The sequence below is a fragment of the Corylus avellana genome, chromosome ca1 (genome assembly GCF_901000735.1).
Source record: "Corylus avellana chromosome ca1, CavTom2PMs-1.0".
NCBI classification, from domain to species: Eukaryota; Viridiplantae; Streptophyta; class Magnoliopsida; order Fagales; family Betulaceae; genus Corylus; species Corylus avellana.
The window spans coordinates 13,979,772-14,033,725 of NC_081541.1; the positions used below are offsets into that span (position 1 = coordinate 13,979,772).

At 35.3% G+C, this 53,954-nt stretch overlaps 2 protein-coding genes across 2 annotated transcripts; one reads left to right on the top strand and one right to left on the bottom strand.

Moving 5' to 3' along the window:
• The first annotated feature begins 15,713 nt into the window (after positions 1-15,713).
• LOC132187473 (nuclear transcription factor Y subunit B-5-like) lies at positions 15,714-16,420 on the top strand. Its single transcript, XM_059601832.1, has 2 exons — positions 15,714-15,719; positions 16,010-16,420. The coding sequence occupies exons 1-2, from the start codon at positions 15,714-15,716 to the stop codon at positions 16,418-16,420; spliced, it is 417 nt and encodes a 138-aa protein (XP_059457815.1).
• A 4,496-nt stretch (positions 16,421-20,916) lies between these two features.
• Positions 20,917-27,759, bottom strand: LOC132187560 (potassium transporter 5-like). Its single transcript, XM_059601946.1, has 7 exons — positions 27,577-27,759; positions 23,558-23,783; positions 23,222-23,470; positions 22,637-22,948; positions 22,369-22,536; positions 22,019-22,273; positions 20,917-21,854 (listed from the first exon to the last, which is right to left on the bottom strand). Exons 1-7 carry the CDS (start codon positions 27,757-27,759, stop codon positions 20,917-20,919), a joined length of 2,331 nt encoding a protein of 776 aa, XP_059457929.1.
• Between the last annotated feature and the right edge of the window lie 26,195 nt (positions 27,760-53,954).

Genomic DNA, 53,954 nt, shown 5'->3' on the forward strand with positions numbered 1-53,954 from the left:
TTGTTGGTTGGTTAATTGGTCACATTTTATTCATGAAATGGGTTGGATTTGTATTAGTCTGGATACAGCAAAATAATTCTATTAGATTTAATGTACTTATTAGATCTAATAAGTACCTTGTGTCAGAATTGAGAAATTCTATGGCTCGAATCTTTAGTATTCTCTTATTTATTACCTGTGTCTACTATTTAGAGATAAACAATCTTCAAATAAAATTGAAGTGAGGGGAAATGGATGTGATAACACAGAACAAAGTTTAATTTGTATTTAGGTTATTAGTTCGAAAGATTTCTTACTGGCGAGCCACAGCAATTGCACCTATCAAAGCAGCTAAAAGAATTATCGAAATGAGTTCAAATGGAAGAAAAAAGTCTGTTGATAAATGAATTCCAATTTGTTGACTGTTACTTATCAAATCTTGCTCTATAATCTGGTTTGATCTTGTAGTCCAAATAATCTCTCTATGCTTTTGCTCTCTTTTCTTTCTATTTCTTATTTTCTTATTTTATATTATATATATTTCAACAAATATTATTCATGTCTCCTATTTACATCTTTGGCCACACAATTTGGATGTACGAATGAAATTTGAAGATCCATATATATTGCCATTTGTAGAAAACCATGTGCCCGGTATGGTTTGTTTTATCATGGGTTAAATACATTTTGCCTCTCTTACAGCTTGACGACTTGATTTTTATCAACCTGAGTTTCAATTTGTATTACAAATAGTATCTCACTTATTGATTAAAATAGATAATACTCGCGTCCAACTTTCGTCCAAATAATTGACAGTAGTCCACGTCAACCCAATAAAAAGTTGACACGTGGCAAAGAGCAATATTAAAAATTAAAAAAACAACTAAAAAAAGAAAAAAGCAAGGGGTGGTTGGAGCCACCCCATGGCCAGCAAAGAGATGGTTGTTCCACCCCCACCTCATGTGTCTGGTTTGGAGGTGGCTGAACCACCCAATGATAGTTCATTTCTTCTTCCTCAAATCAAATCTTTATAAATGAAAAAAAAAAAAAAAGGGTTAAATACCAAATACCCTATGGGGTTTCATTTATTTATTTTTTCTAGGGTTTGATTTTTATCACAGGAGGACCCTGTAGTTTTGATAATAGACCAAATTAGTCCTTCCGTCAATTGACCGTTAGTTGACTTAACGGAAGTCCACGTGAACCAATTAAATGTTAACACGTGGTACTTAATTAAATTTTTTTTTTTAAAAGAAAAAATTATAAAAAATGTTTTTTTTTTTTTAAAAAAAAAAAAAAAAGAAGGGAAAAAAATTGAGGGTGGCTCTAGGCTCCATGGGGGTGGCTTGGCCACCTCCGCCACCCCCAAATTGCCCCATTTTTTTTTTCATATATATATATATATATAAATTTTAAAAAATAAATAAAAAATTTTAAGTAGGTGCCACGTGTCAACATTTGATTGGTCTACGTGAACTTCTGTTAAGCTAATTAACGGTCAACTGACGGAATGACTAATTTGGTCTATTATCAAAACCACAAGGACCTCCTGTGATAAAAATCAAACCATAGGAGTAAAAAAAATAAAGAAACGAAACCCTGGGAGGATTTAGTATTTAACCCAAAAAAAAAAAAAAAAACAAAAAACAAAAATCAAATCAAATCTTTGACACTCTTTATATCTGCAGTTATCTCGGAAATGATTTTTTAAAACAATTTTTCCAGTTTTATATACTTTAATAACGAAATGGTTTTCTCATTGTTATTTTGGTATAAAAACAAGGAAAATGATATGTGCTCTTTTAATATTCTTATAGTATCTTTTTAGTTCTAAATGAATATTATTTTTTTAAATTCAAGTAAGATAAATAAGTACAACTCTTTTTATACAAAAAAAAATAATAATAATATTCACATCAAATTAAAAGGACACGATGAAAATCATAGAAGATAACGTGTGGCATTCCTCAAAAGACAATCACTAATCAGTCGACTATGTTTTAGATTATTACCAATCATGACTTTGAATTGATATTCCATGGATATTTCACATCAAAGCTCAAATTTCAAAACTAAAAAATATTTAAGCAATAATAAAAAATTCGAGATAATATATTTAATTCCCCGTTAACTAATACCTCATCCCAACTACCATTTAGATGCAAGGAGTTCTTGATGCCGTTAAATCAGATGAAAAATGAGTATGCTGCAACATGCACGTACATATTTTTAACGTTAAATAACGAAAATACATTTATTTTAGATAGTAATTTACTCAAATACCCTCCCACTTTTTATTTTTTTATTTTTTATTCTAAAGATAATGGAAAGATTGACCATAAGTTTAAGGTTTTTAAATGGAAAAGGATAAAAAGTTGTCAACATATGTCCAGCGTGGTGACGAAGCATGTTTCAATTGGGGGTGAAGTAAAGCAAATTATTATTATTATTATTTTTTTAATATTAAAAAATTAAAAAAAAATTAAAATGGCCTGGCGTGCTTAGAATCACGGCCCTTCAATTGGACACCAAACTTTGGTGATAGGGACTTGAGAGTTGAGGGAATTGTCCCTTTAGCCCTGCTTCTTCCTTTTATTTATTTATTTATTATTATTGTTTTTTTAGACTATACAAGTTTAGAGGAGATATGTAGGGTTGGATTTGGGCTTTGAGCCTTTGACCATTTAATCTTAAAATTAATTCGTGCTTAACGAGGAAAGCCAAAACTTTTTATAGCATTCAAAATTGCACCCTGTATATTCTAAGAACCGTTGAAAGGCATGATAAAGACAACTTTTTAGCACAATTTTGACCAAACTTTTCTCTTATTTTTTGAAGCAATATCATCAAATGTGGTCTTTTTTTTATTTGGTATTTTTTTAATTAAAAAAATGGTATTTTTCTTCATAAAAATAGTCTTTTTTTTTCTTTTTCTTTTTTTAAAAAAAGGTCATTATTATGAAGAAAAATACCTTCTTTTTTTTTTCTTTTTCTTTTTTTATAAAAAAAAAAAACCAAATAAAAAAAATGAACACATAGGATGTTATTGCTTAAGAAATTTATTTTTATTTTTTATTTTGTTTTAAGAAAAATGACCACATAAGGAAAAGTTGGATTAAAGTTGTGCCTTTATCATTTCTTAAAAAACAATGTCCAAAATGGCAGGATGGCCCGGAAAGAATAATATCCTTGTAAAGTTGAAGATTTTAATATTTTAGGATTAATTATATAATGAATCTTATCTTCTGACATTGGTCTTGAATTAATTTTAAAGTTTTAATAGCTATTATGTGTCTTTTTATTATTTCAAAATCATTGCAATTTAGACCCACGAGTTTCTTTTTTTTTTAATAGTAAATTACACTTTTGTTTTTCTAAACTATCATCCCGTTTGTACTCATACAAGTCGCCTCTACAAACTACTATTTTGTTTCATGTTGCAGCTTGAGTCAGATTGAATCGCGAAAGTTAATAGAATCCATCACACAAGAGTCTCATGTACAGAGTCATATATACGCAATACATATATTATAAGAAAAAAAAAATTTTAAGTTTGTCCCCAAACTGCCACCCAATTTGTACTTACACCTTTAAATTTTGACTCACTACATCTTGCACAATACACGTACTTGTTTTCAATTCATATTTAACGGCTCAATCTGACCCGAGAAGCAACTCGAAACAAAATAGTAGTTTGTGAGGGTGAGTTGTAGTGAGTCAAAGTTTAAAGGTAGAGTGCAAATTAAGTAGTAGTTTAAGGGGATAACCACGTTATTTTTTAGAGAAAATTAGTAAACTGATTTTGGGGTTTAAAGTTGTGTCAAATCGTTCTTATGATACAAAAATTATCTTCAAACTTTTTGTAGTAAGGGAGGTATGGCATCCCATATGGTTCTTTCATACAGTTCGTTGGGTGCAGTGAAATGGTTCGGCTTGCGGGATTTGGCTTGGTTTAGTTAGCTCGTGTTTTGATAATGACAAACCTTCCCTAGTTTGGCATAAAATGTTTCCCTATTCAGGGTGGTTCGTTTAAGGAAAATTGACTCTTATTGATTTTCTCCCCCAATAGAGGTAGAATTGTAATTTTACAAGGGCTTCACTTAAAAAAAAAAAAAAAAAAACGGAACTACAATGAGCTTAAGAAAAATTGTTAAATTGGTCCATCTGATTAAACATTAATTGTAACAAATAAATTTATATGGTTTCAACTTTCAAACTTTTCCTTTGGAGACCAAGCCATCCATAAAAGAGCTTTTGGAAGTAGTCCACACATTACTCTTTCGTGGAACTTCCCTTTGACGTTCCAGAAACTTCAACACACTCGTCCACTCGTCCCCTTATTCAATTCCGGTCGTTGACCCATTGCACAGATTGGAAGCCTGGAATTCCTTTTGACCTTGTCTGCCTTCTATTATTCTAACATTTGATTTCTTAGGCATATATATATATATATATATATATATATATGCTAACATTTGATTTCTTAGGCATCGTTTGGTTTGCGGAATGTCTAGTTCATTGGAAAACGAATTGATATTATTAGGAATAGAAGAGTGTGGAATATAATAGCTATTCTTATTCCTTAGTTTGGTAATAACACACATGCGAAAATTTGAATTGAATCAAAATTACGAAAAACCATATATATATATATATATATATTTTTTCAAACTCATATTAAACCTGAAATAAAATGGTGTTCGATACCACCCACAAAAGCGGCCCGGCCGCAGCCACCCCTAAAGCAAATATGGGGGTGGCTATGCGACGAGGGCGGTCGCACCACCCCCAGACGGCTTGAGGGTAGTCCCCCGAGGCGTCTGGGGGTGGTGTGACCACCCCAACCTCTTCTGTGGGTGGGCAACCATCCCAATGGGTCGTCAAGCCACTCACTTTATTTTTTATATTTTATATTTTTATTTTTATTTTAAGTTTAAAATTTTTTTAAAAAAAATTATATGAGTATTTTTGAAAAATAAGTGGCTTAGTTAATCTTGTGTGTATGAAATTAGTAGTCTCATTGGAACAAACTATTCTCAGAAATAGTATGTTACCAATCAAATGAATAGTTATACCTATGATTAGTTAGTCTATTCTAAGAGTCTATTTCACAAATCAAATGGAGTCGGAGTTTTTACCAAGAGTACATTAATATACATAATTGAACACAATTGTAGCATAAAAGACTAAGCTAATGGGCAAAGGTCCACTTAGGTATATTAAGCACTCTTTTCTTTTATATTTTCTCAATGTAAGACACAATACTCACAAATACACTCACAACAATAAGGTTATTTCTCATAGGAGAGTCAGGAGACCCAAATTTATGGTGTATATATATATATATATCCCCTACATACACCAAAGGTTCTCTGAGAAAATCTTGAAGCCTGAATTTGCTTGTTTATGATAGGAGTTTTGTTAATAAGGTAAGTGTGGTGAAACTGGATTTGGAAAGAGTATAGAAAAGATAGTGTGATAACGGTCTTAATCTTGGTGGCATTTCCATCAATCTAAGGGTTGAATCCTTTGAGTGCAAATCATTTTTCGGAGCCACACTTGACAATAAAGTCAAAGTCTTATTCGATCCGTGTGGAAAGGACGCTTTGCATGGGTGCGAAATTTACCCTAACTATACAAAGTGAGCTCCCTATGGTATCAGCACAGCCAGGCTTTGTTGGGCCAGTAATTGTAAAACGCGCAAGGGGCTGAGTTGAGGAAGATCTGCCTACCTTGGGCTTTTAGACAAACCGGTTAACGATAGCATAGGGCCCCCTAGAAAGACCACAAACTAAACGACAAGAAGAAAGGGGCGTTTTGGTATGTGGCCCAAACAAGCCCACTAATTACAAAAAATATGCACTAGATAATAAAAATATTATATGTTGAATTAACTTTACAACATCACTCTATCAGGCTTCCAAAGATAATTATAAAGTATTGTTTATTTTTTATAAAAAATAAAATAAAAAAATATTATTGTATTCCTACTTTTTATCCATATCTTATGAATATTTGTTTAATGCAAACCACTATGTTTATATAGTTCATCGGCTTTTCAGGTCTACATGAAGATTGGCTGTGATATATATATATCTATCACAGCCAATCGTCATGTAGACCTGAAAAGCCGATGAACATCACTTCCAAAACCTGTTCTCTTTTCTGTAAACCAGATAAAAGGACACCTCAGCTAATTTGGAGACTTATGGTGATAAGTGCTAAAAAAACATCTAATGATGCCTTTGTCTCCACAACACAGCAGATAACATTGATAGGAGCATCTTCTGCAGTTTAGTTAAAAGATTAATATTAATTATATTTAGTTATTATTGTTATTTTTTAGTTTCAACAGAGTAGCTTATCATTAGTTAGAATAGATACATTGTTACAGTGAATAGCAATTTGAAGCTATTCACTGTAACACACTAGATGAATAAAATATTGTTTATTATTATTATTTTTTTGTTTTTTGTTTCTTTATTTCACCTCTTTTCACTCAACATCTTTTATTTCTTTTGAACACCTCTTTACATCTGCTACGTCTCTCTCTCAAACACAAAATTTCTTCACACAAAATTTATCTTTCTCGCTCACAAAATTTCTTTACACAGTTGGATGAAAAAATTTAATGCAAAAAAATTTTATTGCATAGAAACACATGGATGGAAACAAATTAATTGCAGTTGGATGGAAAAAATTATTTATGTTATTAATTTTAAGAATTAGTAGCTGCATGTGAAATGAATGTTCAGCATGTGTTTATTTTTATTTTTATGAATGATTTCTATAAATATGTTTGGTTTTCCCTTTAATTAAATGTTGGTAATAATATAATAAAAAAAGAATGAGAAATAATATTTTAAAGCAAGTAGAGAATGAAATAGAGAACCTGTTGGAGTGTGTAGTGAAAAAACAATAGTTAAAGTAAAGAATTATACTTTTTCACTAGGTAAAATACCTAATGCTGCTGAATATGCTAGGTAGCTTAATTGAATGAGATCACGACTACTGAAGCAAATGTCATTAATTCGAATCCTCCTCCCTTCTTTTGTGCGGACATGAAAAAAAAAAAAAAATCACTGCTGATGACACTTATATCTATGCACATATGTTGTATTGTCTCATGCCCGGATTTTTGTATTTTTCAAAAAGTTAAACAAACCTCCAAGTTTAGAGGAATATAGTTATGTAATTTTCCTTTAAAATGAGAAAACATGAACACAGTATAAGTGCTTTATTCTTGGTAAGTGTTTTATTTTTACGGTGTTTATTTAAAGACACAAGCAAGTGAATGAACGAATCATTCTAGTAATTATTTTGAAAGGTTTAGGGTTATTCGAAGTTCAAACAACCTTAATTTATTTGTTATGCAACATCCTCCATATATGATATCTTTCAATGATCGAAGACGGCTAAACTTCAAAAACTCACGTACGAAATAGGTAAACCAAGAGAAAATTTTGTGTCCTCAAGAGGTAGTTCAATCAGCTGGAACCATGTCTAATAAAATGAAGGCTACTAGTTCGAATCCCCCTCTCCCTTCTTGTGCGTACATGTCAAAAAAAAAAAAAAAAGAGAAAATTTTGTGTCTGTTCGGTAACCCTCTTATTTTTCTTTTCTTTTTTCTATTTATAAAAGTATAACACATTTTTTTACATTAATAAATAATTTTTTTCACTTTTCACTCACAAAAAATTCAAAACACTTTTTACCTCATTTCACGTCAATTCATTAATTTTAGGGTTAAATACCTAATATCCTCTTAGGGTTTTAAGTTTTTATTTTTTCTTCTATTGGGTTTGATTTTTATCACATGAGGTACCTGTAGTTTTCATAAAAACCAAAATGGTACTTCCATCCACTTGCCGTAGATGACTTAAAGAAATTCCATATCACTGACACGTGGACCACTGAAATTTTGACACATGGCATGGCATAAGTGCCAAGTCATTAGTTATGCACCTGCCACCTAATTAAACAAAATGAAGGTACTATTTTGGTATTTATGAAAGCCACAGGTATCTCCGGAAAAAAAAATAAAAATTTTAAACCCTAAAGGGGTATTAGGTATTTAACCCTTCATTTTATCGTTTTTAGTTTCAAATGTTCACTGTTCATTTTACAACTGCACTAATTAAACCAGTTGTCGCCTTATTGCCATCTTTATGATTTTTATTTTGTTTATTTTGTTTTTTAATTTTATTTTTGTTTTCAAAAGATACATTCATAAACTCTCCTTATTTACTCCTAAATGATCACCATTCTGTAAGAAAAAAAGCCATGAAGTGATGCTTAAGCAGTAAAGCCAATAAGAATATATTTGATTACTCTATATTTAGGGATTCAACGAAGATTTGATTAGATTATATTACACTAAATAAAGAGATTTGATTAGATTTAAATAAATAAATCATTTTATACACAATCATATTATCATGGGAATAAAAGTAAAATGTAATCTTAAACTTTATCTTCTAAATGTAAGTCTTACACCGAACCATGTAATTAATTTAATTAGAGTAACGCACGGAGGGGTATTGACGAGTAATTTTAAACGTCTTTCTTGTGTCCCACCAAGTATGCTGTGGCTTTTAAAATTACCATTTGATATGGTAGGTGTTCTTCTATTGTTTTCCTGTATCCTCTTAACTGTGATGTGACTTTTAAAATTATCGTTGAATTTGAGATTATCATTATTGACTTTTAATCTATTAGTGATTTTAAAAGTCACGTCACCGTTTAGAGGATACTAGGAGAACACTAAAAAAAAACCTAGCATTTTCCTTTGATTAAAATCTAATAATGATCAATCACAAGCCTAATGATAATTTTAAGAGTCATATTATTTTTTTTTTTTTTGACATGTTCGCACAAGAGGAGGAAGACGGATTCGAATTAGTGACCTCCGTTTTATTAAGCGTGGTCCTAACCGATTGAAATATCTTTTAAAAATATCATTCTTATAATGATACAAAAGTAAGACATGATGGAGTTATAGTATTACTCCGATATTGACTCTTGTATGAGACAAGATAAAAGAAAGACGGAAAAAGACGAAAAAAAACGCGAGTAATCGTTTTAGCATTTCTCTTTTAAAAATATCTTTCATCACCAACATTTCTTTGGATATGGATTTGACATTTCTACTTTTACACCAAATCCGGATACAAATTTAATTTAAAATAAATAAATCAAAGATCAATCAACACCCATCACTATAAATTATAATTATTGGTGAGTTCATCAATTATTGCATAAAGTAGGAGTAAAGCATATCTAGATCTGCCGCAAATGATTATCTACGTGGCTGCCCTCTTTGTATTTAAGTTTTGTTTAATTATTTAATTTTTATTCATGAAAAAAAATATTTAAATGACCCAATAGTTATTATTATTACATCAGCTCGAATGTAGCTACTGTCCCCTAATCGTGTCTAGCTGCATTTCAACAAGGTCTTATTGGGGCCAAGGCGGCTATGATTAATTAATTTGAGTATTAATTCGCTCAATATATTTAAATAAATAAATAAATTTATTTATTTATTTATATATACAATGCAAACGCACGCTCAACCTAAAGTATTCCGCTCCCGAAAGATTCACGAACTTTCTTTTCTTTCTTTTTTTTTAATTTTTGTTTAAATTAATATTTTTAAATTAACCCACTTCTAACAAGATCAAAACAAAAATTAACAATTTTATATTTTGTTTCCAGCTTCTTCAAGATGCTCTTGGTCTCCACAAAAGGTCTAGAAGTCCGCAAGACCCGCTAAGGTTACAATTAAGGAAGGTAATAGCAAGGATAAGGAAGATCACTTTAAGGTGACAATTCCAGTTGAGAATTGAGTTTATATATATATAATTTGAGAGCTTTTACTATCAGGTCTATCCTGATAACACCAATTTTGCAGTCTTTAATTACTATGTGACACATCAATTTAAAAAAAAAAAATTCAAAAACTATAAGTGAGAATAATCATATCAAATCAGAAAGAAAAAAAACCCGTAGGCCGGACCCACAGGTCTAGCAGCGGTGAACGCCTCAAACCCCACTGGCCGTGACCCGCCTCAAAATCCGTTTCTAATGCTTAAAAACCTGTTTCTAATGACTCAAAACTCGTTTTTTGATTCAAATAAGTGTATTTTATAACAATTTTATATTTTGTTATCAGCTTCTTCAAGATGCTCTTGGTCTCCACAAAAGGTCTAGAAGTCCACAAGATCTGCTAAGGTTACAATTAAGGAAGGTAATAGCAAGGATAAGGAGGATCGATCCCTTTAAGGTGACATGTCACAGTTGAGAATTGATTTTATATATATATAATTTGAGAGCCCTTACTATCAGGCCTATCCTGATAACACTCATTTTGCAGCCTCCAATTACTATGTGATACATCATCAATTTAAAAAAAAAAAAAAATGCAAAAACTAAAAGTGAGAACAATCATACCAAATCAGAAAGAAAAAAAAAAACCCATAGGCTGGACCCACAGTTTTGGCCAACGGTGAACGCCTCAAACCCCGCTGGCCGTGACTAGCCTCAAAATCCGTTTCTAATGTTCCAAAACTCGTTTCTAATGCTTCAAAACCTATTTCTAATGACTCAAAACTTGTTTTTGAATTCAAAACTAAAATCTAAAGGTAAAAGGTTAACCTTTTAGGAATTTTATCACCCTAAAATCTAGTGTATTTTATAACAATTTTATAAAATTAACAATTTTATATTTTGTTATCAGCTTCTTCAAGATGCTCTTGGTCTCCACAAAAGGTCTAGAAGTCCGCAAGATCCGCTAAGGTTACAATTAAGGAAGGTAATAACAAGGATAAGGAGGATCCCTTTAAGGTGACATGTTACAGTTGAGAATTGAGTTTATATATGTATAATTTGAGAGCCCTTACTATCAGGTCTATCCTGATAACACTCATTTTGCAGCCTCTAATTACTATGTGACACATCATCAATTTTTTTTTTTTTTAAAAATGCAAAAACTAAAAGTGAGAGCAATCATACCAAATTAGAAAGAAAAAAAAAACCCCATAGGTTGGACCCACAGGTCTGGCCAGCGTTGACGCCTGAAACCCCGCCGGCCGTGATCTGCCTCAAAATCCGTTTCTAATGCTCCAAAACTCGTTTCTAATGCTTCAAAACATGTTTCTAATGACTTAAAACTCGTTTTTGGATTCAAAACTAAAATCTAAAGGTAGAAGATTAACCCTTTAAGGATTTTATCACCCTAAAATCTAGTGTATTTTGGTCCAACTTATTTTTGTGTACTTTTTTTATGTTTTTGCTTATGTGTCGGTTATTGATTGGAGACTGTAAAAAAGGTGTTATTAGGATGGTCATGATAAAAAGTTTTCTCATATAATTTTGGGATGGTCCTGATAAAAAGTTCTCATATAATTTTGGGTTAAATACTTTATTATTACGTGGGTTTGCAATTTTTTTTATTTTTTTATTTTTTTTTTTCATTTGGGGTTCAAATCCTATTATAAATTTTCGTTTTCTTTTTAAGTTTTAGTTTTTTAACTATTTATTATTTTTTCTTATTTTTAATTATTTGTGATGACACGTGTGAAGGAGTTTAACGGAACTTAACGGAGGTATTACGTTGGTCTTTTTCCATAAGTCAAGGATTTAAACCTCCGGTAAAAAAAATAAAAATGTGCAAACCTAAGTGTATATATATAGGTTTTTGTTGTAAAAATGTTTTGAAGCTTTTATTTCCAACGGACCAAGTCGAATCCGTAAGGTAAATGTAAGACTCCAATCTCACATCGAAAAAATAATTTATTTATATAAAATGAACGAATTATAAAAGAATTTATAAATACTAAGTCCCACAATCATTCTTTATACTTAGTGGAATTGTGTTTTATAAAAAATTTCAGTTATAATTTAATTGATTAATTTTGGAACATTTCCCAATAGGATTAGAAATGACGCAACACCATGTGCAATTTCAAATAACAATATAAGATTAGTTTAGAAGAAGAAAATCGGAAGAGGAGAAATCTATACTCTTAAGGAAAGGGACAAGAGGATATTCTTGAATATACCCTAAGTAGTTCCTATTTTTATATGGGTATAGATTCTCACAAGACTCGCACACAATTCTAGGTTTTTTGTTTTTTTGTTTTTAAAGTAATTCTATGTTTATTTTATAATTAACAGTTTACTTCCAGGCTTATTAATTGCTAGCAATTAATCCACGCAGCATGGTTTAAGCACTTGAATCCATATGAAAGTAGGCATGCATGATTTAGTAAAAAATAAAAAAATAAAAAAATAGCATAAAAAATTGCGATTTAAAAAATTTATTTTTTTCAAATAGTAGGTTAAGAGTGTTTTTTAAAAACATGACTTTAAAGGCTTAACTGCAATTTTACAAAATGCTTATCTACATTTTAACAACACTATTTTTAAATTGCATATTTTAAAATCGCGAACCCAATTAGACTCTAAAGCTGGTTTGCGTATAGACCAAATTACCATAACGTTCAACAATCGCAAACTTTCTGGTGGACATGATCTATCGGTAAATCAAAAGGCAGATATATTTATTAAGACAAGATTTATAAGAACAAAAAGAGACAATAGTTACAAGATGTTGGGGTTATCCCACATCAGTTGTGGAATGAGCTGGTGGTCGGTTTATAAGTGTGAGAGAAAGTTTCACCTCTTGAGCTAGCTTTTAGGGTTGAGAGAGGCTCAAGACCACCTAACACTGGTATCAGAGTTCAGGTTTATTAACAAGTCTCGGCCCAACAGTCCACGAAAGAAATGGGTTACCGCTGCTCCGACCTAGGGCCCGATGTGTGAGGGGGAGATTATTGGGGTTATTCCACATCCGTTGTAGAAGGAGTTGATGGTCGATTTATAAGTGTGAGGGAAAACATCACCTCTTGAACTAGCTTTGGGGTTGAGAGAGGCCTAAGACCACTAACACTGATTGTTGTAAGTGCACTTATGAATATTGTGTCACACATTGAGAAAATATAAAAGAAAATAGTGCTTAATATACCTAAGTGGACATTAGCTTAGGCTTTTGGGTTAGAGTTGTGTTCAATTATGTATATTAATATACTCTGAGTAAAAACTCCATAACTGCTTTATCTCCCACTAAATGGTATTAGAGCCATAGTTACCAGTGTCTGGATGCGTTGGGTTTAGAGTGTCTTCACCCACAACTCGTGTTTAGAGTTGTGCCTGCATCCGTAACTCTTGATGCGAGATACTCTTGGAAATGTGAAGAGACTCACGAGTGAGAGGAAGATTATTGTGAGTGCACTCGTGAGTGTTGTGTCCCACATTGAGAAAATATAAAAGAAAAAAGTGATTAATATACCTAAGTGGACCTTAACCTATTGGCTTAGGCTTTTAGGCTAGAGTTGTGTTCAATTATGTATATTAATGTACTATGAGTAAAAACTCTGTAACCGCTTTATCTCCTAACAAATGGTATCAGAGTCATGGTTACTTTCATGAGACTGGTGTCTAGACGCGTCAAGTTTAGAGTTGTGCTTCCATTCGCAACTCTTGACGTAATACACTATTGAAAATGTAAAAAGACTCACAAACACGTAACACACTCTTGGAAATGTAAAAAGACTCACAAGCATGTAAGACACTCTTGAAAATGTAAAAATACTCACAAGTGAAGGGGAGTTTGGTCAATGTGAAGAGACTCACGAGTGAGAGGGAGATTGTTGTGAGTGCACTCGTGAGTGTTGTGTCCCACATTGAGAAAATATAAAAGAAAATAGTGATTAATATACCTAAGTGAACCTTAGCCTATTAGCTTAGGCTTTTGGGGTACTCTTGGTAAAAACTCCATAACCGTTTACAACTTTGCTATGTGGACCTAGATCATAGGCTGAACCACCCTAATTTTGTATATCTTTCTTTCTCTCAACTATTTTTAGATTATGAAACTTTACAATATTGGTGTTATTTTGCCATGATCGTCGTGAAATTTATAGACTAGCTATCACTTTTATTTTATTTGATTTTTTATTTTTATGACGAGAAATAAAATTCTGGCAATTAAGCAAACTTATTTCAAGGATAGCATCACATATAGTCTTTTTTGCCATGATATTTGCTCAGAAAATGATTATTCAAGAGGAGAAAATAAACTTGTAAGCCAATTTTGTAGATTATCTCCCAAGATACTTTGACACGCATATGATAATGTATTTCACGTACATTGTGGAATCAACAATTGACTTTAAGACCTGTTTGATTTCCAAGGAAAAACTTATTTAATTAAATTAGTAAAATCTTTGGGTGTAATTGTGTAAAGAGGTCAAGATTGTTTTTTTTTTTTTTTCATGAATTGTTATATATAATAGGCCAAAAGGCAAACCAATAGAGGCCAAACTTAATATTTTGGCCTAATACAATATATATCTAATTCAAACAAATTAGCTTAATTACCATATATATATATATATATATGATAAAAGTTCATCATCATCACACACACACATATATATATATATATGAGATATAATAACATGAAAAATAATAATAATAATAATAATAACTAGACAGTGAACATGCTTAATCACCTTCACTCATGATCGATCCTCCCAATAATATTTTGAAATATTTTTCACAATATATATATGCGTTGGAATATCAGACACTCCCCCAAACAAGCTGATCATCACAATCGTCCGTACATCATATCTGGCAGCAAGCAGTCCACCTAATTAATAGCAACAACACCAACACTTGGGGATGTTTACTATAATCTTTCAAACCAGAGGAAGCCATGGCCTACTCTGTGTACAACGTTATTTGATAAATAAATATAATTAATTATTAATATATTTATGAAACCAACTCATAAAGTGGCCGGAAATGCGACTCTGACTCTTGTGAATAATATGTGACTGAAGTGGAAAGTGCCAGCAATCTTAATTTGAGCTCATTGACAGTAATTTAGCCATGGCTTTAATTTGTATAGCACGACCTGTACAGACATATATTTCTTAAAAAAAATTAAGGAATAATTAAAAAGAAAGAAATACAATGCTGACGCATAGAGTGACGCAATCTTAAAGTGAAATGTACGTGATTAATAATGAATTACCCATTTATCTTTCTTTAATTGTTTTTTTAAAGCCTAGGTGGGTTGATCAATTATGCCAAGACACGATGTATTTGCAAAAGTCACATAAAGTTAAAGATTTTATGATTATTCTAAATTCTAGGCATGCTTACCCGGAGCTCATTAGCACATGCTTTACCAATAACTCGTCCATTTTGTGACACATTTCCAGGAGCTTTTTGGGATTCATCAAAGTTTTTGCAAACCCCATCAGCATCCATTTATAAGCTTAGCTTAGTTTGCATGCAGATGTGTATATATATATATATATCCGGGAAGCTAGGTGTATATATATGTATATTCATGCATGTCTGTGGTTGTCGATACATTAATTTCTTCGTGGTATATATATTTTGTTTCTCCAATATTAGATACATAGATGCTGACCTGGTCGGCATAGAAGACATCTTTTCATATTATATTTTGTTTCTCAACAAGAAGACATCTTTTCATGTGCATGATTAGTCGCTGTTTACATGTGGCACAAGAAAATTTTTAAAGTGGTAGGGTAGGATCTGGGTTTGAATCTTGCAGTAGAAATTTTTATGTTTGATTAATGTATAAATTAATTACCTTAGTTTTCATTGATGTCCTGGTGGAGTTGAATCAAACTATGACGGTAAGCGCGTGCATGCGGTTCTCACCGTCTAGGCTCCTTTTGTGTGGCTCCTATTTGCCTATGTTCTTTAATTTAAAAAAAAAAAAAAAACAGTGAATATATGTTATTATAGTCACATCTAAGTAGAATAGACATAATTGATCTTTCATTTCTGTTCTTTTTAATTAGAAAAGAAAATACACTATGTATGTATGTGTTTCTGTATCCACCTCTCTCTCTCTCTCTCTGTGTATATATAGGTATAAAGTGATGGGCTTTTAATCTAAAACGACCAAGAGTCTATGTTTTAGGTGGAAAAAAACATGGACGACAATGTTATTGGGCGTGCAGCAAGTTCCATTAACGATGAAAATTTCATCAAGGAGCAAGAGCGGCTGTTGCCGATAGCCAACGTTGGGAGGATAATGAAGGGAATTCTGCCATCAAACGCAAAAATCTCAAAGGATTCCAAGGAGACGATGCAGGAATGTGTGTCGGAGTTCATCAGCTTTGTGACCAGCGAGGCATCCGACAAGTGCAGGAAGGAAAGGAGAAAGACAGTGAATGGCGATGATGTTTGCTGGGCGCTGGAGACGCTTGGTTTTGATGACTTTGCGGGGCCAATAAGAAGGTATTTGCATAGATATAGGGAGATAGAAGTAGATAGAGCTAATCAAGACAGGGTTAGGAACATTGTTGATGATGATCAAAGAGAAGCATGAATTGAATAATATTACCTTTTTATTTTCATGTGTTTGAAATTAAGGAGTAGCCATGATCATCATGTAGCTCCTGCAGCCAAAGCCTTTTTTCTTTTTTTCTTTTGCAAGCAGCTTAATTTCTTTAGATTTCTATTTTCTAACCTTTATTTGCTTATGAGCAGGAAGATTATATATGGGTTCATTTTCCTTTTTTCCATATGCTGCTGCTTAATTGCTTTTATTACATATCTACATGCATCTCAGATTTACAAAACTAATTAATTGGCTTCATTAATTAATGAAGATGCATATATCTAATTAGTTCGTAAGTGGGAATTGGGAGTGGAAAGGAAGTTCAAGGGTCTCATAATTAATTACTTGACCTTGATTTCCTTAGAGAATGGATTTTTTTTTTTTTTTGGGTTAAGCAGATTTCATTAGTGCTCTCTAATCCCTAATACATACCAAAACAAGCTCCCTCTCACTATAGCTAGTAGGTTAACTTGTGGAATTCCACAAGAATTTTATCACCAAAATACAGCGCGCAGCTAGCTCACGAATCAAATACATGAACAAAATTTCATAGATCGACTCATCCATGGAAGCTCCTTATGCTTTCTCTCTCTCTCTCTCTCTGTGTATATATATATATCTATATAATCTGGGTCTGATGTGAACCAACTAGTACAACATACTAAAACAATATATATCTGACTATTTCGAAGGAGTCATAATCTCTACTGAGCCTCTCGTTCGGAGAGTCCTTTTATTTCGGTAAGGCTTACTAACCCTCATAATTTATGATAATTAATTACTGCCTTATCACAACTCTAGCTACCTTATCACATCCCTGGTTCAATTCTATGAGAAACCTCAGTCTTTGGGGCTAGCTAGCTAGCTAGGTTGTTCCTTAATTTTTGTTTGCCGAATGGGAATATTGCTAAGTACAGCTTAATTGATAATTATGAAGCATTAATTCTCCTAGCGCTTCTCCCACAACAAGACGGAGCACAAAACGTTAGTAAATCACTGTCATGTTGACATTTGATCTGAGAAATAAAAGATTAAAAATATAGGAATTTGCCAACACTTTGTCTTGTATGTAAGATTATATATATCCTCCATCACTTGCTTGATCAGCAATCAACCTAGCCTTCCGCCGACACAGAACACACTGCTATGAAATCACACTCTAGCTAGCTAGGGTTAATTAATAGTCGTCCATCATTTTCAAGTTCTAGGGTTTTTTTTATTTTTTGACCCACAATTAATTTTGTGAGTTGGGGACCACCTTTGAGTGGTCAAACAGCTACACTAGACGTCAAATGAAAGCATAAAAAAGGCCAATATTCATTGTATCAGGTCATCTTCATAATTTAACATGTAGAGATAGAGAATTATAGATAGAGAGAGAACAAGAGTTAATTAGGGTTTATTAATGTAGTAGCTAGCTTGCTCCTCATTGGTTTGATTTGAGCTTAGGTACACCCTGTTTAGTTTATCTGTTGGCCAATTCTGGGATTAGATTGAGACTGCAGTTTGAAGAACAACATTAAAACTTATATAGGAAACATCTATCAAACATGCATGTGTTAACTTGTTTTATTATAAACTACATTAATTATTAATCTGTTTCCTGACAATTTTAGGTTTAGGATGATAAATTTAGTCGAAAGTACTAAGCATTATGTGAAGCATTACACACACACACACATTATTCTAGAATAGAAATATTTTGAACTATATATATCCAATTTGAATTCAAAAACTTCGACTAAAAAAAAAAAAAGATTTAGTGACATGGTTATTTGGGGCGTATTTTGCCAAAAAGCGTCACAATTCATTTCGCAATGCTTGATTAGGGACACTTGGGTCATTTACACATTAAAACGTCCCCTTATAGGAACATTTTATTAAAGCGCCCTTATTTCAAGCGTTAGTAAACCTTGTTTTTTTTTGTAGTGTTCCAATCTGTCACTCAAGAGTAATTAATCATTATTCTACATGTAATTTCTGATAACCATATCATAAGGGTGTTCTGCAGAAAAGAATTAGAGGAGGAATATTTGTATACTACTGTTAACTAGTGTTAAGAAAAGAAGGAAAACAAAGTAATTAATTTTTTGGTCGTGCGATTGACAATTAAATGATCAAAATTTCAATCTACATATATATATATATATATATGCATTCATGAGTAAACAAAGTAGATTTGCTTTTCTGATCGAATTCTGTATGTATATTGAAAGAATAAAACATTGCAGGAAAACGTTTTACGGTAATTAGATAGAACATATTATTCCTTGAGTTTTAAGTTTACCATATCATAAAGATTTATATCTAAAACTTTTAATAAGTTATTTTGTAGAAATTTGTAATGGAATGGATAATCAAGAAAATAGCTGAAGAAAAAGCGAAAATGGGACAAGAGAATTTTAGGGTTGTTTGGTGTAAGACACTTACATCTACGAGGAGGATGTGCCGGCGTCTTCTACAAACGCTGGCTTTTGATCATTCTACGGCATTTGCAGAAGATGCCGGCCTTTATATTCTCTTCACCAGCGCGCGGTTGCCCAAAACGTCGGAAAACAACTTTGCCGATGCTGTTTAAGCCGGCGTTAAGACCAAACGCCCGGAATTGTATTCCCGGCGTTTTTTTTCATCTTCCATGGCGTTTTTTGGGCGCCGGGAGAACCTGTTTTTTTTGTAGTGAAAGCTACTCTTATTCTTTTGTAATGATGTTCACATGCATTACAAATAAGGTAATTGATTTGATTAAATACAATCAATTAACTATATAAATAAGAAAATTATTAAACCCATATAGAAACCCTATATTCTAACATATTAATACTTACTCAAGGTACCCTAAGCTCTTAAGCATGCTAAATCTAACTTATATATCTTTTACTCATAATTCCTCTTTCAGGATCTCCCTTATCAGATTTGTCTGTCATAATTTTATTTTTTTATTTTATTTTTTTATTTTTTTTTAAAGTACATAAACTTATTCTTATGATTACAGTTCATTACTGCCAAGTATAATTTATTCATAATCTATAAGTAATAAGCACGACTAACAGGGAAATAAAAAATATTCTTCCTCACTAATATTTATAAATGATTTAGTTACAAGTAATTTCAGATGAGTAAGTATTTGCAGATAAACATGGGATTGTTGAAGATAAGTTACAGTTGCAGTCAGTTTCCTGTTGGGATTAATGTCAAATGTGGTAGAGGAAACAGATATAACTCTTATCCATTTAGAATAGCAATTAATCCATAATTCAAAAATATTTCGGTTGATCAGATTGCATGTTGATGGGCTCGAGAGTTGATGCCGTGAAGATCAGTAATTAAAATCGATTAATTATCATACAGTTTTGATGTGAAATGTATAGTTAATAGATAATTTCCATCAATTATCAAATGTATATTGACGTCTAAGAAATTCAACTACATATAATATGAATAAAAAAGCTCATTCTTATTTTTTCTAAAACACATATTAAAAAATAAAAATAAAAATGAAAGCTGATTTTTGTGGCTGGCTGGCCACCCAAAAAATAACTCTAGGGTGGTAGCCACCTCCGGTGTCATCGGGGTGGGCCTTGGCCAACCTCGACGACACTTGGTTGTGGCCATGAGAGACTCCAGGGCTGGTCGCAACCACCCTTAATACGAATCATAGGTGGCCAGACCACCCCTAAATTTATCTGAGATGTGCAACCAATCACCTATTGGGCTGGCAGGCCACCTTTAAGTTCAATTTTTATTTATTTATTTTTTTGTAAAATGTTGTCTATTCTTTAAGGAATAGTTATTCACATGAGAATAACTATTCCTAGGAATATGTCCCTAACAAATGAAAGAATGAATATTCCTTTGGAATAGTCATTCCAATCAAATGGCCTATTCTACGAACCAAATCAACCCTTAAACCTCATTTGGTACGCAAAATGAATATTCGGTTAAAAAAATAAATAGTTATAACTGACAATAAATGGAGGTAGAATTGAATAGTTATTTTTATTCTTCAGTTTGGTAACAACATATATGCTTTCACTGGAATTAAACCAAAATTACTAAAAAAATCACATTATTTCTTTTTGTTTTAAAAAAAAACCGTTGGGGTAGAAACCGGGGTGGTACCAATTGGGGCGTTGTTAGATGTGAAATGCATAGATAACAAATTCGAATTAGGATGAACTGGATAGTATTCAATTAGTTATATTGGATCGAAAAATGAAAAGACAAAAATACCCCTCCAATATAACTAACCGGATACTCAACTCACCCAACAAATTCACTCACCCATCTATGCATTGTCCCAACAAATTCCCATAAATTATCAAATGTATTGATCTCTAAGAAACTGCATAATATGAATAAAAACTAAAAATGGCTTTCTTTCAAAGGTCTAAGACTAAAATATCTACAAAAACTTCATTCTACTTAGCATGTCTGGAATTGCAAAGGTTGTTCATTCCATTACAAAAACAAGTAGAAGAAAATCTCTAGACTTCATAAGTCATCCCTACCTTGAGAAGCCGCTTGCGAGGAATCATGAAAACTTCATCTGCCTGCCTCACACATCTTCTCAACCAATTGTAGGCGTAATTTATAGCCAATTTCTTTAACAAGCTAGACCCCTTCGAAGCCATCACCTCATTTTCACCCATTAGATAAACAATATCCCCAGATTTTAGCACACCATCCACTATTCCCACCTCTCTTTGCACCATTTCTTCAATATTTCTCCTTGCCACCACTTGATCATTATCATCATCTGGTTCATTAGCCAAACCTAATCTCCTCTCTGCAGGCAGCCTAGACATGAGCAAATCTTTTTGTATGAATCCCTTCAACTCACTCACCAACATCTCCTCAAAAAACTCCCACTGATCAGTTCTTCCATCCTTGTAACCATACCTCACAACACACCGGAAAATGCTAAGCTCGTGCGGCTCCACTCGCCGGAACATAAACCGATCCTCCGGAGGAACCGTGCTAATGGGTAATGATTTGATTGAGACAAAGACAAGAACAGAGTGCAAAGCAGGAACATTGGCAACATAATGTGTGAATATTGGGGAGATGCCTTGGACAAGCTCAGTGTAAAATAGGGCAAGGCCTGGGAACCTATGGATGCTTGGATCAGAAGTTATCTCAACCAATTTCCCTGCAGAAACTTTGTTGTCCATCTCGTACAAGTACTTCTTGCGGTAGCCATAATTCCATATATACATGATAGTCACAAGAGTCAAGGCAAATAACAAAGGAAGGTACCCTCCATCAACAAATTTGTAGAGTACTGAGCTCAAGAATAGGAGTTCCAAGAGCCCAATGGTTAGGGCATAGAGGATGATCAAGTACATGTTTGTCTTCCATATCATGATCATCACAAGCATAAGAAAAGTAGATGTGATTGTAAATACAAACGCCACCGCAATTCCTGTTTAAGAATATCAATAAGACTGAATTCAGAACCTGATAAATCAAAAACACTTTTCATCTACGAAATCGCAGTGCCAAAAGCACTCTAAGTTAAATCAATCTAAATTTGATGTCCAACTTCAGAATTGAAAGACGCATCTGTATTGAGTTTCAAGTATTTACCGTAAGCATTGCCAATCTGCAGTGTATTTTTGAAGCCAAGAGTGACACCCACACAAGCCAACATGAGAAGGGTGTTGATCTCAGGCACATAAACTTGTCCTTTGTATTGTGAGGATGTGTGAACTACCTTAACCCTTGGGAAACACCCAAGGGCTAAGGACTGTTGGATGATGGAGAAAGAAGCTGAGATTAATGACTGACTAGCAATGATGGCTGATAGTACAGCCACAACAAACATCGGCCAATATAGGGGTTCTGCATATGCAAGGGGAGATGATCAGATAAATGCAAAGAAAATGGCAGCAAAATAGAAGGAATCCATAATGCATGTTGAGGGGAAGGAAAAGTACTTGGAATTGAACTATAGAAGGCATTGCTAGCATCCTGATTGTGCTTCCGGAGATAGGAAGCTTGACCAAAGTAGGCAAAGACAATGGAGGGAAAGACTATAGTGCATGAGCTTATCTGAATTGAGCGAAGGCTGAAGTGACCCAGATCAGCAAACAAGGCTTCAGAACCTGACAATATTGTTTGATCATCACCATCAAATAAATTATCTGAGCATTAAAGGGCTTAAACAATGGGAACAGGGCAGCAGAAAAATATTTTTTCACACACCTGTTAGGCAGAGGATGACGCCTCCAAGAGAAATCCAGGCATTCTTCTTATTCCTACTGAAATAATGAACAATGTAGATTGGATTGACAGCCTTGATAACACCCGGATCATGCTTAGCAAAGTTGTACAAGCCAATGATTCCGATGAAAAAGAACCAAAATGTAAGTACTGGAGCAAAACTATAGCCAATTTTGTCTGTCCCAAACCTCTGAATTTGGAACAGAACTATCAAAATGGCCACAGAAATCCACATGATGGTATTATCAGTAAGAGAGCTAGTGGCTTCCCTCATTCCCCCCACTGCCGACAATACTGCACACCCAGGGCATAACATGTTGTAAATTTGTTAATAAGAATAAATTCTAGACTCAAATCATGATGAATAAACTGCAAAACAATATGTCACATGTGTTAAATCACATGTTTTCCTAAAAGCCTAAGCTAATAAGAAGAGATAAATTTAATCACTTAATCATTACTTTAACACTCCCATCACGTGAAATATTTAATAAATTTTTAATTTTTTTAAAAGTTTAATCTAATAAGAAGAAATAAATTTAATTACTTAATAATTATTTTAACAACCTGATATACAGGGTGTGAGGATTCCATCTCCGAGCACCATGGAGGTGCCAAGCATAGTGATGAACAAGATTAAGTATTTTACTGTTTGGTTCTTCTCAATCATGGACTTCACAAAGGATGCTCTCATGAGCCGCCGGTTCGGCACTTCTAGTTTGTAGTTTGACACCTCTTTGTCTTCAGCCTGCTGATTGGGAGTCAAGCTCACCTTGGCATAGCGGCATATCAGCGAATACAGAGCAAACGTTCCTCCTGCAACAATATGAACAGATTGATGAGAATTTATTTATTCATTCTAAGTTTTCTTGTGCAAACATGAGAGAAGATTATATATATTACCATCACCATTGTCATTGGCCGCAAGAACAATGAAAACGTACTTGATCAAAGTGATTAACATGAGCGAGTAAAAGATCAGAGACAACACTCCAAGTATGTCATCATTGTCCTTAATCCCATCTGGGAAAATCCCTGGCAACACATACAAAGGGGAAGTGCCCAAATCGCCATAAACAACCCCAATGCTCTGGAATGCTAGCTTCATGATGCTTACCCAGCTCCCACCCTGCAACCAAACACCTCAAATAAAACATTATAGGAAAACCCAAAAACAAAAACAAACAAACAAACAAAAACAACTAAATACATAAACAAGGATCGGGCTTCAGTGCGGTTAAAAAAAGAACCACAATCTGCAGTTAAACAATTGAATGGTAGAAATTTTAAAATAGACGACCATGTCCCTTTAAAGAAACTAACGGATTCTTTTAAACGGCACTAACGTCTGCTCAGAAAAAAAAAAAAAAAAAAAATGGTGCTAACGTCTAACTCTAAAGACGTTCACGCTTACCCAATTCTGGGAACCACTTCTCATGCCTTTCTATATGAATCGCCACTAATATATCAACAACCAATTTTACGTTGGGTTTCTTCAAAGTCGCACATGGCAACAACCAACAAGCCTTTGAAATCTTATCCTTGGGCATGTTTATAATCTCATCACATGTCTTTCCAGCTAGAAGCATCCGGGCAGACGTTTGTCAAAAAGTCTCCATTGTACGGCATCAGGGACCTGTTAGGTCGTAGCTAAAGCATTCGCTATCTTCTTCCTTATATTTTCTTCCTCCTCGTTATTATTATTATTATTATTATTTATTTATTTTTTTTATGCCTAGCTAGGCCTCCACTGTAGGCAGATAAAAGACTAGAAGTAGAGATGGCAGTGTAGTGCACCAGTGGGCCACTGGACCTTGATCTACCAAGCTAACAAGCCGCTTGCGAGTACTCCTACAATCTGCTCCATGCAATCGCCTTCTCTTTGAATATTCTACTACAATTATCACATATGACCTTGCCAATCCATCTGCAAGTCCCCGCTAACAAGTGACTTCTTATTTACCTCCCCCTTTTCCCATAACTCTAAACACTTACTCATATTAACCACTCACTACGTCGACGCAACTACCCATGATATACTGACAGTTATCCATGTTCTTACCATCTCAACCATGCTCAATGCTATCTACGTTGTTGATCTTCCCTGCCCATTAAAATTCCTCTGTTCACCCCTGTTTTACCCAACCAAAACAGGGGCCACTTGCTACACGTTTCCTTCGTGTTCTATGCTACGTTAAACACTGAATGTGGTATTTTCCAAGATAAATCAATTTGTGGCTATTCCATTGAATATATGGAAGTTACAGAATTAAGGTAGGTAAAGAGATCTCAAAACAAAAGCAATAAAAAGATATACGTGAGAGACTAAGTTAATTAACAATGTATGACTACAAGATAATTGCAAGTAATACGTCATATAGAAGATAAATCTATTCTATGGTGATTAGATGAAACACTATCAGTAGCAAGAAGTCCACGAGCAACAGAGTCTTTGATGGAAGTAGTTGGAGTTTCCTTGATAGCACTCTGCAAGTCATTCTTTATCCATATCTACTATGTTGGCATTTTGATCAGTTTGTAAACTGATCTGATACGGTAACAAATTATTTAACGTATTTCTGATTGGGTTTCCTGGCCCTTCAGCTTCGGACTCTATCACTTAACGGAGATAAAATATTGGTTCTCGGGACCTAGACCTTAGATTCAAAGGAAACTTAGACATTAGATTTAAGCTTTTGTCAAAAGTTTTGGCTATTTTTGAGTTTTTTAGACCATTAAAATTACTTTTTATTTTTTTATCAAACACATATTTTTTTAAATGCACTGTTTAACTTAAAATGACACCTGTCAACGTTTTAAAATGCCACATGTCACAATTTTATGCATTCCTCCTAAAAACTCCCCTATTATATTAGAATATTAGATTAGATTAGATTAGATTAATAATTAATTCAAGAGATTGTGTACATAATATTGTAATATTAAAAAAAAAACAAATAGCATTTTAGATATAAAAAAAAGTATTTAAGTACAGTAACAATATTAAGAAATTAATGCTACAAAACAAAATAAAATTCTTGAAGATTACATCAAAAAGCATTAAAAACTCTAGATGGAGATTGATGTATTTATATTATGTCGTCATCCAAACAGGATATTGGCAACAAATATCAAATAATGAGTCTAAGGAAATATTTTGCAAATTATTTTATGCAGACGGAATAGCGAATATTCTGGCATGGCAGGGAATTAATATTTTAAGTATATGTATAATTTGATTAGTTTTTTTTCCAATACATGACAGGTAAAAAAAGAAGAAGCAAAAGAACAAAAGAAAAACCTGCCGTCCTTAGTAGGCTATAACTCCTAACAAACTATATAACCCACTAACAACACAATCTATAATGGACTTAATTGTAGGGATAATACGCTACATACAACTCCAAACAATAAAAAGTGGGACTAAAGATATTATTGTGATTAGATCATAATTTAGTGGCAATTGATTGGGTTTGTTTTTGAGTTTTTTTTTTTTTTTTTTAGACACTAAATATTGTTTTGTATATAATCTTTCATAATTTACCCCATCTTCTGCATGCCATAATTTCATGAAATACATTTTTCTCGAGCCTTTTTCCATTACTCAGTTCTGCCAAATCTTAGTATTACTCATTAACATCTTGGCATTCAGATATCATAAAATACTGTGTAATTCAAATCAAAGTAAACAGAATGCAATAAAGAAGATGGAGATCTAATTGGGGTCTAAAAACCTTTTGATATTAATTTAATTCATAACCAATTCCAATTCAAAGGAACTTTAAATTCAAAGGGAAAGTAGACCTTTTAGATTTTGAGGAAAACTAAAAAACCCTTTTCAAACTAAAGGGTTGAGATTAATTTTCTGATCCTTTCATTGGGCTAAAATAAAAGACTAATTAAAATAAACTACTGATAATACTTATCCCTAGTATTTAAATTATACTAACTACTCTAATGATAATACTTATCTCTAATATTTAAATGTTAATCTCTAATCTAATATTATCTATAAAGATAATATATTATGCTAAGGTATTTTAATACCTCTATTATTAAACCCCTAACATGTTCATTGCAGTTGGAGTGAGAATACCCATTAGCATTTTGTATCAAACCAGGCTTTGACTATAGAAGCTAAAAATAGAATCTAATTAAGCTTATTTCCAATTGTTTCTGCCTCGCTTTTGATAAATCAAAAAATTTCATCACGTTCCATCACCTGCAGTTGACGTTTGCGGTCTTGGTCCTCAAGAGCCGCCAGCTTCAAGTCTTCAATGGTTTGCATATTATTACTAGTGATCACCTACTATGCGTCGGTGACTAAACCACTGAGGGAGAGAGAGGGAGAAGAGAAAGGGAGAGAAGAAGCCGGAAGGAAAAACAGAAAAGAAAAGAAAGAGAGTGGATAGTACTGGGAGACAAATAAATAAAGTAAATAATATAAAACAAAGTGAGTGGTGAAAAAAAAAAAAGAGGAACTTGGCGGAGAAGGTGGGATTAGAAGAAAAATGAGAAAAAAAAGGCTGAAGCGCGAGATTTGAGAAGCCAAGAGGCAAGGAGTAATGGAGGAGTTTAAAAAATTTGGGGGCATATGTAGAATTCTTTTTTTTTTTTTTTTTTTTAAATCCCACATAGGGGCCGTGGCCACCTCTGGCCTCCATGTGGTTACGGTGAGGAAGCAACTCGGGGGAATAAGTTGAGGCATAGACATGGTTGCCATGGGCGATTTTAAAGAAGGTCCGTAATGTTTCTGTTAGATGAATCCGTTAGTTTCTTTAAAGGGATAAAATTTTGCCATTCAATCTACACGGTTCGTTTTTTAACAGCAGATTGCGGTTCTTTTTTTAACCGCATTGAAGCCGGGTCCCATAAACAAAGATGAAAACATATATAAAAAGAAAATATATATATGGGATTACCTGATGAGATCCAGGGCTTTGATTTGAGTTGATGAAGCCTGCCTCCAAATTGAAGGAATCAAGCTTTTTCCATGAAAGCTCCTTACTTTTGAGCCCATTGGTAACGCCATGCTGATGAACTTCTTCTTTTTCTTGTTCTACGTGATTTTCTTCCTCCTCTTCTATGATATCACCACCCTCCATCACTCTCAAACAGTCTCTCTCTAAATATATATATAAGATTTTCAAAACTTCCCTTAATTTTCTTAAATTTTGCTTTGCTTATAGACGTAGTCAATAAGCTGGCCAGGAAAGGCTTTGTTATATTTATAGGTACTTGAGAATATATATATTGATACGACGAAGTTGTACACAACAACCATGACTCTTGTTGCTCCCTAGCTAGTATTTCACAATGCCACTAGCTTTTCTCATCATTATAGTCACCTGTACGTAATCTACTTCTCTACGCATTTGTTTAAACATTTAGCCAAGATTCTCGTCTCAATTATCGGCCGGGCCCCCACAAACTTTCGAAAGTTTAATATAAAAGAAATAAAAATTGATATTAGAATATCATTGTTATTAATGTACTTTTAATACTTGTTAGACTATTTTTGAATTTTCTTAAAGTTAGGGATTTGATAAAGATTAGATTAGTCTAATTTAGGAGATTTAATTATGATTTGATCACCCTACATTAAAGAATTTGATTAAGATTACATTTATATATAAGCATTTTATCAACAAACTATCCGCATGGTGCTGAGCTGTCCTGGTTAAGTGTACCATGGTATTTAGCTTTTTTTTTTTTATATAAAAAAAAAAAAAAATCACGCCTGAAGAGTAAAAGTGCGATAGGGTTTCGAAAATTTTTTTTTTTCCCCCCCAAAACCTTTCCCCGTCCTCCTCTCCCACACTTCTCCCTCCCGCCTTCTCCCATCACCAAGCACTGCCGCCACTGAACAAACTGCCACCCACGACACCAACTCGAAATCCGGAGACGCCACCCAGCCACCACTGGCGACGCCCGGTGAGTTGGAGATGGTATGTATAGATGATTTCATTGTTTTGTTGGTTAGAGCTTCTTTCATTTTGAGAAAAAAAAAAGTCAGTTCGTGGGTTTTGGGTGGTTTGTGAGTTTTGGGTTATTTTTTCACGAATGGGTTCCGATTTCGTTGATCTGCATGAATGGGTTCCGATTTCGTCGATTTTTCCATGTTCGTCGATTTCCATCTATCCAAGCTCTCTCTTTCTCTCTTTCTCTCTCTCTCACTCTCTCCCTTCTGCCCATTGTATGGTTTTCATCTGCATCTACATCTGCAAGTTGATTTTGTCTTTGGAAGCAACTAATGAACATGAAAAATATTATTGTAGCTCTTTTGTCTTGGATGCAAAAGAAAGTTTTGATTCCTTTGTGTGTGTGCCTGGTTTTGATTGTTAACATTCTCGAATTTGTTTGTGTTTTCTTTTAGTTGTAGCTAGTTGTGAATGTCAAACTACACATGTGTTTGATGAAATGTTTGTGAGAACATTTATTGCCTTTAGAAAGAGCTTTATTTATACCAAAAAAAAAAATTAAAAAAAATTCCTTTCATTTGTGTTACTGCTGCTATTCACAACTACCTGCTGCTGAATTTCCTTATCAAAAGAAAATTTTCCTTTCATTTAAGCTAATGTTCTGTTTCTTATTTTCACATGTAAGATTTTGGGCGGGATCAAGGAGAAGCAGAGCTACATGCTCTTTAGAGAGATTTTCAAGAAATTCAAAAGAACCCGGGTGTAAAGGATGATAAACGATGGGATTTGATTTGATTTTCAAGAACTACACGTTGTCATATGTATTAGCCTTTTTTTTTTTTATTTGATTTGAGTTTTAATAAGAGAATGTGTTGTTTGAAGTTGCAAATTATTTTGTATGTGGACCACTGCTTGTGAAATTGCTTAAGAAAGGTTGTCTAGATGAGTCAATTTTTTTTTTTTAATGAATGTGACTCGAGTATTTATTCGGTTATCACTATCCAACAACCTCGATCTTTGATTGATGCCTTGTATGTATTACTGGTTAAAGCTTCTATAAATTTTGGGTCCGTTGAAACTGAAGATGAAATAGAAGCACCATGAACTCTTGTTGTACGTTGCAAGTTATGTCCAAATCATGAAATGCCTTTACCCTTGTGGATAAGATTAAAGAAGCAACCAAAATCATATGTTCATTTTAACAAGCTCTATAATTTCAAGTATTACATAAAATCAACTTCAAGAAATGTAAATAATTTGTTTTTTTTCATCATCCTCAAAGAGGTACAAACAACCAAAAAGGTTACAATCCGAGAGTTTCTCAATGCAACTTCAAGCGTTTCTCATTTTCATTCATCTTATCATCATTGATAATAACTCTGCCTCTGTGGCAACAAACCATGTCTCTGCAAAATAAGCAAAACACTAAGAACTATGAGTAGAAAAAACAGAAGCAATAGTATCAAAAAATGAAAAGAGAAACCCAGGTAAAAAAAATTACCAAAACAAAAACTAGAAATCTCATTTTCATTCTTCTTGTTGGTGTGCGGTAAAACCAGAAAATCAAAAACTAGACAAAAACAGAGAAACCCACGAAGACCAAATATCCAAGAATTGTTTTTAAGAAATATACCAATTCTCAATCAACCACCGAAAATCAAAGGGATTAAAATCTTCAAAACTATTGAGTGAAGCAAAACCGAAGCAAGGAGCAAAAGAAATCCCCCTACCTAGCCCATTCAGCCATGGCAGAAAGAAGATCCATGACCAATCGGTGCTCAACCGAAAAGCAAAGGAAAAATCGTACCATAACTAACTAAAATTCCATTTCTTGTGTTTTTTTTTTTTCTCAAAATGAAAGATTCATCTAGCTCATAGAAGCTCTAACCAACAAAACAATGAAAACATTTATGCATACCTTCTCGAACTCAGTGGGCATCGTCGGTGGTGGCTGGGTGGCGTCACTGGATTTCGAGTTGGTGCTGTGGGTGAGCGTCGTTGTGCCGTGGGTGGCGGTCTGTTCGGTGGCGACAGTGCTTGGTGGTGGGTGAAGGTCAAAGGTGAAGGGGGAGGGAGAAGTGTAGGAGAGGAGGACGGGAAAAGGTTTTGGGGAAAAAAACTTAAAAAATGCTGATTTTGGGGAACTCAGTGGATGAAGGAGTAATTTTTTTCTTTTTATTATAAAAAAATCTGATAACCATGGTTCACTTAGCCTACGTCAGCTCAGCAGTTACGGACAGTTTGCTGAAGAAATGCTACTGCGTAGCATTACTCCATAGCAATAGGCTAACGTCATTGTATGATCTAAAGGTCCTATGAATTTCTTTTTCCTTCCATTTATTTTTGTTTCTTGAAAAAAATATAAAAAAAAATAAAAAAATTTGCACGGTTGCGTCCCACTCCGCCGCTGCCCCTTCGCCAACACCGGGTGAACGCTGCCAGCCACCGTCTTCCATTCCCGCTCACAGCCCAGTGGTTCCCATGCTATGTCTGGCCTTCCACGGCTCCATCAAGCTCGTCGCCGCCAAGCCAGTCAAAGACCAGCCCGTAGCCGCCCAGCCGTCGCACCGAACACGGCCTTGTAGAACTGCACAACGTCGTTCGCCTTTGGAGTCTCCACCAACACCCAGCTGTCTAGCGGCCACCGTTACTACCGGATTCGGCATCCCAGCCCCGTTTCCTATTTGCCCCATCCAGTCACCGCCGCCATCCAAACCCGTGAAGCCCCTACTCCCTTCAGCTGCACAACAGCCTTCCGACGCCGCCTGCTACCATTCCAGCCGCGCCGTTGATCTTCCAACCTTCATTCCGTCGATCTTGGTTTAGATAGAAAAGAAGATTTGGCATTTGTGGTATTGCCCATGCCAATTTTGGCCTTTGTGATATTGTTTAAAACTCAGGCTCGGCTTTTGTGGTATTGTTTCAAACCCAGGCTCATTTCATTCCATTGTTGGCTTTCATTTTTGGCCATTGGCCCATTACTTGTATTTTGGCATTTGTGGCTTTGCCCATGCCCATTCCGGCCAAAAGTTGCCGATGTTCAAAATCCGCCGATGATCTCGGCCTTCACCACCGATCAAGATGCAAACTCAAGGTTTCACAAGTTCCCACCTTGAGTTTGAGGGAGGATGTTAGAGTATATTTGAATGACCCTAAAGTTAGGGATTTGATGAAGATTAGATTAGCCTAATTTAGGGGATTTGATTATGATTTGATCACCCTATATTAGGAGATTTGATTAAGATTACATTTATGTATAAGCTCTATAAATTGAGCATTCTGTATTGTAAACAACTCATTCAATAAGAGCTTAATGTAGCATTTTGGGCTTTATCTGTTGATGTAGGTCGTTGACCGAACCAAGATAAAATCTGTCTCTCATTTATTTTATTTCCGCAATTTATTTATATTTATATTTCATTCTGAATTCTATCAATACTATAGCTAATTTTTTTAATCGAGTCCGCTAAATTGATATTTGTTAATAATCATGTTAAATATAAATTTAATATAATAGAATTGATCAAAAGAAATTAGTCCATTTAAATTTGGTAGATAAATGTGCAATAGGATCTTCTCTAGTTAGTTATATTATAAGGGTATTTTTGTCTTTTCACTTTTTGATGGGACAAAAATAACCCTCCAATATAATTAACCAGAGAAAATCTTAATTAACCAAAGTATTGAAAAGTCTATTTAATGTTGAGAAGGTGGACTTCCATTCAACCTCAAGAACAACAAATTCAAGTTTTCAAAGTTTAAGATTTTGTTTAATAGAAAGGCATTGGGCACTTGTGGTTACCATGTGCCCAACGGGCTTTTTTTTTTTTTTTTTTTTTAATAGAATAAGGAAAGGGTTACAAGGGAGGATCTTTTCCATTCTTGATTCCAATGGAAGAGGGAATGGGAGATCCTGTGGAAATGGTACCAAACACAAGGTGGGTAGCGGCCCATTTTGCTAAAGCGTGCATTACAAAATTCATGTTTTTTTTTTTTTTTTTTTTTTTTTTTTAACAAGTGACGGATTTCCGAAGTTTTTTATTGGGTTTTCTCTCTAGGGCTCCCTGAAACCTAGAGGAGAAGAAAATTTTCTTCCATCACACACTTCTTAGTCTATGCGTGGGAAGGCTAAACTACAATTTTTTGGCTGATCTGTTGTGGAGGATTTGGTACTAGGGATGGCTGAGGAGTTGGAGGCTTTCTGGGGAAGGTTCTCATTGACGGAAGAGGAGCAAGATGGGCTTGAGGTGGTAGAAGAGGATGTGGAAGGGATCACGGCAAAAGGTAACCATTGTCTAGTGGGAAAACTTATTTCGGATAGGTTCGTTGGGAAGAGAACTATAAGGGCAAAGTCAATAAGAATCTGGAGGCCGACGGGGTCCTTGGAGTTTAAGGTCCTCGGCGAAAATCTGTTTCTCATGGAGTTTGAACATGAGTGGGATAAGATCCGAGTGATGGAGGGACGCCCATGGATTTTTGAAGGCCAATTATTTTCGATGGCGGAATATGACGGGATTACGCCGCCAAGTGAGATGAATTTTGATACGACGGCTCTTTGGGTCCGGATGTATAAACTTCTGCTTTCATGCATGGGAAGAGAGATGGGATTTAAGTTGGGAGCTATCATTGGGGTGGTCGAGGATGTTGACACGGATGAGGATGGTATTGGATGGGGAGAATTTTTACGTGTTAAAGTTCAAGTTAATGTCCACAAACCTCTGCCAAGAGGAAGGATTCTCAAAATGAAGAACAAAAATTTATGGATCCCTTTTCAATATGAAAGGGTACCCAAGTTTTGTTTCCAGTGTGAGGTAATTCGCCATGGTGCCGGCGGATGTGTGAATGAGGAACTACGATGGAAACATGGAAAGCCGAAGGAATATGAATACGGGTCGTGGTTGCGAGTGGGTTCTCCTAAAAGGCAAGCGGAACCAAGAAGAGGAGGTTACAGTGAAGATGAATTTTTCCATGAAGAGGAAGGCTCTCATGGCTTAGCACCGGAGATGAGGTCAGCTGGGTTCCGGCCGGCGAGGGTTACCACCACGAACAGTAACGGCCAACAAAAAAGGGAAGAGACACAGGGAGGGAAAGAAGGGATCTCATTAAACACTGGAAAATTTTCTAAGAATGAGTCGGGCGGTTTTCCTTGTGGGGCATTCAAAAATTTAATGCGGGATTCGCCAGCTGTGGGGAATGAGAGTGATCAAGGAGATTCGCCAGATGTGGGGAATGAGAGTATGTCCGTTACTTCCCAATTTGGTGACAACGTTGGATATGCTGGAGAGAATTACGGTGGACAGGTGTACATGGGGGATCAGCTGCGTCAACCAGGAGAGAGGGATAAGGAGTATAACGGTTTTGCTGGCGAGAATCACGGTGGACATGTGTACATGGGGGAGCAGCTGCGTCAACCTGGAAAGAGTGAGAAGGAGTATAACAGAAAATTAGGGAGAGAGAATCACCAAGCCATGTTAGTTAAAAAACACGTGGGTGACTGCAGTTTTCATTCGAAGGAGGCTGTTGGGCGTCAAGTGCATATGGAGCATGACTTCCTATTAGGTCAAGACGTTGCTGGGCCTATTGCTACGAGTGGCGGATCACTTCGTTCATGGAAAAAAAGGGCCCGAGAGAAGCAAGAAGGGGAAAATGAACGACGTGGGCCTTTACTAATTTTGGGAAAAAGACATGCAGAGAATGTCGGGTGTGCTGAAAAGAAGAAAAAAGAAAGAAGAAAAGGGGAGAAGGAGGTGGGGTATGAAAGGAGTACTGAAAATCTGGTGGCGGAGGTTGGTATACAGCCTCACCAAGAGCCATGAGTATCCTTAGCTGGAACTGTCGGGGGCTTGGGAACCTCCGGACAGTTCGTGACCTTTGCCGTTTGGTAAAGGAAAAAAAACCCAGTTTGGTTTTTCTTTTGGAAACCAAACTAACTACTATTCGGGTGGAACGGGTGAAGTATCAATTGGGCTTTGACTGTGTATTTGTGGTTGATTGTGTAGGAAAGAGTGGTGGTTTAGCTCTTTTTTGGAATAATGATGGAACAGTGGAAATACAAAATTACAGTCGACGTCATATTAACGCAAAAATAAAGGAGGTAGATGGGACACAAGAATGGACTTTAACGGGATTTTATGGGCACCCCGAAGCGTCGAAAAAAAAAGAATCTTGGGATCTCCTTAGACACCTTGAGTCACTGTCTTGTAATGCATGGATGTGTGTGGGGGATTTTAACGAGATATTGGGGGATTCGGAGAAGTTTGGTGCTAATAAACGGCCTCGGTGGCAGATACGGGATTTTCAACAAGCCATGGACCAGTGCCAACTCCATGATTTGGGGTTTGTGGGTCCAAAATTTACTTGGTGTAATAAGAGGGAGGATGGACAATGTATTTTTGAGAGATTGGATAGAGCTATTGCTAATCATGCTTGGATGGCTTCTTTTCAAAATTATGGTGTTGAGGTAATGGCTAGTCGAACTTCAGATCATGCTCCTCTTTGCGTACATCTTCATACGGCAACACATGGCAATAGAAGAGTGAAGAAGCAATTTTTCTACGCATCTGGGTGGGGAAAACAAAACAGCCATAACACCATTATAAAATCGGTGTGGAGGGAAAAAAAATTTTCCTCCAATCCGTGGCAGTCATTCTTGGCAAAGGTGGATAGGTGTAAAAGGGTGATTCAAAAGTGGCAAATCAAGGAGAAAGGGCAGGCCGAACAAAAAATCCAGGAGAAATGGAGCAGTTGAAGATTTTGCAGATGGTTGAGTCTCAACCGGAGGGGGAAAAAATTACTATGTTGCAGCAAAAGGTGAATGATCTTATTGAAAAGGAGGAAATGCATTGGAGACAGCGAGCTAAAGAACATTGGCTACAACATAGAGATAAAAATACGAAGTTTTTCCATGCTAGTGTCAATCAAAGGCATTGAGTGAACAAGATTGTACACATTGAAAATGAAGAGGGGATATTATGTTCATCAAATGAAGATATTACCAGCGCTTTCACGAGCTATTTTCAAAATATTTTTTATGTTATAATAAACGAAAAAAAATAAAATAAAACAACAAATAACCTAGCTAGCTAGATCTATTTTATCTAGGGTCCCTATATATAAAAAATTGATTTAGGTTTTACAAATTTAGATTATGTAAATGTCATAAAAAAATAAAAAAATAAAAAAAAATAAAAAACAACAAATAACCTAGCTAGCTAGCTAGATCTATTTTATCTAGGGTTCACATGTATAACAAATGCATTTAAATTTGGACCCTAATTTTGTTTAAGTTTTGTAAATTTAGATTATGCAAATGTTATAATTAAAACTAAATGTATGTGTTTATTTGTTGAAAATAAACACAAAATTGAAACGATGTAATTAAAGAAATACACCGTCCCAGACACGATCTTAGAATCCTGGGAACTCCTCGTTTTCATAGAAGATGGATATGATTAGAGAACTTGAAGAGTAGAGGACACAACAAAGACGTGCAATAGATGAGATGGCCAAACAGATTGAAGATCAAAAAGCTCAGATAGCAGAGAAATATACCATCTTTGAGGCCCATTTCCCCCAGCTTGAGGCCATGATCGTGTCGACCTCTGGATCCGCGCCCGACAGAGGTAATGCTATATTTGTGTTGTTTTTGTTATTCTTCGGTTAACATGATTATAGCCCGCGTCGATCACTTTAACTGTTAGAATTGTGTCTCCACAAAAGTCTCAGTTAGCAACGCATTGTTCCCGTGATTCATTTTAGAACTAACGTATATTTGCATCACTGTATATTTGTGTTTTGAATTTTTTTTTTATTGATTATCATTGGTTCACAACTCACTTGCAGGTAATGCAGATAAGGCGTTGGGGGATAACTATGTTGACTTGGATTGAGCACGTGGTTTCTCATCGCTGTTTGTTAAGTTTTATATATATTTTGTTACTATTTGTTGATGTATATAGTTAGATCAAACTATATGTTTGTTGAGACTAGTTGGAACTTATATGTGTTGTATATTTGTCTTTGATTATATATTTGTAGCAGATAGAACAGAGATAGTTTGATTGTATATTTGTTTTGTGTTGTGTTGGAACGTATTTTCGATGTAGATATTTGTAGTGTTGGAACGTAATTTCGATATATATATTTGTTTTATTTTGTGTTGTGTTGGAACGTAGTATGTGTTGAAATTTTGTTTAATTAATTTGTGTTGGAATTTAATATTATTATATGTATATGCAAATTGAATTTGAATTTTATATGTGTATTGGGTTGGATGTATTGGATATGTTTGATGTATTGGATTCATTGGATATGTTTGATGCATTGGATTAATTGGATGTATTGGATATGTTTGATGTATTGGATTAATTGGATGTATTGAACCTGTTTGATGTATTGGATTAATTGGATGTATTGGATATTTATGTTTGATGTGTTGGATTAATTGGATATGTTTGATGTATTAGATTAATTGGATGTATCGGATATGTTTGATGTATTGGATTAATTGGATGTATTAGATATGTTTGATGTATTGGATTAATTGGATATGTTTGATGTATTGGAGATGTTGGATGTATTGGATTAATTGGATGTATTGGATGTAAATGTAGATATTGGATTGAATTGAATTGGATAATGTAAATGTAGATATTGGATTGAATTGAATGTATTGGATAATGTAAATGTAGATACTGGATTGAATTGAATGTATTGGATTAAATGTATATTGAATGTATTGGATTGAATGTATTAAATATATTTGATATATATTGAATGTATTGGATATTATGTTAATACGTAAATCTGGGTATAAACCCGAATAATTCAGAAAATATATAAATAAAAAAAATATATATATAAATTTTTGACGTGGTGCAACTCACCATGTCAAAAACTTTTTGACGTGGCATTTTCACCACGTCAAAAATTTTTGACGTGTTAAAACTGGAACATAAAAAAAAAAAAAATTTTGATGTTCCAATTTTTGACACGTCAGAAATTTTTGACGTGTTGACATTGACACGTCAAAAACTTGGAATTTTTTACACCCGCCCTTTTAACCGTCGAGACACATCAAAAATGACACGTCATAAAGGGTTTTTTGGCGTGTCAATACCGTTGACACGTCATAAATGTTTGGTAAAAAAAAAACATGATTTTTTTTTTTTTTTGTTTGAATGAAGGACTAATCTTTATTCAAAAAATTCTGAAGAGATACAAAAAACATCTAGAGCCAAGTGGCTCTAAATACCAAGAAACTCAAAGAGATTCTAAAACAACAAGAGCGACTTGCTCCCGAACAACTACATCATGAATAATTTTCGGGACTTCTTCCATCCAAATTCTAGACACCCTAGTGGAAACTCCTGCCCTTGCCAACACATGGACTGCTTCATTTACCTCTCTTCGAACACGTTCCATTCTCCAGCTCCTAAATCCCGGCAAAATGGTATGAATGTCCTCAATAATTTGTCCAAATCTGCACCATGTTGATCCTCCTTTAATAGCTTGAACCACGGTTTTTGAGTCTCCTTCCAACAAGATATTCTGGAAACCCAGATCACGACAAAACTCCACAGCATGAAGAGCACCCATCGCCTATGCAACAGTAGGGTCTGGACAGCCACACAACACAAAACTGGAAGCAGCACATGCCTTCCCCATATAATCCCGAACAATTATACCCACACCAAAATTCCTTGAACTAGATTTCACCAACACATCCCAATTAGTTTTGTACGTGTCATATGCCGGTGCTGTCCAAAGAATTTTAGGAGTAGTTATGCGATGTTCCACAGCGTCCATGTCCTCCTGTTTCTCAAAGGATTTTTCCCAAGCTTTCCACTACATCTCAACGTCCTATGCTACCCTCACTGGATGCTTGAAAATGCCACCATGAATGACTTCATTTCTCCTTTTCCAGATGGCCTGAGCAGTGCAAGCAAAAAGTTCCATCTCCTCCGTGTTACACCTATGAGAAATACATTCAAAAATTTCCAGAAACCCTTCCGCAGTGCAAACACTTTTCTGTAGAGATCGTACACTGTTACTCCAAACGTCTTGAGTTGCGGGACAACGCTATATAGCATGAGCAACCATTTCATCTTCTCTATTGCAGAAAATGCAGGTTGCATCCTTCAACACCCCTCTGTGTTTGAGGTTTGATTTTGTAGGCAGAATATTGTTACAAGCTCTCCAGACAAAAACCTTTGTGGCATTGGGAACCCTTAAATCCCATATGGTCTTCCAAATAGCATTTTCCCACGCTGGTTTTGATCCTCCACCATTGTTTGCTTCGTTTCGCTCGAGCTCTAGATGATATGCACTTCTAATCGAAAATTCTCCAGAGGTAGTAAATTTCCAGATCAATTTGTCTTGCTTATTGTATCTGCTCAAAGGTAGCCCGCTTATCATGTCAGCTTCTTCTTCCCAAAAAATCTCCTTAATAAGAGGAATGTTCCACTTTGAGGAATTTGAGTCAATCAACTCACTAACCTTTGCTTCTTTGTGCAGTATTCGGCAGGGAGACTGTATAGTATAAGAAGAGGGAGTGGGGATCCATTTATCCCCCCAAATTGACACGGAATTTCCATTCCCAATGCGCCAAATGAATCTTGCAAAAAATAGGTCCTTAGCTGCAAGAATGCTCCTCCAAGCCAAAGACGGTCGACTCCCCACTTTTGCCTCCTATAAAGACCCCCTTGGGAAATATTTGGCCTTACGAATTTTAGAGGCCAAACTGTCGGGCTGATTTAATATCCTCCATAATTGTTTTGCAAGGAGTGCCTTATTGAAAGCATGGAGATCTTGGAAGCCCAAACCCCCTTGAGACTTTGCTCGCCCCATTTTCTCCCAACTCATCCAATGTATTTTCTTTTCATTCTCCGTATTTCCCCACCAGAATTTCTGCATGATGCCATTGATTTCTCTACAAAGTGCTTTTGGAAGCAAAAAGATACCCATGCTATATGTGGGAATAGCTTGGACCACGGCTTTTAGTAATATCTCTTTTCCAGCTTGCGAGAGTAACTTCACCTTCCAATCCGTAACCTTTTTTCTTACTCTTTTTGAGAGATTCTGGAATTCTCTCATTCGGGACTTTCCCACAAGAGCTGGGAGCCCCAAATATTTGTCATACCTCTGTGTAACTGGCACCCCTGACAAGCGAACGATGAGCTCTTTCACCTCCCTTCGGGTATTACGGCTGAAAAATATCGACGTTTTATCTCTATTCAACCGCTGGCCCAACGCTTTTTCATATGCTTCCAAAATAATTGTTAAACGTTGCCAATCCTGTGCCGTGGCTTTGCAAAAAATCAGGCTGTCATCCGCAAAAAATAATTGATTTAATCGTGGGCCTTGTGGTGACGTTAGGACTCCTCTGAGACTCCCAGATTGTTCGGCATGGATAAGTTGGGAGCTTAAAGCCTCAGCACATAAAATAAACAGGTACGGGGAAAGGGGGTCTCCTTGCCGTATACCCCTTGTGGGCTGAATGCAACCTTCTGGATTCCCATTAATGATGATTGAATACCTCACCGTGGAGATGCACTTCATAACAAGACCTATCCACTTTTCACCAAACCCCATTTTTTCCATGACCCCTTTCAAGAAACTCCACTCCAGCCGATCGTAGACCTTGCTCATATCTAACTTGAGAGCCATATATCCGATTTTCCCCCACATCCTGGAATGCATGGAGTGCATGGTTTCATACGCCGCCAGCACGTTATCCGAAATGAGTCTTCCCGGGATAAACGCGCTTTGGTTTGGGGAAATAATTTCATGGAGAATCACCTTCAATCTGTTTGCCATGGTCTTTGAAATAATTTTATATAGCACGTTACAAAGACTAATAGGTCTAAAATCAGAGACCTTTGAAGGATTATTTTTTTTAGGAATCAATGCAATATGAGTAAAATTAACATCATCACTAAGGTTACCCAAATTGAAAAAATTCTTAACAATATTACATACCTCCTCCCCTATGATAGCCCAATTATCATGGTAAAAACAAGCAGGCAAACCGTCCGGGCCTGGAGCATTTTGGCCACCCATCTGTGAAATAGCGCAGCAAATTTCCTCCATTGTGATCTCCCCCTGGACCGTAGATAAAATAAATCCAGCTAGCTATATTATTTTTTTTCTTTTGTTTTTTCCTTTTTTTTTTTTTTTGTAACATTTACATATTTATTCTAAATTTTCAAAATCTAAACAAAAATTAAAGTCCAAAATGGATATGCATTTGTTATTTGTTGTTTTTTTTTTTTTCTTGGTTTAAGCAAGTTTTTTGGTTTTTAATTTCAAAAAATTTACGTATGTAATTTTGAGGCATGTATGCAAATGTATTAAACAATATTCCCACCACACAAATATATATTTGAAATAAATAAATTAATTAGCTAACATGTAAAATTAATTTGCTAATATAACTACATCAATAATATATAATAATATACACTGTAAATTATATATTTATATAATTTATTTATTTATATAATATATAAATCACTATATATATATATATATATATATATATATATATATATACCTGATTTGGAGAGGCTGGACAACGCGTGAGTGGCCAGAGAATCGCCGGAGGAAGAGGTCGTGATGGCCGAAGGGAGGAGCGGCGGTGATAGCCCGTGAGAAAGAGACCACTGAGAGAAAGAGCAGGTGATAGAGAGAACGGTCGGTAGCGAGCTATCTAGAGAGAGAGAGAACGTGGGTGAGAGAAATAAATGTGGCGGAGGGGAGGGTTGTGGCACGCATGGGGTAGTGGAAGAAAGAATGGGAAAAAAAAAAGGGAGAACCCATAACTGGATTCGCGCCTTCCCGATGACACTTATTGACGTGTCAACACAGGACATGTCAAGAAGTTCTTTACGTGCCACCTTGACGTGTCAACACACGACACGTCAAGAAGTTCTTGAGTGGACGTCAATAAATTGTTGATGTGTCACCAGTGAACACATCAAAACATTATTGAAAGATAAATTTTTAAAATTTGAATTTATATCAGTTTTTTCTCTTCTATAACACATTATAAATACAATATAAAACTAATTAGAGAACAAATAAATTAATATTTTAGATGTATAGATAATAAAATCCATTTTTTCGTGAGGGCTCAGTAATCCACTCATTGAGAATCAAATCGAGCTTCCAGACATTTCTACCGTAGGATCAATGAACAATTGAGATAAATGAAGGATTGGCCGAACACATATTTTGTGTTGGCCGGGTTCATGTGAGGTTTGCAGGTCTTATAAAATAAATGTATCATGTATTTCCTATTTTTAAAAAATTAATATGGCTATCATATATAATATTACTAGAATTATTTATGCTAGAATATTACTAAAATGATTTATGCATGGTAATATCATATCATATTAATATGGCTATCATTTCAATATTATATATGCATGATAATATTAATTTATACAATACGTATATACCAATTAAAATTAATTTACTGCCTAATTTTTTTTAATACATATTGTATAATTAATTATACAATATGCATGATAATAATTTTTTGACATGTGGAATAATGGCACGTCAAAATGTTTTGACGTGTTAAAAATAACAAGTCAAAATTTTTTGATGTGGGTTTGTAGCACGTCAAAAATTTTTGACATGTCATAATGGCACATCAATATGACACGTCAAAAGCTTTTGACGTGGCATTTAGACACATCAATAATTTTTGACGTGTTGAAATCCGCCACGTCAATAAACACATTATTGACGTGTTTATTTATCCACGTAAAAAATTATTGACGTGGCAAACATGAGTTACTGTTTGCCATGTCAATAAAGTCATGGATTTTTGTAGTGGTGTGCACGGTAATTGGCACATTTAGAAACTTTCGAAGCATGCCAGCTTTGAAAGGAAGAGAGATCTAGTCTAATGTCTTAAACGAAAGAAGAAAACTGCCAAGACAAAAAAAGAGGGGGCTGATTCACGGCAAGAATCACCAAAAGGGCATCCCCTTCGAGCGGAAAATGCCTAACATCTGCAGAGGCTGTCAACCGAGAGGAGAGGAGAGGAGAGCGACAGAAGCTTCTCCCATGAGCACATCAATGGAGGAGAGTTTTTTAGTAGCTGCTAGAATAATTTCACCTGAAGAGTCACTGATCACTACCGCTGCTACAACAAAATTCTCACGAATGGCTACATCAAAATTCCCTTTAGATACCCATCACTAGGAGGAAGCCAAAGAGAGGGATGGGCTGCAGCCTTCCAGGCCGAACAATGGTTCTCCATGGTTACTTTGAGCTGTTGGATAGCCTGCACTAACTAGATTAGGATGAGAGGCTTCATGAATAAGCTTATTACAAGCTAACCAAACACTACAAAAAAGAGAGCTTTTAATGACGTGACAACTGTTTACTAGTTATTGCCACGTCACCATATTGTGACGTGTTAATTGCCCACACGTTAGTACAATTATTAATAACGAGTCATTTTCCACACGTCACCATTTGGTGATGTGCTAAAACTGCCACGTTACCATAAGATGACGTGTTAAATTAACACGTCATCTTTTAGTAACGTATGCAGTCGACACATTATTGAAAAAGTAACATGTTAAATTAACACGTTACCATTTGGTAACATTTTAACTTAACACGTTACAATTTAGTAACGTGTTAACTTAACACGTTACTAAAATTTTTAATAATTTTGGTACTAAAATTTTTAACAATTTTTGTAACGTGTTAAATTGACACGTTACCATTTGGTAACGTGTCAATTTGGCACGTTACAAAATTGTAACATATTAAGTTAACACGTTGCAAAATTGTTAAAAATTAAAAATAAAATAAAAATAAATTGTTTCAGAAATTTGATGATGAAAAAAATTAAAATTGTTTAATGAATGCATGCATTAAACAATAGATGCATGCAGCTATTTTGAAAATATTAAAAAAATTGTTTAATGAATGCATGCATGCATTCATATATGTTGAGATAAAAAAACATGCATGTTGAATGCATATAAATAAACATATATGTTGAATGCGTGCATTCTCAAAAATAAATTGTTTGATAATGCATGTAGCTATTTTGGCGATTAACAAAGATCAAAAAAATTAAAATTTATAAAAAATTTAAAAATAAACAAAAAAAAAATTAACAGTCTGCAACATTACAAAATTAATATTTTTAAATCACCGCCCAATGAGAAGCATTTTTTAAAAAGCTAGATTTTAAATATCAAATCATAATTTTACTAAAAGCTTAACTGCGTTTTCACTAAGCAAACCATATATGTTGATTAGCAAGGAATTAAGTATAAATATAAAGCTGTGACAATTTTAATTAGTCAATCCTACGAATAGATATGTAACTTAACTTGGGGGTTAATTAACTCTACTTGGTTCTAGGAAAAGCTAAAAATTACTTGGATATGAAGTCAAGCTTAACTATTAGGATTTACGTATACTAAGTGCTTCTTATTTTTAACAAATACGCGAAGTTAGGAATTTGAGTCACATATATATATGAGGCAAGACTAAAATATAAAGTGTGAAAAACTAGTAATAAACTAATGAAATAAATAAACAATTCAATACTATATATCATACTTTATAATTATAAAGTATATATGATAGTTTTTTTCTTACTATATTGTCATATTTTAAGCAATATTGTCTAAAATATAAAGTCAATTTTAATTTTTAAAAGTCAAATTTAGTCCTTTTCTTTTTTATTTTTTATATTAAGCATTAATTTAAATATGCATTATATATATGCATGTCAACTTAATTTCACCATAGAATTAGAAATATTTATGAATTATAAATAATATATACTTATTATATTTGTAATGTGCCACATGTGGCACGTTACAAAAATAGTAACGTGCCTTATGTGGCACGTTACTGTTAGAGCATATCATGGAGTTCAAAAATAATAGTCACTGACTTACAGTTGAAGAATATTACTGAGTCACACTTGAAGACTATCACTGAGTTACAGGTGAATAGTTAAATATTATCACCTAGCTAACCTAGCTAGAGTAGAAGTCTATTTGTATTCAACATAATTCTCCTATAAATAGGAGCATGTTATATTATAAATATTACTCAGAGAAATAAGAGTTTAATGCAGCCTTAAGACTTGATCTTGTGGATGTAGGTCATAGACCGAACCACGTATATCTCTGTGTCATTTTCTTATTATTTATGTTTTATTATTTTCGCATTATAAAATCTTTCATGGTATCAGAGCCAATAGGTTAAGGCCAATTGTTAGATCTTGGATTGCAATTTTCTTTTATGTTTCTTATCATTTGTTTCGATTGATTTCACAATCACGAAACCCGTTTATCTATATTGTTTTATTTTTGTTGAAAAAAAAAAAAATTATCGTCAGTCAGATACATGTAGAGCCAACCCCAACCCACTTCCTTTGGCCGACCCTTACACGGCCATCACCGGTGTCGTTCTCAGCCCTTCAGTTCTCACAGCTCATTCACCGGCAGCCCTCACAGCCTTACCTTGGTCATCAGAAACCCTTCACCAGCGTCTCCAAGCAACCACGGTTGTCCTTGACCCGAAGGCCGTTCTGCAACAGAGAAGCTGGGTTTTTCGAATCATATTTTTTGAAGGCCACTGAGCTCCACCCAATCCGTTCCACAATCAGACTTCTGACGATCTGCACTGCGAGCCGTGCACCACCGCACAGCTCTTCGTTCAAGAACCCACCGCAGCACCGGTCTTTGCCTCACCGTTCACAGCCCCGCTCCATCCGGTTCAAACGCATCCATTCACGTCAGACTTTCAAGGGTTATTTTGTGGAGAAGAAGTGTTGTGTTTGGTTCCAGGTTTTGATTTAACTTTATCTGGGTGTGCAAATATTCCTATTCTAGTTTAGGAATATGCTATTCTGGTTTAAGCTTCAGATTTAGTTCTATTTGGTTATGGGAATAAGGTAATCCTTATCCCAGCTTATGTAATCTGAAAATAAGATATTACTCCCAAAAAAAAAAAAAAAAAAAGGGCCCAAGATGCCCATTTTCTTTCTCTCTTAGCCCATAGTTGGCTTTTCCTTTCTTTCTCTTTTAGCCTATAGTTGGCTTTCCCTTCTTAAAAGAGGCCATAGTTGCCCATTCTTCTTTCATATTAGGCCATTGGCCCATTATTTGTAATTTGGCATTCGTGGTATTGCTCATGCCAATTTTGGCCTTTGTGGTATTGTTTAAAATTCAGGCCTATTTTAGCCCACAGTTGGCACATACCGGCCATAGTAGCCGATGCCGGCCACAGTTGCCGAAGTTCAAGTTCAATAGCAGCCGATGTTTCAAATCCGGCGCCACCAACTCCACTCAACTACCTCAGCCGCCACCAACTCCAACGAGTTTCCGGTCACCATCTCAGCCTCATTGCCGACCAAAGAACAAACTCAAGTTTTCACAAGTTTACACCTTGAGTTTGAGGGGGAATGTTAGAGCATATCATGGAGTTCAAAAATAATAGTCACTGACTTATAGTTGAAGAATATCACTGAGTCACACTTGAAGACTATCACTGAGTTACAGGTGAATAGTTAAATATTATCACCTAGCTAACCTAGCTAGAGTAGAAGTCTATTTGTATTCAACATGATTCTCCTATAAATAGGAGCATGTTATATTGTAAATATTACTCAGAGAAATAAGAGCTTAATGCAGCCTTAGGGCTTGATCTTGTGGATGTAGGTCATAGACCGAACCACGTATATCTCTGTGTCACTTTCTTATTATTTATGCTTTATTATTTTCGCATTATAAAATCTTTCAGTTACTACTCGGCCTCGGGAAGGCGCGCACCGCCAGACCCTTCTTCTTCCTCTCATTTCTTTTTTTTTTTCCCCTCTTTCTCTTTTCTTCTCCCCCGCGCGCGCAGTACGCTCTCCGGCGCTCTCCAATCCAAATTTTTCTCTTTCTTTTCACATAGCCATCTTTCTCTCACCTTTGGCAAACTCAGCTCCGATTTTGTAGCTGATCCGACAAGACACAGCTCATTTCTTCTTCCTCAGCTAGCCATCGGCCGTCTTTTCTCTCTGCCAGCAAACTCAGCTCCGGCCGGCAACTCACCATCTCTCTAGCTCAGACCTCTCACACATTTTTCGGGCATCTCCTGCCTCATCATCGATTAGGTATATATATATATATATAGTGTATATATTGATTGGGCTTCTCTGCAGTGTACATATGATCAAATTTTTTTGTTAGGTAATTAACTTATTAATTTAATTGAAATATATGATTTTTAGGGTCCCATGTTTGTATGATAGGTACGTACGTAAGAATGTAGGATTGTTCAATATGAGCATGTATGCAAAATATTTATATCTAGATTTTTAGGTAATTAGTTTGAAATTAGCTAGATTTTTTATTTTGTGTAGGTTTTACAAACCTATTATATAAATGATTAAAAAAATAATAATAAAAAATAGCGAATGCAAAAAAAAAAAAAAAAAGACAAACCTAGCTAGCTAGCTAGATGAATTTTATTTAGGGTCCCTATATAAAGTTCAAATTATGTAACTATATTTTTTTTAAAAATTGCGACAAAAACATAACTTAGATTTATTTTATTTAGGGTCCCCGTAACAAATTATGCTTTTCAATTTGTTTTATATAATTTGGTTTAGGTTTTGCAAATTTAGATTAGAGTACATGTTATTAAAAAAACAACGAACATATATTTTTTTTTATGTACGGTACCCATGACAAATGCTTTTAATTTTGTATTATAATGTGGTTTAAGGTTTGGAAATTTAGATTTCATAAATTACATAAAATAGATAAGGATAATAAAAAAATGTATTCAAAAAAAAAAAAAAAAACAATTAACCTAGAGTTATTTTATTTAGGATCCCCGTAACAAAGACGATATAAAATAAGAAAATATAAAATGTAGATTATGTTTAGGGTTATAAAAAACCTATAGGACACAAACAAAAAACAAATAACTAACCTATATTTATTTTATTTAGGGTGCAAATATATACATAACAAATGCATTGACAAAAATCGGCCACAACATACATATATTTAACTTATTTTGGGTCCTCGTACCAAATGCATTTAAGTTTTGAGCTTCAATTTTGTGTTTGAGTTACTTGCAAATTTACTTTATGTAAATATTAAGAAAAAAAAAAAAAGAATAACAAAAAAAGTAATGAACCTAGTTTTACTTATTCATTTTTAGGGTTCCCATGGGCCATACTAATGCATTTATATTTAAGTTTTAGGGTAATTCTTATATATTTATGTTTCTAATGTAAACAAGAACACTATGGACAAGAGTTGGATGAGGCAGTCTAGGGGTGTGAAGGAATACAGAGACGGATGTAAATCGTTTGTGGACTTCACAGTTAGGAACTATGACACTCTAGACAAACTTATTGTGTGCCCCTGTAAGACGTGTCACTGTAACAAGAGACACCCCCCATGTTTGGTATACGACCACTTGACAGGGGGGAAAGAAATGTGGCCCCAATACAAAGATTGGATTTATCATGGTGAGAGGCTTGTTCGAGCTCTCGTTGAAGGCTCGAATTCAGCACGTCCGGCCACAGCTGCGGGTGCAAGCACTGAATAGGGTGGAAATATGCACGCCATGTTGCGTGATACATTCGGCATGCACAAAGTCAGAGATGACAATAGTGAACCTCGGGTTGAGGTGCATGGAGAGGAAGAACACATTGTGTATGACAAAGCCGATGGAGCTGAAGTACAAAAGTACAAGAAATTGCTTAAAAAGGCAAACAAACCGCTTCATGATAAGACCAAACATAGCAAGCTGAGTGCTACTGTACATCTGTACAATTTGAAGTGTGTGGGTGGAGTTAGTAACACGATATTCTCGTATTTCCTCAAGTTCATCAATCAGTTGCTGTCTGCAGATGATGGAGGCCAAACGGTTTCTAAAGGACATGGGACTCGAGTATGAGAAGATTCCAGCATGTCGCAATAATTGTATGTTGTTCTGGAAGGACAATAAGAACTTAGATTCATGTTTTAAATGTGAAAAATCTAAATAGAATGACAAAATTCATTTGGATGAAGATGGCCACCCCATATCATCTAGTAAAAGACATCCGGTCAAGGTTTTACGGTAGTTTCCTATCATACCATGACTACAGAGGCTTTTTATGTCAGAGCATACTACATTCTATATGAGGTGGCATGCAGAAGGCCGCACTAAGGATGGCGTATTGAGGCATCCAGCCGAAGGCGAAGCATGGAAGTCAATCGACAATTTATATCCAGAGTTTTCAGCGGACAGTAGGAGCATAAGATTTGGCCTAACCTCGGATGGATTTAATCCTTTTGGGAACATAACCACATCCCACAGTCCTTGACCGTACAACCTGCCGCCTTTGAGGTGCATGAAACAAACGTCTTTCATATTATTCCTGATTATTCCAGACCCAAGTTCACCTGGAATGGATATAGGTGTCTACATGCAACCCTTAATTGAGGAATTACAGCAATTATGGAATGTGGGGGTACAAACATTTGATGTCTCCCTAAAAAAGAATTTCATGCTCCGAGTACAGCTGATGTGGACAATTAATGACTTCCCGGCATACGCGGACTTGTCTGGGTGGCCTACAAGGGGTGGAAAGGCATGCCCTTGATGTATGCATGCAATAAGGTCTAGACGGTTAAAACACAAAAATAAATTTTGCATTATGGGGCATAGGCGATACTTGCCCATGGATCATTCGTGGAGGTGGAATAAAATGACATTTGATGGAAACCAAGAACTAGAATGTGCCCCCGATATGCCAGATGAAGATAAAATCCTAAAATAGTTAGAAGGGATGGTATTTGGGGATGAGAGTGTCGGTAAGTTAGTTAACATTGATAATTCACATGCAAAGAGAAAAATGACTGATAATGTATTGTGAAAGAAGAAAAGTATTTTCTTTCGATTGCCGTACTGAAAGGATAATTTATTGCTGCACAACCTTGATGTCTTGCACATAGAGAAAAATGTGATAGACAATATAATTGGCACAATACTCGACATTAAGGGAAAAACGAAGGACAACCTTCAAGCCCGTAAAGACTTGGAAGAAATGGGTTTGAGACATACACTTCATCCTTTCACGGGTGATGATAAGAGAATCTATATGCCTCATACTTACCACACGATGTCGAAGGAGGATAAAACTAGTTTCCTAAAAGTGCTTCGAAATATAAAGGTGTCAGACGGATATGCCTCGAACATTTTTCGATGTGTAAAACTTAAGGACCGAATGATATCGGGTTTGAAGAGTCATAACAGTCATGTATTGATGCAACAACTTCTCCCGATTGCATTGCGTAGATCACCGCCCGGTAACGTGGTTAGACCTCTGGTTGAGATGTCTACATTCTTCAAGGGCATATGTTCAACGGCATTGACACAAGAGGATATGGCCCGACTTGAGTCTGACATCTATATCACTCTGTGCAAGATAGGACATATATTTCCCCCCAGTTTTTTCACCAACATGGCTCACCTTATCGTGCATCTTGTCTGTGAATGTCAACTCGGTGGACAGGTACAGTATAGGTGGATGTATCTGGCAGAGAGGTAAAATTTCGCGTAAAAAATTAAAATTAAGATTTTGTTGCACTTTATTTATTTAAAAACAATTGTTAGATGTAATTTTGACTAGTTTTGATATATAGGAGCCTCGGGGGGTTCAAATCTATTGTGTGCAATAAAGCAGCTCCTAAGGGCTGCATTGCGGAGGGCTACGTAGCAACCGAGTTGGTGACGTTCTGTTTGATGTATTTAGAGAACGCATCAACATTTCACAATAGGCCGCAACAAAACCCGGATGGGCCTAAAGGGGCGGGAACCCGAGTTGTCCTTGACCGACTCACGTTGACACATATTCACCGTTACATTATGTTTAACTTAAATGAGTTCCTCTAATTGCGGACGTGAGTATTTTGTAATCAAGATATGCATATTCATATCATGCAACACCGTTAGTTGTGAATTATAATTAATTGATTTTATTTCAAAATGTAGGTTGCACAAGGATTCGATAAAGCAAATTGCAAATAAGGGGCGAACGATGGATGATCAGTGGGAAACCCAACATTTTGAGCAATTTTGCGATTGGCACCATGACTACGTATGATTAATGTCATGCACACCTTGTAAATTCCAAAATATTTCCTCATCGCACTAACTACACTTCATCATTGTATATGACTCGTAAGTCGATTATTCCGACGATCGATGCAGGAAAGATATGGGTGACAAACTAGTAATGTATTGTAGATGGCTGATGATCTCAGCAGTCTAATATAACAAATATGTGGTCAACGGCAAGTTCTTTCGCATTATCGCACATGATGTGGGAAAGAGGTCTCAGAATTGTGGCGCGTGCGTGCCGACTATTGATGGCAAAGTCAAACAAAACTTTTCCATGAAGCATTCTACGACTAAGGAAAAGAATGCTTCTCTAAGAAACATTTTCACAAGAGACAAAACATGGCTAAATTAAACCACATAACAGCAACCAATAAAAAAGAAGCCCCACCGTGACTTGTGAAATCAAGTCATTATTCAACAGATCTCATAACCAAAGGGTTATCTTTAGATAAATTTAGAGAACATGTAGCAACAATGGGATTGGAAAACACTTAAGAGACAACTACATGGTTTGCAGCATAATCAGAAGGATTCAGAGACGCTTGGATGAATGATAGTATGTACTTCTGCCTAATAAGAAACATATGCTTAGTTAAGGGTATATGACACTTATGAGGAACATACATTATAAACTGACATTAATAGAAGTCCACTAAAAGGTATTATGATGAGTTTGGTATATAGTGTAATAAACATTGATAAGGTGTACCAATGAAAACCTCAAAAAACATAAAATTTGAAGAGAGTAATTGAGAGAAAGATTCAAAGTAGGTTTACACATGGTTTTGTGTATGGATAAAGTCATCAATTGTAGAATTGGTGTGGACTTTATTCCCAACTATGGATAATTGATGTCATTTGCTTGAAAACATAGTAAAATGAAGTCACCCCTAACATGTCGTCTATAAGACTGTAACGCCCCAGAAATTAATTAACTGGTAATTAACTTCACGATTCGTCTCCCAGCCTTATTCCGCAAGGAAAAAGACTTAGGGATCTCTACTTCTCAAAAAGAGAGGATACTAAGTAGCGGAAATATTAAGATTCTATAAACATTAATCATTACAACCAGAGCATCTGCCAAAGATCATCAAAGTAGCTGAAATCACGCTATACATATCATCTTTACAAGGGATCTATTCTATACCTTAATATGCAAGCATGCATCAAAGCTCTTAAGTCTACAGCATAACCCAAAAGTACTGGTTACCATAAGCACCTGCCTAAGCTCGCAATAAGTCCTCAAGCATCTCCTGGATCAAATCCTCTAAGATAATCGGATGTTTCGTGGTATCCATCTTCTGCTAAACTATCTATAAGAGCATAGTTGTACATATGGAGAAAAATGGGAAATAATACAAGGGTAAATTCGATGACTTAGTGAGTATAAATGCACATGAAGTACCCGTCATTAAATGGTGAACTTAGTTACTTATAAAGCACATACAGCATTATGAGGTGACAGTTTATCATGTATGCAATATAGATATAATATATGCTATAATATGAGAATCATGTCATAGTTCAGCAATATGGTCTACTCGAGATATTACCCATTCTCAGCAGGATTGGCACTGTCCCGAGTGACCTGTAATACAATACTGGTGCCCGGATATTGTACGCTACCGTCCATAACACTAGCAGCCCGACCAAGTCTGACCTTGGGTAGCCCACGTTACTAGTGATGTATGTCCTGTAGTGACCAAACATTAGGCAATGGATGTGCTAGTCATGAAACAACCACTGGATCCAAGGCCCCCCCCACACACATTTGACCACAAAAGTTAACCTATATAGACAAGCCCATGGTCGTTATCCTGCACGTACCGGTATACTATGTCATACGATGCAATTAATCTTAGCAGTCTTTTACATGCATGCTTTTACAAGTTTCATCATTATCTTGTTAAACAACATACATTTAGAGAGTTTACAGTAGTTCTGAAATGTATTTTATGAGAATTGTAAATATGCATGTTTTATATATATAAAATAGTCGTGCAATGCGGGAAAAGTAACAACAAGTATCCATGTGAGTTTGTACTCACCCGGGTTGTAAGGTTCCTCCATAAAATCTCATTGAGGCTAAATAACCTCGAATATTGAGAAACGGCCTAACATTAGTTCTAAACCCGGGCTAAAACGAACTTAAAACATAAAATAGGGACTGTAGAATGTTGGGCCAAAAAGGCGTTCCTTGGGATGTCTCTGGGCAAGCGCTTGTCCCTTAGGTCAAGCGTTCGGCTAAAGAGGTTCAAGTAAAACCTCATTTGGTCCAACGATCTCCTAAGCCTTCTCAACTGGTCCTAAGGCCACAAAAAGAGTTTTTAACAGGTCCTAACCCAAAACAATGTCTCCATGCATAAATAAATATGCCCAACAAGAATGAAACGCTAACCTATGCTTAAACCAAGATTAAGGGCAACAACATAGCTAGAAGCTCAAAACTACCAACTAAGCTAACTATGAAAATTACTTAAACAACATAACAACTAAGTAAGGAACAAGCTAGGCTTAGAAGATTACCTCCTTGAAGCAAAACCTCCAAAAAATCTCTCATTTTCCTCCAAGAACTCACAAAACTCACAAAATCATTCAAGCATGGGTTCTAAAGGGCAACATGGGCGGAATGAGGCTTAGGGGTCGAGTTGGGAGGGGTATTTATAAGGCTAGCCTATGGGTGCTATATGAGTTATTTTGTGAAGGGGCGAGCGCTCGGGTACTATTTATAGCTTTTGTTAGGCGTTTGGTTCTTATCTAGCAGTCCAAAAATTGGTTAACGAGTGCTCGGGTGGTCTCCTACTGAGCATTTGGTGTACTGTTGGACTTACGCCCGAAAAGCCTGTCTGTACCTTTCTGACGCTCTAAAAAGCATGTCTGTAATTTTGGTCAGCGAGCGCTCGGCCAAAACCAGCGAGCGTTCACAGTTGACTTTTCAGCAATTTGACCAACTGCGCAGTGTTCAGTAAAACAGGCATAACTCTTGTTACGGGTCTTGGAATTGTGCATGGAACCTCATTCCGGAAAGCTCTTTTCGAGAAGAACGTCGTGGTATCTATCCCAATATTTTTGAGTGCATTCTTGGGATTTGAAAATCTAAGATTCCCTATTAAGATGGTGTTTCCAATACTTTCTCGTCTTTTAGGAATTATTCCTTAAACTTCACACCGTAATTGATCTCATACTCATTGATTACCATGAAGCTAATTTTT

Excerpts from the sequence above, each read along its gene's own strand:
- LOC132187560 (XM_059601946.1), bottom strand. The coding sequence starts at position 27,759 with ATGGAGGGTGGTGATATCATAGAAGAGGAGGAAGAAAATCACGTAGAA. Across the intron at positions 22,537-22,636 it reads CGTCATCCTCTGCCTAACAG|GTTCTGAAGCCTTGTTTGCT; the intron begins GTGTGTGAAAAA and ends CAATATTGTCAG. Across the intron at positions 22,274-22,368 it reads CTTCTATAGTTCAATTCCAA|AACCCCTATATTGGCCGATG; the intron begins GTACTTTTCCTT and ends TTGCATATGCAG.